Source organism: Notolepis coatsorum (assembly GCF_963971535.1).
Source record: "Notolepis coatsorum genome assembly, contig: SCAFFOLD_676, whole genome shotgun sequence".
NCBI lineage: Eukaryota > Metazoa > Chordata > Actinopteri > Aulopiformes > Paralepididae > Notolepis > Notolepis coatsorum.
In genome coordinates, this window is record NW_028170657.1 from 28164 (window position 1) to 100252 (window position 72089).

The 72089-nt window shown below is 42.3% G+C and overlaps 1 protein-coding gene across 2 annotated transcripts; it reads right to left on the bottom strand.

Annotated features, from left to right (window-relative positions):
* Positions 1-7831: 7831 nt before the first annotated feature.
* Positions 7832-55651, bottom strand: LOC311248474 (lateral signaling target protein 2 homolog; the record flags this gene model as incomplete). Of its 2 annotated transcripts, none has more annotated exons than XM_084339350.1 (13): positions 55517-55651; positions 44753-44890; positions 39864-40066; positions 39452-39541; positions 39162-39251; positions 38914-39015; positions 32369-33850; positions 31985-32080; positions 16321-16484; positions 11649-11759; positions 8446-8550; positions 8142-8245; positions 7832-7963 (listed from the first exon to the last, which is right to left on the bottom strand). In XM_084339350.1, exons 2-13 carry the CDS (start codon positions 44858-44860, stop codon positions 7832-7834), a joined length of 2787 nt encoding a protein of 928 aa, XP_084195476.1. In that variant the 5' UTR covers positions 44861-44890; positions 55517-55651. The 2 variants fall into 2 exon arrangements, with proteins under 2 accessions (XP_084195476.1, XP_084195475.1); XM_084339349.1 differs by having other exon boundaries at positions 31985-32107.
* Positions 55652-72089: the final 16438 nt, after the last annotated feature.

Below are 72089 nucleotides of genomic sequence, written 5' to 3' on the forward strand. Positions count from 1 at the left end.
ACTTCATCAACCAAGTGACTTGTACAGTAGAGGCTGCGCGCCGCAGAGTGAGTTGTCCATCCCAACTCTCAACTTCTGACCAATCACACACCACGATGAACGCATCTGTCACGATATTATTAACTCTTTACACACACCACCACAAACCAAGCTAGGAGCCTCGTGATTATTAAGTGTGTACGATTTAATTATGAGAAAGGAAATAAAACAAACACCAAATTCCTAGAAAGTTGTTGGCTATCGGGAATGGAAAGACAGTCGCAACAGAAAGCGCATCCTTCCACGGTGTTTTCCAGTTGTGCTAAACTTGAATTTTTATTATTTATTGGCGAACAATACACAACAAACAAACAATAACAATAACAGTGTATTGTTGACTGGATAATTTAATTGAATCCATCCAGATTGCCACATAGGAACTGAATGAACAAGTGCTGCCACCCAGTGGAGTAATGCTGTCCATTCATCTCATTTACATTTACATTTAGTCATTTAGCTGAATGAATGAATGAATGAATGAATGAATGAATGAATGAATGAATGAATGAATGAATGAATGAATGAATGAAAACTTTATTTAACAGATTGCAGAATGGGTACAATACAGTACGGCTCAATAGACACAATTGTTAAGGGGATGCAGACCAGAGAAAGACATTTGTCTTGTTTACATCAGGGTCCCCCATTTTCAATTCATAGTGACATTTATGACATACACAACATACATGACATTTATGGCATAGGGACATACATGACATACAGGTATTTAGTACTGTTACATTTGTGACATACGATATGCAAATATACAGTACTGTTACCCATAGATCCTGACAGAGTATATACATATGATGGGGAGGGGACGCGTCTATGCTTTTCAAGTTTCAAGTTTCTTTAATAGTTGTCATACAGAAGTACAGAATACTTTTATACAAAATGCTTCTTACTGTTACGCTCCAGAGTCTGTGCTAGACAACGCGTTCGTGTTTCCGGGTTCCCGGTGGGGAGAGAATATATACATACGGTGGGGAGGAGACAGTACATTAGGAGGGGGTGGGTGGGTGGGAGAGAAATATACATATGGTGGGGAGAGAATATATACATGCGGTGGGGAGGAGATTGTCTATTAGGAGGGGGTGGGGGTGGGGGGGTTTGGACATTTACGGTGGCCAGTTTCTAATTGCAGTCTCCCGTAAGTGCTCTTTAAGAGCGGTTTTGAATGTGGGTAGGGATTCACATTCCTTTACAGCTTTGGGTAGGGCGTTCCACATTGATGTGGCATAATTGCGAAACGTGTTTAGTCACTTGTTTGAGCCGAATCTGGGTTTAACATGATTTGTTGAGCTTCCTCTGGTGTTGTGGTCGTGGTATTCAGTGACCTTAGGATAGTATTTTGACATGTACATGGGTACCTTAGTCCAGGGGTTCCCAAACTTTTCAGGCCAGGACCCAGAAAATAAGGCGTCAGAGTGCCGCGGCCCAATGCACATCGTCAGTTTTTTTTTTTTTTGCCAGGCGACCGAGTTTTTTAAGCCAAATATCACTTCAATCCTATTAAGTTAGTTCAAGTTAGTTATTCATTTATATGTGCTATTTATGAGAGGGCTAACTTGTTGCAAAATAATAATGATAATAATAATAGCCTCATTAAAATACTATTGTTGCTTCGGTTGTTTTCAGCGTTTTATGTGCATAATCTGTTATTTAGTTTGAAATGTTCGTTGAAATAAGTAGATTTTTCGTTTTTGTTTATTTATTAAGTTAATATAAAACCATATAGTCACATTTTAGAATACAATAGAATAGAATTTTAGAATACAACTAGAAACACTGTCCTGGCCTGCTTCTAAGTTCAGTGGCCTGACAAAAAAAATTAAATAAAAAAATAAATAAAAAAATATACCCGTGGCTGCTCGCGGCCCACCTTTGGGTCGCGACCCCGACTTTGGGAACCACTGCCTTAGTCGTATAGTGTATCTTGTAGACCAGGCCCATTGCAAGTTGCTGTACTCTGTCGTCTACTCTAAGCCATCCTAGGTTGTCAAAGTGGGCAGGGGTGAGGTGGGTTCTAGAGGTAAGGTCAAGTAGAAGTCTGATCAGTTTGTTTTATGTTTGTAATCTTGTTTTTAGCACCTTTGAGGTGCTTTGGTACCATGAGGTGCAAGCATAGTCGTAGTACCCTTGAATGAGTGCTCCTGCCAGAGTCTTCAGGGTATTCTTGTTTACCAGAGAGGAGATCCGGTACAAGAATCTAGTTCGTTGGTTGACTTTTTTTATTACCTTGGATGCCATTTTGTCACAGGAAAGATTTGCCTCTAGGATGGAAACTAGGTATGTAATTTCATCTTTCCTTGTGACAATATTGTCACCCACTGTAACTGAGAAGCTGTCGGTCTTGCTGAGTTTGATCAGAAGAAAATGGACTCTGTTTTACCCAGGTGTAATGATAGTTTGTTATCAGCGAGCCAGGTGCAGATTCTGCCGAGTTCAGAGCTGAGGGTTTTTTCAACCTGTAACTTGTTCTTGTCAGAGACCAGCAGGGCTGAGTCGTCCGCGAACAAGAACAAGTTGCAGTCACAAGCTGACGACATGTCATTTGCATAAATTAGGAACAGTAGCGGTCCTAGTATGCTTCCTTGTGGAACACCACAGCTCACTGTGAGGGGGGGGGGGGATAGAGTACAGTTTACCTCCACCATCTGTTCTCTCCCCTCAAGGTAGGATTGCATCCAGCTCACTGATAAACTATCAAAACCAATTGCTTTTAGCTTGTCAATCAGAATGGAGTGATTGACAGTGTCAAAGGCCTTTTGTAGGTCCAGCATGACCATGCCGCAGTATTTGCCCGCGTCCACCTGATGTGGTCGTTCAAATAGAGAAGGCATGCGTCAGTGGAGTGGGATGTTCTGAAGCCAGATTGGAATTCGTAGATTAGATTTATTTCCGCCAGGTACTTTTCGACCTGTTCGTAGACTATTTTCTCCATGACTTTCGAGATGGAGGTAAGAATAGAAACAGGGCGGTAGTTTCCTGGGTCTAATTTGCTGCCCTTTTTGTGCAGAGGGGTCACTCTCGCAATTTTGATGTCCTTGGGGACGTGTCCCTGTTTTATGGAGAGGTTTATTATGTGTGTGATGACTGGGGTGATGGCGGCTGCTGAGTCTCTGAGGAATTTGGAGGGGATGTTGTCATGGCCAGTGGCCTTGTTAGGTTGGAGGGCTCTCAGTTTTTTCAGTACCTCATCGGTTGTTACCATTTCTAGTTTGAAGTCGTCTTTGCGGTTTTTGTAGTATGCTACTATGTGTTCTACCCCATAATGCCCTGAGTGGGAGGGTAGTTTGTTTACCAGTGTTGTGGCTATGTTTGTGAAGAAGATGTTTAAGTAATTGGCTACATCCAGCTTGTCTGTGATGAGCGTGTTGTCCATCTTTATGTTTATGTTTGAGAATCTGGTTTTAAGTTTTTTACTGCAGCCTAGTTGATAATTGAGTAATTTCCAAAGTTCACGTGGTTTGTTTTTGTTTTCCTCAGTTGTCATTGATGCATTTTCTTTTTGCGGTTTTGATCATGGTGTTTGTCATTTCTTAGTGTGTATCTAAGCTGACGCTTTTATCCAAAGCGACTTACAAGTTCTGTACGACAAGTCATCAGGAAGGGTACAACTCTATCAGCTGAGTAACAATGTTCATCAAAGTGTTGCATGCTACAGTGTAGGTTAGTTAGTTTATTAGGACAAGTGCATGACAGTGAGCATAGCTGGTGTAGTTTAGTGGAGTAATGCTGTCCATTCATCTCACCCTGAGCATAGCTGGTGTAGTTTAGTGGAGTAATGCTGTCCATTCATCTCACCCTGAGCATAGCTGGTGTAGTTTAGTGGAGTAATGCTGTCCATTCATCTCACCCTGAGCATAGCTGGTGTAGTTTAGTGGAGTAATGCTGTCCATTCATCTCACCCTGAGCATAGCTGGTGTAGTTTAGTGGAGTAATGCTGTCCATTAATCTCACCCTGAGCATCATGTGGCAATGGGATTCTCTATTGAAACCAACACAGGGGAAATTCCTAGGATGCGTGGTAGACACTCCAAACACTGTTTGAAAATACCCGTCTATCAGCATCCCTCTTGTCGAGACCTGAAGATACTGCGGATGGTTAACTAGACACACAATCTAGAGTAGGCCTACTGAAATATATTGGGTTACTTAAGTGGAAGGAGCCTGCCGTTACACCACTTAAAAGTATGGTATTTACATAATTTTCTGGTCACTACGATTATGGTAGAGACCAAAACACTGGAAATACCATATTATTACCATTGGTATGGTGGTTTACATTGGATTATACAAGGGAATTATTAAGTGTAAAAGTGGTTCCACATTGGTGATGATATGTTAATTTTACCTTGGCAGTGTCATGGTAAATTATTTATACAACGGCCGGTACCATGGTAAAACTGAAATTACCACGAAGGTGCCATGATACTTTTTGTGTAGGGGGAAGAGTACCGTACTTGTCATACTCAACTAAAGCAAAATAGTACTCCAAAAATATTTGACATGAATGGTTATTTTTGACAGTACAATTGATCAAAGCTGGGAACCAGAGAACCGAAATGCTAGTCTGCAGCTGCTCCATTAATAATGAATGAGAAACTGACTTTATGAATGGTTTGTTTTTGTGCTGTATTTCACAGTAGTCTGCAGGCTGGGAAACAACATTTGGACTGTTCTTGCCTAAGTGGCAGGTGAAACAACAATTTCACCAGTCACTCAGATTTTGTCTTCCATACAGTTCAAGAACACCTGCCAAGTGGAAATGGAAACATTTACCAACCGCCAGCCAAACTCTACCAGTATTTGGCGGGTGTAAAATATCTGCGTGGGTGATCTCGCCCAGGAAATGTACCCTTATCCCCAAAAAATCACCCTGGATACTGTCAAGTTACCTTTTCAATGCAATTCTTTATGGTATATACTGTATCAGTATGACATCATAGATTGGCTGGTGGTGGGGAGACTGTTCTTTCTTCTGTCTGCCTATAGGGGGCAGTTCTGAGGCCAATTTATAAACTCCTGACAGGAATAACATTAGAATACAGAAATTCTGAGCCACTGCCCCATAAAGGTGGATATCAGATAAAGTGTGGCATCAAAACACCAAGCATTATTTTTTAAACAGGAAAGGGTAATTTATTTGAATATACATAGCATTTAAAACTAGATAACGTTGTTTCCCCCCCAAATATTTTACACAGCTAGTCATTGAAATGTACTAGCTTTTTTTTTTTTACAAAATAAGATGAAGCTCTTAATTAATAGGTTTTCCCGCCCCTTAAGTTACTGCATGTTTCCTCTTTACAGAAAAGTAGTTATAGCTTTAATAACATTTACATTATTTCATTTAGTTCTTTATAAAAGAAAAAAAATCTGACCTTTTCAAAGTGTGTTTATATGTCCTTTGATAAAAAAGAAACCAGTTAGTTTGTAATAGTAGTGACTAGTGAGTGATCTAGACAGCTTAATGCCTGAGAAGTAGCTTGAAGTCAGAGCAAATTAATAGTCCTTGAAGGTTGGAGGTCCATGTTCTGCCGGTTGGCCGTTGTCAGACGGACCAACCCTATGATAGTACAAGTGGTTGGCAGGACGGAAGGAAGATACTTTAGATAGATTTTTTGTTCAAGTGGAAGCAGAGTACAAATAAAATAAAATAAAAGGTGCAAAGAAGTCCAGTATGAGAACAGACGATCTGTTCTAGACGGGTCAGTACCACAATCAAACTGAGATTAAACTGTGTGTAAACAACAAATAAGTACAAGTTTTCTCATTAGAAATAGTTGGTCTATAACAGCGGTTTAAATAGCACAGGTTTGTCTCTACCAACATTTGTGTGACCTTCGACTTTAAGGTCACATATTATGAAGAACTCACTTTTTCAGTGCTTGTGCATTCATTTGGGGTCTCCGATGGTCCTACTAACAGACAACCCAGATTTAGTACAGAGCCTGTATTCAGAAACTGTGCTTTTAGAGGAGCCTCTCCCTCCTATGTAAAGTGAAGAAGACGGCCCTCGACTTGTGCATCTGTTTTTCAAGATGGCAGCTTGCTCTTAACGTTCTTTTTCCACCTAAACGGTTGACAACATTTTACACCGGAAATATGACATGAAATTGCTGGATCTTAATTCATATTTGATCTACAACTCCCTAGTTTGACAATTTGATCTGAATTTCGGGAGCCGGATGCCCCGTAGTGCGGTGAGGCATAAACATGGCTCTTTTGCATTTAAAGCTACACAGAAACAGCCCATCCAGAACAGGACTGAAACAGAGACATGCCAGAATGCATAATCCCAGTGGACCTCAGAGACTTATATTAACTTGTTCAAAAGTATGTGACCTTTATTTCATAGTCACAATATTGCACAATCAGGACTGGGAGGAGGATAAATTATGTCACTCTCAATGTGTAGAAAAGGCCTCTGCACCGAGTCTGAAAAGCCAGAATGGGCCTTCCTCGAGTATCTCCTTTGATACACTATAATATGGCTGTAATAGAAATTCAACACCGATTTCCATGACAAGAGGAAATAAAACAATTAATAAAAAAAAAAAAGTCTAGTTTCAATTTGATGGCAGCATGAACATTCTACGGCAGCCATTTTACAGTGTACCAGCCAAATGTCCATTCATCAACGTTGATTTAAATAGGGAATGGGAATCACTCCATCAATTCGACTTCTGTGAGGCTCTCAGTTTCAAAACATATAGGCACCATTCAAACGATGGGCACTGAGCTGTATGGGCAGAGTTAAAACCCTCCACTAGGGGGCCTCCGAGGTGTGACAGTGATGAGTAATGGATTCCCTTTTATCCATGTCGGAGGCTGAAGAAAGGGAGGTGTGCACAGCAGGGCTCACTAGAGAAAAACCTTGTGATAAAAACATGCCAGGGTGCGACTGTAAAAGCAATGGGCACAGCCCATATATCACTGATAAAAGGCAAATACGTCAATCTTATTCCAATAAAGACCCCATTTCATAAAATAAAAACAATACAATATTACACATTCATTGCCATTAAAAGCATAAAAGAATCATTATAAAAGCCATGTGTTTTTTTGTGTAATTTTTTGCTTAGCTGTAACTGGTAGCCGAGTGAGGATTGCTTTCCACTCCTGATATGATACATACGGCCTCCGCAACTATATGACGATGACGTGATGTATTTTATTATCAATGGAATTATCCCTATATACATGGTTATGATGACGTACATTCTTTTGAGGAATCCGAGTCCCGTGGGAACTCTGGCACAAATGTGGGAAGCCCGCAAAAAGCAGAAGAAAAATATGTCACAAGGCCTTTTCACACAAACCACAAGCAACAACACTAACTATCCAGAGGCAGCTTTGCTCTCCCTATTTTGTGCTGCAAACCGCTACAGAAGACTGTAGCAAGATACAAGTTCCAAAGATTTGATAAGTTCCCTCTTCCTCCTCTGCCTCTGCAGACAGATTAGGTGTTTATGAAGAATTTGTGAGAGACGTAAAAAACTAAACAAATTAGACCCTTTGGTTCCCTTTCAGGCAGCAGCATCTCCAAAACAGAAAAAATTGTCTAATCGTGGTCCGTGTGCCTCTGCATTCAGTCTCTCTGCTCTCCCTCGTCCATGACGGCCTTGTGCCCGAGCCTTGCTTCAGCAGGGCGATGAGGACGATCACTGTGCTTTCGCAGAGCAGCTGGGGGGGGGTGGCATCGGATCAATCCCTTGCATATGGTCATCGCTCGTGTCAAGGCGTGTCGTGAGCGTGTGCGTGCGTTTATCTGGCTCCGTTGGAGTCAGATGCCGGTCTTGTCGCTGTAGAAGGGTGTGACGTGGAACATGTAGCAGTGGGTGCAGACTCGGACCGGCTTCACCTGGCCGTAGCGGGGAAGCGGAGCGGAGTGGGCGGAGCAGCGAGAGCAGAAGATCTGAAATGGAAGACAAGGACAGACACTTGTTTGATTCATACGTGTCTATATATTTATCTATCCATCTACACACTCATATGGTGATCGTAATCCATCATGTATCAGAAATCTATTTGATGTTCTATTGATAGTTATTCAAATGAGTCACGGCATGAGTGGGTTTTGGTCTCAGTGTTACCTTTCCACAGCTCCTACAGTGATGCTTCCTGCGGATGACTGTGAAGGGAGCCTTGCAGGCGATGCAGGAGTTACAGGCCTCGTCAGGGACCCAGTCTGGGGGGTCTGCGTCACGGAGAGAGAGAGCAGGAGGCGAGAGTCAATAGTCTTTCCTTGATCACAACTGTTGCTTCTAGTGTTGGCATTTTAAACAGAGTATGTATGCGTGTGTCTGTATGCATGTGCATGTTAAGTGTATGTGTGTGTGTGTGTCTGTATGCATGTTAGGTGTGTGTGCGTGTCTAGAGGGTGGCGGAGTTGCTGACCTTCGAATTGGCCCTCCCGGGCTTTGGCTGCCAATTCCGAGGAAGAGATGGTCTCCTGACAGAGGGCGCAGTCCTCCAGCACGGCACTGCGCAGACCCGGAACCGCTGCACACCACCGAAGAAGAAAGGCAGAAAGCAATATTACATGGGAGCATCAGTATACCTACCATGTACCCAGAATCAACTACGACAAAGACACTTTAAAAAGGCCCTGTTGAACTCTGTCAACCTACAACCGGATTTGTTTGCATAAATGATTTGTTGTTTTTAGCTGCAACCAGCAGCTCTATAGGTCACTCTGTCGGTCTGTCAAATGTCCCCACCCTCTAGTGGTCACAGGTTTAGTCCTAGGAGACTGAAATTGGGCAAGGTGGTCAAGTGTGTGTGTGTGGTTCATGCCTACTACTACCATACTGTCTTTATACCTGTATCACTGTACATATTATACTACAACTCTGTACATACATCAGATTAGCACTACACTCCGTAGTAGTACTAATTATTTCGTGGCTGTGCCTTTTATTTATATATAAATTATGTATTTATTATCATTAAACCTTTATTTAACTAGATGAGTCACATTAAGATCACAAGATCTATTTTTCGAGGGAAAACAACATGAAAGCAAACATTGAAAACACATAATATATTATAGCAAAACACAGAAATAGCACAGAATCATATGCCTACAAAGACAGACAAGATGAAATAGAATCTAGCTAAAGGAAGCAATTACAAATTACAATTGAATCTGCCTCCAAACCCTTCAATACATTTTTTATGTCCTAATAGGAATCGGCTCATCTAGCTGTAAATCGGTCTGCAAGTGGTTCCAGGCTGCAAGGGCAGCGAGCATAAAGGCCCGTTTGCCAGAGGCGGTCATGTTCAACAGATCACCATAGTCAAGCAAGGCAGGGGTGTACAGTGCGACATATATCTCGCACGTGCTACAGCAACAGCTGTCTGTGCGATGGATGGATTTACTTCAGTAGCACTGGTGCGATAGGGATTCGGTTCATATAGATACTCTTATTTTGAAAATCCTGTAGCGGGTCTCATTTCTGCCCACGCGCAGCTCCAGCTAGGCTCCGAAAGCTAGCAACGTTCAGGTGCATATGATACTCTTATTTTGAAAAAACTCTTGTGACAACTCGACGAGTCGTATCCGCCCTATCCGTGCCACTGCTTCTGCAAGCAGAGCAGCGCGTTGGTCGGTTGGTGCACGTTAACACAGCAGTGCGCCTACACGTCCCGAAATAAGTCCGTGGTGTTTTTTCTTTCTCGCAACGGGTCAAATGCATCTACATGCTTTGCACCGTCGCCATTCCTTTATGCGCACATCGCCCGAAATTAACGTTTATGTACCATTACAATCACTACAACGTTAGCAAGCTAACAAGCTAATCCTGATCACAGGCAGAGCCAGCAGACACAGTGTGGAAAGGGAAATGGGGGGGCACTCTCTCCCCTTCCCTGTGTGTGTGTGCGTGCGTGCGTTTGGAAAGACGATGAAGTCACTAGTCAAGACTCAGGACAGGAGTATATTATAGTAAACTGAGGATGGATAGATAATGATGATATTCAAATACAAGTTTCGAGAGGAGTGGAAGTTTGAAGACAGACTAGACTACAATATGATGCGGGGGTGGTGAGTTGAAACAGTGTGTGTGAATGAATGAAAACTTTATTTAACAGATTGCAGAATGGGTACAGTACGGCTCAATACACACAATTGTTAAGGGGATGCAGACCAGAGAAAGACGTTTGTCTTGTTTACATCAGGGTCCCCCATTGTGTGTGTGTGTGTGTGTCCCAACCGACCCCACTTCTATGTTTCAATAAATTATTTGCATTTAAAACTATTAACACTGACTCATTCCTTCAGTCCACTCAAAATTATGCTAATATTCCTTATGTTGTTTATGATATTAATTTAAAATAGCATATGAGAGTATCATAGTAATAATAACACATGGCGATATACTAAATGACAGCCAAACATGGCACTGCAACTAAATAACACAAATACAATAGGCACATTTGTGACTGTTACAAATATAACACGTTTTATACTTGTGCTACAAGATTTTGGCCTGTGCTACAAAACTATCAACCTCTGTAGCACCAGTGCTATGTGCAAAAAAAGTTAACGTACAGCCCTGAAGCAAGGGAAGGAATGGAGCCTCAACCAATTATTTCCTGGCAACAAAGAAAAAACAGGATTTGTTTCTAAAACTGTTTCTTTACCAAGTTTTCAATGTGAAGTTTATAGTGTCAGGAAGAGAGGTTAATGTCTTCCTGGCATTAGAAAACAACATCAGTTTAGTTTTTGTAGCATTCAATACAAGTTTCAGATCATACAGCAACTCTACAACAAAGGCAAACTGCAAATACTCAAGAGATTAAGCAAGAGGCACCACAGCAGTATTATAGTATCATTGGCATAAAAGCTTTATTGTGCGTTAGAAACATTTTGGCCCAGGTTGTTTACATAGATGATGGTAAACAAAAGTGAACCCAGAACAGAGCCTTGGGGGACCCCTGCCATAACATATAGTACATTGGAAGAAGTGCCATTGACCTGTATAAAGGCGGAATACAATGGTTATGCAGAACCTTTACATTGTTTGCAAAATTTGTTTTGTTAGTGCATCATGTTAAGTCAAATAATTACGGTACGTTCCAAAATTTACCACCATTGCGTGTTCACACTATTGGGAAAAGTTAGATTAGTTTGATCCGTTTTCAGGCATGCCTATTTCCCCATTCAGCTACAGAATATTTCCTTCCTCATTCCCCTACATGGACATTTAATATTACGCTTATGAATCTCCAAGTGACCTAAAACGAAGAGATAATGACTATTTCTGGGCAACGATGGTCTTCAATGTGATTTATATCCATGTGGTTTGTTCTACATTCAGAGTTTATGAACAAACACCATCTACCGGTAATCAATGTTTATTCGCCGAATATCATTGAATCAAGTTTTCGCCAAAAGGGACATGGCGTGACCAAAACAGAGGTGTGGTGATCAACATTCAGTGCGATTGACATATTGCCGGTCTTATGTATTGGCTAAAATAGACTGTGGTTTTACATAGTAGCTTTTGAGGATATAAAAAGGAACATACCTGTATCGTGAGTTGTGATTGGCTCATTTTTCATCAACAAGTCAAACACCTTAAACTCCCGTTCCCTACCTTTCTTTTGCTTGTCGTTGTCTCCCTCCTTGGTCGCCATGACTTCAAACAGCGTCTTGAGGATGCTGCGGAGGTCACTGGCGTAGTTGGTCTGGAGCTGGTCAGCAACACCTGCATGTCACAACAACACATCATCATCATCCTCCTCCTGCTCCTTTATTTATGCCTCAGAAAAGCAACTGAGGGCGGGCCCTCGTTTTCAATGCAGCAGAGATGACATGAGGCAGAAAAATACAGTGAAACATACGAGGATGAGTAAACAGATAACAGGGGAAATCACTTAAAATAGAAGATAAAAGACTGTAGTTAAAAACAAAACAGTTAACAACAGAACAAACAAGGGCGGCTACGTGGCGTAGTGGGCAAGGCGCTCGCCACGAATGCGGAGACGCTGGGCTCGACTGTTCGAGCCCAGCGCTCCACATTGCTTTCAGTTTAGCTGGTCGTTCATACTAATACACATTGGCCGTATTAGGGGGTGGGAAACTGATGGGTGGGGATCGGGCGTTGTGGACAGCGACTCCTACAGGTCGGTTGGTGTGCGCCTGCGCAGTAGAATCAGGAAGTGTCGGGGGCAGCATGAGCCTCCCACGCGTTACTCCTCGCCACTGAGAGATCGAGCTGCGCAGGTGAAAAGATGCGACTGCTGTTACCTCAAGTACCGGAGGGGACTTGTGCTATGTATGACTTAGTCCACATTGCAGCCGGCTTGTGGGAGGCAAGAAACAGCGTTCGTGACAGGGGAGGGTTGAATTGGATGATACGAAATTGGGATGGGAGAAAATATAGAAAATGGGAGAAAAAGTGGATAAAAAAAACAACAACAGAACAAACAAGACACAAAAACAATACATTAAATAACATGTCAGAGAAACACTATACGTGGACCTATACGCTGCACTGCAGACTAACTACAATGAACAAATGAACACACAACGGATGATAGTTAAAAAAGAAATAAATTCCATACTTAGACAAGACAAAATGATTACTTTCATGGTTCCAGATCCAGCCATTTATTGGCAATGAAAATTTGCGCAAATGATAAATTTTCGGATATCCCTTCAACCAGGACACAACAAGGACTACTGACTCAAAAAAGATCAATGACACTTTTAGAGAATTTTATTCACAACTGTATAGCTCAGAGGTCAACTTTGATCATTCCAAATTTGAAAAGTTTATTGACAGGCTTAAAATAACTAAATTATCTGAGGAGGAGGCCGGGGAATTGGGGAGACCAATCACTCTTATAGAACTCAGAGAGACAATTGTTGAGATGCAGAGGGTCAAAGCACCAGGCTGGGATGGGATTACACCTGAATTATACATAGCATTCTGGGACCAGTTGGACCCATTGTTACTCGAGATGATTGAACAGAGGGATTCTCGAGAGATGTAAATATGGCTGTAATTTCTTTACTACTTAAAAAGGACAAGGACCCCAATGACTATGGCAGTTATAGGCCCCTGAGAATTGTTGCCAAAGTACTAGCCCGATGTCTACAGAGGTATATGACGGTGCTGGTACACTGATCAAACCGGATTTATTCTGGGACGCTTAGCCGCAGATAATCTCAGAGTATTATTACATGTAATTGACAACAGTAAGGACAATATAACTCCGTCCACGGTTCTGTCTTTAGATGCCATGAAGGCATTCGATAGACAAGAGTGGCCATATCTTTGGACGGTACTGGAGGCTATGGGACTTGGAAAGGAATTTATACATATGATTAAAGTGCTCTATGCCTCACCGTCAGCAATATATTCTCCACACTCTTCCCAGTCTCTAGATCTTCTAGGCAGGGTTGTCCTCTGAGCCTCGGACTATTCGCGCTTTCCCTCGAACAATTAGCCCAATTTATTAGGCAAACAGAAGAAATCGGCCCTATAATAATCAATGATACACCACACAAAATTGCTCTTTATGTGGATGACTTACTAATTTTTATGAAAGACCCGTCCCAATCAGGCACAAAGTTACTTAATATAATTATATAATAATAATATAATGATTTCGGTAAATTATCAGGCTTCAAAATTAACTGGCCCAAATCAGCTTGTTTACCTCATAATGAGTTGGCCAAAGCAGTGCAACTACTGGCTGACATCCCCATAGTTGAACACTTTAAGTACTTAGGCATAGAGATCCCCACACTTAATCAGACAACTAAATATAACTTCACAGGTACATATAATAAAATACACCAAGATCTAAATAGATGGTCGAGCCTTCCTAACTCATTACAGGCCCGAGCATCCATAATCAAAATGAACATACTACCTAGAATAAATGTTGTTAGCTCAATGCTCCCCCTGCCTCCTCCAATAGACCACTGGCGCAAGACACAAACTATGACATCTAAATTATTTGGAATAACAAACGCCCAAGAATCAAAAGAACTACCACTCAACGTAGGAAACAGGATGAGGGCTTGGCAATCCCCGATTTTAAGTTGTACTTCTGGTCCTTTTCGCTGAGACCCCTGTATTTTCGCTAAGATTGCTGTATCATGACGCTCCTTAGAAGCAGCAGCGGTCTCACCACAAAGATTACAGTATGTAGTATACTCCACTATTCCTATATCAAAATGCCAATTACGATATGGACCGATCATATCCCACGTAATTCAAACATGGCGTAACGTACAGCGGTCTTGTGCTGTCAAATGTCCACGGCACCTCGACTCTGTTAATATTCCTCAATGGGAGAGGAGAGGAGTGGAGTTCATACTCTGGGGATGATAAAAATGGCCTTCGAGCGTTTCAGGACCTAAGAGAGTTTTATGATCTCCCCGTCAAGTCATTCTTCCTCTACTTGCAACTAAGGTCCGCGCTGAAGGCTCATGGGGTGCCGTGGGCTCAAACATTACACCCACACCCTTTTGTCAAGCTTATCAGAGACGGAACAACCTCAAGAGGGTTTGTCTCAGATTTGTATACTCCTAATCAAATCCACATATAAAAACTAAGGCTGTCAAATATATCGCGTTAATATCGCGTTAACTCCCGATTCTATTAATGCCACTAATTTTTTTTAACTCAAGATTAACTAAAAAAAAATAAATAATTTTTTTTTTTTTTTTTACTAGACTTCACTCAGGTGTATTATTGATGCTCTCATTGATACTATGTTTGTTTCTGAAGTGTGTGTGTGTGTGTGTGTGTGTGTGTGTGTGTGATATAGAGAGAGAGGGGGGTGAGAGAGATGAGGAAGGGGCAAAAGAGAAAAAGACCTGGGAGAGTGTGTGTGTGAGGGAGAGAGGGGGGTGTGTGATTAATCAGCCCTTGTGTGTGTGAATGTAACAAGTTCCTAACGTTTTCTTTCCCCTATTATTTCATGCACACTTTATTCATTGTTTTAAATTATTATTTTCTTTTAAGTTATTTTGTGCATCACTCTGTTTTGAATTTGATGCAAATTAGCAATGCATGAGGGTCATCCTTTTGTGTTAAATGGCTGCACAAAGCAAGCATTTGTTGACTCGCATGTTGATAAGAGTATTAAAAATTGGAACTTGAAAAATATCTGTTTAAGGTAAAAAAAAGAATTTAAAAAAAAAATGCGATTAATTTGCGATTAATCGCGAGTTAACTATGGACAATCATGCGATTAATCGAGTTAAATATTTTAATCGTTTGACAGCACTAATAAAAACGTGTCATTGGATACAGTCTGGGGAGGGGACATCCCAGAATTAGACTGAGCAACCATAATCATCAGCAAATACATTTTAATTATATTCATAGGACGTATCTCCTACCTAGAAAGCTGTTTGCTATGGGACTGGTGACCGACTCTCGGTGCACTTTGTGCTCTCTGAGGGCCACTGGGACTTATATGCACATGTTTTGGGATTGCCCACCAGTAGCTAGTTTTTAGAAATCCATAACAACTAAACTTTCAAACATATGTAACCTAACAATTCCACTTACGGCACCAACACTACTTCTAAACGATATGGAAGGAAATGTCTAATGTATTTTGTGGTGTTTGTGATAATATAATTTGTTTTTATTTTTAGGTTCTGCATAATTATTTGTTGTTCCAAATGGTAAATGGCTGCTTTTTTATATAGCGCTTTTATCGCTTTACAATTTGTTACTCACATTTTACCCATTCACTCACACACAGACGGCAGAGGCAACCATGCAAGGTGCCAGCCTGCTCATCGGGAGCAATTAGGGGTTAAGTGTCTTGCTCGTGGAGCGGGAATCGAACCGGGAACCTCCGGATTGCCAGACGACTGCTCTACCTCTACCACTCGTTCTACAGTCATTATTGTTATTATTATTATTATTATTATTATTATTATTATTAAATTATTATTATTATTATTATTAAATTATTATTATTATTATTATTATTATTATCTGGTGTTGTTCTGTTTATTATTATTATTCTTGTATTATGTGGTGTCATGTTTTGTTTCATCCATGTAAAATTTTTTATAAAAAAGTGATAAAAAAAAAGTCAGACAAAGAACAGGGAGAGAGAGCGAGGGAAAGAGAACAAGAGAAAGAGGATGCAAGGTCTGCTAAACAATATTATAATGACCCTCAGTCTAATTAGTTTTCCTAAATATCCACGGTGCCATTGTTCACAATATGCTATGTAATAAAGTAGAATTATTTTTACTACAATAAAATAAAAAGTGGAAAGCTTTACCCGATATGCAAACAAAGAGGCGATGGATGAGGTCACTGCTGCTGGGGAAGCGGGATCGGATCTTGTTCCTGGCAGCCATCTTGGCAGCCTGCAGGGCCAGCTGGATCTCATGATGGTCCAGGTCTTCTGACGTCCCAGAGCTGGTGGTCAGACTGCTGACAGGGCTGGATAGAGAGGGGGAGATAGAGAAAGAGAAAGAAAGAGGGGAAGGACCGTCATGTCATGACCACACTCCATGTTCCAATCATGGTAGATTTCAATAATGAAGAGGAATATGGTGACTGCAGGATTACAAAGTGGAGATTAAAGATGAAAGGAAAAGGCCTGCAGCCGCAGTGAGGTCATCATCACCCAAACAAAATACTATGCTTCTCTGCTCAACAGTTCATCTCGGGCAACATGAGTAGCTCTACCAGACCAGATCCGAATCCAAGATGAAGTTCACTTGTGCGGCAGGGGAACTGAGAAGGGGGGGGGGGGGGGGGGGGGTGCGCCTGTGTCTGTTCAATAGACCCCATGTATTGGCCAGGTTTATTTTTGGCCTTGGTATTTTGCTCCCATCACCCCAATTTAGTAGTTATGCCAATTATCTGTCCTACTGTCAGTCTAGGGAGGGTGTAGACTACCACATGTCTCCTCTGATACACGTGGAGTCGCCAGTCACTTCTTTTCACCAGACAGCGAGGAGTTTCACAGGGAGAGCGTAACGTACAGAGGTTCACGCCATCTCCTCATCTCATCTGCTGAACAGAAGTCACTATTGAAATGACCAGGACTCAAACCCCACCAGCCTCCCATGAACACTGGCAATTGTGTTCTTAGGGATGACTGACCAAGCCAGAGGTACCGCTGCCAGGAATTTAATTGAACCCGGGTCTCTGCGGTGGTAGGAGAGACCTCTACACTACACAGCCGCTCCATATTGACAGTTCCACAGCGCAACACACATAGTAAGATAATCTGTTGAATTAGGTAGTTGGCTAGTAGTATCAATATGCATTCATAAAATTGCCTTGTTAGAACAAAGTCAATGACCAGAGTGGAAATTGATCCAAAAACAATACAAAGATGGAGCATCCAAAATGTGCCTCACTATTAGTGATGTATAGCAATCGCTCTCTACTCGTCGCCTGAGACTACCCAGCTGCTTGCTGATGCATGTTCCTCATTGTTCCTACTTCTATGCAGCGTATTGCAGTGTGAACAGGTATGTTTCGATGCAGTGTAAACAGGTATGTTTCGATGCAGCGTATTGCAGTGTAAACAGGTATGTTTCGATGCAGTGTGAACAGGTATGTTTCGATGCAGCGTATTGCAGTGTGAACAGGTATGTTTCGATGCAGTGTGAACAGGTATGTTTCGATGCAGCCTATTCAACAGGTATGTTTCGATGCAGTACAGGTATGTTTCGATGCAGTGTGAACAGGTATGTTTCGATGCAGCGTATTGCAGTGTGAACAGGTATGTTTCGATGCAGTGTAAACAGGTATGTTTCGATGCAGCGCATTGCAGTGTGAACAGGTATGTTTCGATGCAGCGTATTGCAGTGTGAACAGGTATGTTTCGATGCAGTGTGAACAGGTATGTTTCGATGCAGCGTATTGTAGTGTGAACAGGTATGTTTCGATTAGGGCTGCACGATTTTGGGAAATAATCTAATTGCGATTTTTCGGACAGATATTGCGATTGCGATTAAATTTGTGATTATAATTTAAAAAAAATGTAGCAGCCCCACAGAGGTTTATTGTAAAATGCGGCTTGCATCTGGCCTACGCGGTGGATCTTTTTGGGACACCAAGCCTGAAAATGTTTCTTTTTACCTGGGAATCGATACCGGTACCCAACGGTACCTTTTTTCCTGTACTTTACTCTCCCTCTCTGAAGTCTAAACTTCACAACACACAATCTAAAACCCCTTACCTCCCTCTCCCAAACCGATCTTTTATCTCAATGGGACTTCCTGGTTAACACTTTCAGAGCCCAAGCTTAATTTTTTATTTTTTTTTTATCTACTTTTTTCTCCCATTTTCTATTTTTCTCCCATCCCAATTTCGTATCATCCAATTCTACCCTCCCCTGTCTCGAACGCTGTTAGGCCATGCCTCCCACAAGCCGGCTGCAATGTGGACGAAGCCTTACATCACGTGTCCCCTCCGGTACTCAAGGAAGCAGCCGTCGCATCTTTTCACCTGCACAGCGCGATCTCTCAGCGGCGAGGGTCTGCGTGGGAGGGACACGCCGCCCCTGTCGCTTCCTGATTCTGCTGCGCAGGCGAACCAACTGACCTGTAGGAGTCGCTGTCTACAACGTCCGATCCCCACCCATCAGCTTTCCCACCCCTAACACTGCCAATTTGTGTTAGTATGAACGACCAGCCAAACTGATAGCAATGCGGAGAGCTGGGCTCGAACCCAGCGTCTCAGCATTGGTGGAGAGCGCCTTGCCCACTACACCACCTAGCCGCCCCCCAAGCTTAAAGGGGAACTATCTTATAAATGGCCTTTTTGAGTGTTTAGCATTGTTTCCTAGCTATGTGAACTTATATTAATATGATCTACCGTAATTCCTCTAATAGTAACCGGGTCTCAAATACAAGCCGGGTCTCTATTAATGGCCGGGTGCGCTCTTGAGCTAAGCAATTATAAGCCGGCCTCCTAATACAAGCCGGGTTACTAATATACTGAGCTGCATACTGAGCTAGTTACTTGATTTCACTTTGAAAACGTTGAAATGACCAGTGACCACCTGTAATTGCACTGTTTACTATTTCATACAGTACTTGGTTTCAATAAATGAACCCAGTACATTTTACTGGGTTCAAACTGACACAAAATGTTGATTTATTCATTATGATCCGTTTGAAAATTTGAAATATAGGCCTCCCTCTTATACAGGCCTCCTCCTAATACAAGCCTGGTACCCGCTACAGTTGAAACAAATACAAGCCGGGGTTACTATTAGAGGAATTACGGTATGTCTCAAAATTCTCATATTGGCGCATTCTTCCAATTCTCCTCTCACAATATTCACCCTCACTGAACTGAGTCGTTTGAAAATGTGCCTATATGTGATGTCATATAGTCACTGCTGCATGTTAATGTTGAGATAGACGACGACGCTCCGCAGTGGTTTAGGTGGCACCTGCAGCCCAGGCTCAAAACAGCTCGAAATCTTGAGGTAGAAAAATGCTGTTTTTGAGGACTTGATTAGAAATACAAAACAATGAATAAAAAATATATATATATTACAGAGGTGTTCCATAGACTCACAGGAATTGTGTAAAAGTGCCCAAATAGTGAAAGAAATAGTAAAATAGTTCCCCTTTAATCTTGATTTACCGGTTGAATGCCCACCATCCACTTCAATGTTAGCGTTAATAACGCCTAATCTATGTTTTAAATTATGGCTATGTGTCTAATCTGCCCGTCGCTTATCAATGACTCGTTTTCCAGTCAACATTGTCGAAGCGGATTGTTTTTTTATCGGTTCATTTTCGTTTTATAGCATTTTGAAAAGCCCTCGTTTTCAAGGAAAATAAAGAAATTCCATGATAAACACCCTGTACTGGAATATTCTAGAATACACAAAAACGTTGTAATTATTCGGCCTATTTATGAATCGTTTTCAAATAAACGCTAGATTATCGAAAGTATATGTGTATGTATGCACGCTGGGGCCGCAAGCTAAAAATTGATTCTCTGATTTCCTCAAAGCGATCGTGCACACACACACACACACACAGCAAACGCTGAGATCTCAGCGAATACAACTCTGATTATCCCAAGACTGGTAAAATAGATTCATTACCTCAGATCAGATGTTCTCTAAAAAGATCATTCCAATTCCTGATCGCCATTCCAAAAATCGATCACTACTGTCTACTACTATCGATTGGCAGTGATGTACCTGAATGCGTTCGTATTTTGGGCGAACTTGAACTGAACGTACTGTATATCCGCTAAATGAACGTAATTGAGAACGCGTTCATTCTCAGCCCTGTGTAACAGAGTTCAAAAGTGCGTTCATTCTCAGCACTCATAACGGCGTTCAAAGATGTGCCATATTTCATAATGCATTTCAGCCGAAAACTCAGTTAAAACACTGTAAACAGGCTTAAAAATTATGCGTAAAACCACCCGATCTGGCAACGCGCCTGTCACCCCCTGCTACGTCATCAGACTCCTCCTCACAACAAGCAGTGGAACAGAGAAATCTGCGCGCAGAAGCCGAGAGCTGCAGCAGCACTCGCTCAGTCAGAGTCAGACTCTACCTCTAGACGTCGGCGTATGTATTTAAAAGAGTTTACAATTCAAACTATTTGATAAACTTCTACTTTCAGCCCGGAAATGCATTCTGATAAACTGGATTAAGGATAAGCCTCCATTTTTACAAATGTGGTATAGAGAGATCTTCGGTGTGCTGCTACCCCATGAAAGACACTGTGCAATGCATAGAGGCAACAACGCTTCCTTTCAGGAGGTGTGGGCCCCACTATTAGACTATTTTCCTGCTGAAATGTATCGGATCCTTCTAAAGGCCCAGTGCCCCATTGTATGGACAGACCTAGGATAGGAAAAAATAAATATATGTATGTCTACATGTGAATGGGCTCGAGGCAAGTGCAATACTGTACAGTGCCCGTCTTGGTCTGCTTTCCTTTTTGCTTGTTTTTCTTTTTGTCTCGTTTTTGCTTGCTTATGGTGTGGATGATGGCATAGAGATGAACTGGAGGATCCCCCCCCCCACCTTGTCCCAATTTGTGTTTTTGTAATGTAAGTAACTGTACGTGAAAAATCTATAATAAAAAAAATAATAAAAAAATAACTAAAAATAACTAAATTAGTTCATTTTTGAAACCATGAACTTCAGTTCAACATTTTGAATTATGAACTATGAACTGAACTAGTTCATTTTAAAAATTTTGAACTGTGAACTGAACTAGTTCATGTAGAAAGTGAACTTTCCCAACACGATTGGCTACTGTGAATATATATTCCAGGCTGATTCCCGTCGCGCGATCACTTCCATGTTGAGCAGACGGCTTGCCACAGCTCAGGGAGCCAGCTGGCCCCACCTCTACATATCACAGATCCCAGGTCAGTCTAAGCGACTGACGTGCAGTTTTCAGGGATAGACGATAGGGGGCGCTTTTTTCCATTCCGAGCTGCTGGAGGAGCTGGTGTACCAACGGGAGACTCTGTTGATGAAATATGAATTTAGATCGCTAATAAAAAAATAAAACGATAATTGTCGTTGTGGGCATTCAGGGGGGGGGGGGGGCTGATAAAACGTCATATGACGTTTTGGGCATTGAAAGTGTTTTTTTTTTTTTTTTTTTTAAAGGTTTTAAAAAAAATTATATAATTGCATCATTCCAAATCGCGATTTCGATTTAAAATAGATTAATCGTGCAGCCCTAGTTTCGATGCAGCGTATTGCAGTGTGAACAGGTACAATGCCTATATTCCAATAACTATGTGATCATGAGAATAAAGCAATTAAAACATGGGTCATGTAAATGTCTTAAAGGGGAACTATCTTATAAATGGCCTTTTTGAGTGTTTAGCATTGTTTCCTAGCTATGTGAACTTATATTAATATGATCTATGTCTCAAAATTCTCATATTGGCGCATTCTTCCAATTCTCCTCTCACAATATTCACCCTCACTGAACTGAGTCGTTTGAAAATGTGCCCTATATGTGATGTCATATAGTCACTGCTGCATGTTAATGTTCAGGCGAACACGACGCTCCGCAGTGGTTTAGGAGCCGCCCTGCAGCCCAGGCTCAAAACAGCTCGAGATCTTGAGGTAGAAAAATGCTGTTTTTGAGGACTTGATTAGAAATACAAAACAATGAATAAAAAAAATATATATATTACAGAGGTGTTCCATAGACTCACAGGAATTGTGTAAAAGTGCCCAAATAGTGAAATAAATAGTAAAATAGTTCCCCTTTAATATAATTATGTAACTTCAAGGGCAATGTAATAAAGATATGTGGCATACTGTAGTATTGGTTAGAATATTGTATTTTTTTTTTATCCACTTTTTCTCCCATTTTCTATATTTTTCTCCCATCCCAATTTCGTATCATCCAATTCAACCCTCCCCTGTCACGGACGCTGTTTCTTGCCTCCCACAAGCCGGCTGCAATGTGGACTAAGTCATACATAGCACAAGTCCCCTCCGGTACTTGAGGTAACAGCAGTCGCATCTTTTCACCTGCGCAGCTCGATCTCTCAGTGGCGAGGAGTAACGCGTGGGAGGCTCACGCTGCCCCCGACACTTCCTGATTCTACTGCGCAGGCGCACCAACCGACCTGTAGGAGTCGCTGTCCACAACGCCCGATCCCACCCATCAGTTTCCCACCCCCTAATACGGCCAATGTGTATTAGTACGGACGACCAGCTAAACTGAAAGCAAATGTGGAGCGCTGGGCTCGAACTGACGAGCCCAGCGTCTCCAGCATTTCGTGCCGAGCGCCTTGCCCACTACACCACGTAGCCTAGAATATTGTATTTGTATACCATAATATGAGTCAAGATAAGAGAAATGTTGTCAAGCCACGTTTTTTCACTCTTTGATAAACCTATGATCAACGACATATTAAAGGATAGAAATATATCCATCAACTATATATATACATTTTTTTATCCACTTTGTCTCCTTATTTTTATTTTATTTTTCTCCCATCCCAATTCCGTTGTGACGTACCTGGGTACGTGGGTTGGTCATTACCATTATTACTGTATTTATGACACCTTCTGAACATCAGGTTAGTATATTTAATGTGTTGTGTTTTGTATGTGATGTGTGTGTGTGTGAACATGAGAGCTAATGCTGTCTCTTTTCTCTCCCTGTCAGGTGCTGCCCGTCCCTACACTGAAGAGTGCTGATTGCCTAATGAATGACAGCTGATGGCAATCACCTCGAGAGGGGCGGGTAGACAAATACCTGACAGCACACACACGTCTGGGCGCCTCATTCTGTCAATTGCCAGTGACCAGAGTAGAGTGAGGTTGCCATTGTTTGCCACTGTGGTGGAATTGATACTGTGCTTATCTACTGCTTTGGGTGGACTAAAGTACTGGTATATGTATATAGATATTGTTGGCCTCTGCGCCACTCCTCCATTGGAGTAAGTATTCTCTTGTTGGCTTTAGGCCTAATCCCACTGAGTGTGGAATTGTACCTTTGGTACCTTTGCTGGGGGTTTTCCCAGTACCAACCTCTGGCTGGTTGGTGAGTGTCTGTGGGCGCTTATCTAGTTTACTTTGTATTATACTTACCTTGTGTGTTCTCCCTTTATCCCTCTCCCTGTTTGTTAATTGTTTGTGGGTTGTTTTTTCCCTTTGTTGCCTATTTAAATATCAGTGGAGGTTTAAATCCCTACCCGGCATAATAAATATAATTTACTATTTTTGGAACAACGTCTTGTGTTTATTATTACCCACCTGCCCGGGACTGTTTTGAAAGCATTTACTGAGAGAGGCTGCTTTTGCTCATGTGTAGCCAGCTCCAGTTATTATTCTGTGTGGTCCTTAGACCTTTGTACATGACATCCGTGTTTCCAAGTCTCCCCTCCCCTGTCTTGAACGTTGCTCGCATATGCCCCCCACTGGTCGGTTGTAGGGAGGATAGAAGCCTTGCATCACGTGTCCCCTCCGGTACACGAGGAGGCAGCCTGTCACATCTTTTCACCTGCCAGCGCGGACTCTCATTGGCGAGGTGTAACGTGTGGGAGGCTCACACTAGCCCCGCTATTTCCTGTCTCTGCTGTGCAGGCGTCCCCCAACCGACCTGTAGGAGTCGCTGTCCACAACGTCCAGATTACCACCCATCGACTTCCACCCGCTGACTCTGCCAATTGAGCCAGTATGACGGCCGGCCCAAGCCTGAGGCAATGCTGACACCCGGAATCGAGACTAGAGTCTCTTGCATTGGTGACGAGCGCAATCTCCGCTGCGCCACCCAGCCGCCTATCCATCAACTATATTTGATTACATCCAGTCTTCACACTTCTCTTATCTCTGTAGTGACAGGAATAACTTGCAGGAAAAGTACTATGTACAGCAATGAGAAACACTATGGTAGCAATGTGACTGCAGATTATGACACAGAGGAATGACTGATGGGGGAGGGGGAGCGATAGACACATCAATCAAGAATTGCAGCATGCAAGAATTGCTGTTGTAATTACCGTTGGGTAACAATTAGATTAATGTGGGCATGTAAACATGGTCGTTATGATAAAAAGCAGTAAGTTGTTAACTTGTTTAGCTTCAAGCTGGATTTGATCAACTGAAAGTGGTGAGACGACTGCATCGGCTGACTTGAAAAGGTCATAACGACAGAACTGGAATGGATCGAGAGGGCCTTTCCAAGTGGATCTCACGGTAGTTTCCAAACTATATTATGGATACTGTTGTCATGTAAATAAGCTTTGTGGTAGTCACCGACACTAGAGTTAAGAGCACTCCAGACTAGGGCCAACTAACGTTCTGCAATGGCGATCGCCTAGGGCAGGGGTGGCCAACCAGTCAGAGACTAAGAGCCACAAAAAATGACTGTGGTACCACAAAGAGCCACACCATACCAGCGTTTCTCAACTTTTTTTTCAGTCATGGCACCCTTCATGTGTTTATAGGTCTCACCCTCTGGCCTCTGAAGTTGCTAATGTCTTTTTTATTTGGGCCTCACAGGGTTAAAAGTACCCTGTGAGACCCACGGTTGCAAAATTACAAAATCACTTTTAGCCATTTAAAAAAATAATGTTTATTTAAAAAATGTTAAAGGGGAACTATTTTACTATTTCTTTCACTATTTGGGCACTTTTACACAATTCCTGTGAGTCTATGGAACACCTAGGTTTTTTTTTTTTTTAAATGCATTGTTTTGTATTTCTAATCAAGTACTAAAAACCGCATTTTTCTACCTCAAGATCTTAAGCCGTTTTGAGGCTGGGCTCCAACCACTGTGTGGCCTGGTGCCAACTGCCACATCAACTGCCACATTATTATGCAGCTGAGAAATCTCTGACATCACAGATATGCACATTTTCAGATGACTCAGTTCAGTGAGGGTGAATATTGTGAGAGGAGAATTGGAAGAATTCGCCAATATGAGAATTAGAGACATATATCCTATTAATATAAGTCCACATAGCTAAGAAACAATGGTAAACACTGAAAAAAGCCATTTATAAGATAGTTCCCCTTTAAGCACATGTATAGTCAATTGGTCCTGTTGTTCAGCCTCACAATGCTATTTGATAGTAAATGTGTTTATATGTCCCACCCTCTGGCCTCTGAAGTTGCTAATTTCTTTTTAATTTGGGCCTCACAGTGTTAACCTCTTAAGCCCGAGATATACAGTAAAAGTGTATATTTTCAGCATTATGTTTGTTTACCAATTATTTTAACTGTTATTAGTGAAATATAAGATTATAGAAATCTCAGGGCATTGAGTCGGAAACCGGCGCATATTGACAGGAGGAAGTGGCACAGCCAAAAGTGAGTGTAGTCTTTTGAAGGAAGATACTCAGGGCTTTCAAATTTCGAAAAACTACCCTACCCAGCTCACACCAGCCCCTGTCAATCATCTGACTTCTGGATTTACTTTTTAATTTCTCTTATTTTTTGGGATTATCTCCCACAAACCTGAACGTTATTGCCATAAAACAGAACGCAGTTAGTTTCTCTACCTTTCTGTGAACGTCTTGCAAAAAACGGTGTTGCAATATGATGAAAAATGGTGGAGAAATTTACATTATAAAAAAGATGGCAGAATTCAGTACTGTATCTACAAAACCTTCTGTTTAATCATCTTCCCTTTATTCATTTGCTTAGATTTTTCAGGTCTGGTCAATTTTAGCATGGTGTTATTTACAGTCAAAGATAATTTTTTTTTTAAATAGAATTGATATTCTCCTTTGGTTCATTACAATTTACTCAAGCCTAGTAACAGACACACTATTTCTGACACTGATCCATATATGTCCCTAGATTCAGATACCAAGAACATGCAAATGGACCATTTAAAAAAAATTGTAAATGTTTATTCTACGTCCTTATGGAATGAGTGACTCGAACCCAGCGTCTCCAGCATTGGTGGTGAGTGCCTTGCCCACTGCACCACCTAGCCGCCCTGCCACTAACCTTTATAATAGGTAGAGTCCCTGACATGTGTTGTTATAGGCTTAACCCTTTCACTACCACACTACCAAAGGGTTAACCCTTACACTGCGACAATACAGAGGGTTAACCCTTTCACTGCCACACGGTTAACCGTCTGTAGTGTGGTAGTGAAAGGTTAACCTTCTGTAGTGTGGTAGTGAAATGGTTAAGAGCCTTTGATTTAGTAGCTTTGATGATTCATTTGGCCACAGGATTAGGCTATCGTAGAGGCGTAGACAGATGAGTGAAAAAAAAAAAAAGTAAAAAAAAAAAAAAAAAAAAAGTAAAAAAAAAAAAAAAAATTATAATTTTTTTTTATGGATGGAAGAGCCGCACATTGACGGGCAAAGAGCCGCATGCGGCTCGCAAGCCGCGGGTTGGCCACCCCTGGCCTAGGGGTTCCCAAACTTTTCAGGCCGCGACCCCCGAAATAACAGTGTCAGAGAGCCGCGACACCCACTATTATAGGAGGTAAAAAAATATAAATACTTTTATAAATGGAAATGTATGGTTGAAACATGCAAACGTTCAAACGCACACACACTAATAAGCATTGGAGGCTTTTAACCAGGGCCGGACAGGGGAAATCATTCAGGCCAGGATATATAGTGCGAAATATAGCCCCAGTCAGGCCACTTTTTAAACGGGGGTCTGGGGGTCCCCACCAGGACATTTAGTTACAAAGACTTCATTTCCTGCATTCTGGTGTAGGCATTTTTTTTTATTTGTACCCTTTAAATGCCAGTGTTTGTGATGGCATCACAAATTATGCAAATTAAAACAGGCTAGCGTATGATTAGCAACAACAGTGTTTTTGATGTATTTAGTTTTTTGTAAGGGTCGCGCCTCCACCAATCACATGCGGCTCCCTTTGTGTGTGTGTGTGTGTGTGTGTGTGACTGTGTGTGTGTGCGTGTGTGTGTGTGAGCAAGAGAGATAGAGACAGTTCTCCAACTTGTGTGGGTTACAGTGATCTCCTGGTTGTACCCCACCTAGGTTATCTAACTATTGGCCTGGCCTGATTCTAAGTTCAGTGGCCTGACTGCATTAAAAAAAAAAATAATAATAATATTTTTTAAATTCTTTTGTGGAAATCTTTCATTTTCTTTTAAACTTTTTTTAAATCATCTGGTGACCCCCCCCCATGGCGGCTCCCCACTGGCCTAGACGAGCGAACTATTGGAGATTATTATGAAGAGGACAAACAGTGACGATCCATCCATAGCATAAGGTGCGTTTTCACCAGACTATGTTGGATTCTAGTATTTTCAAACAGGCTGTTTTGATGTAACGATAACGTTATCTGTTGGGCGCTGCCAGGGCCAACTAACGTTATTTATTGTTCTGACCCAAGACACTTCGGAGCAAGAGTGGACAGGGTTTTGGTGGACCTGCTGACAAAAGTAACGTCTATTTTACCGAACCCCATCATAAAACATGCCTTTGTAATGATCCCAGAAAACGATTCTACTTCATTCTACTATGGTCATGTTACCTTTGACCTGGAAATAATATAGGTGGCAGGCGAGCAACCCGCATGAAATGCACATATGCGCACAAAACACGTCATATCTCGCATTCCAGAAAATGGAACTGGATTTTGAAACGGGACGATTTTTAGCATGGGATAGCGTAGGCATGGCCGCCTAGTTATAGTTGAAAGTGGGGGTGCAAGAATATTTTTTTTTATTATTATTATTTTTTTTTATTATTATTATTTTTTTTTTGACAGGCAAGGGGTGGTTTGGAGGGGGTCCATGGCAGACCTTTTTTTTTTTTTTTAAATGTAATGAACCTGTACGTGCAATTTCCTGCAATATAGAGCCTTCAATCTTGACCAATAAAGCTGCTCTTTTCACTATAAAACTCAGTTTATATTGCAGTATGATAGCCAATTACTATAATAATAATATATTATACTGTATATACACTGTATATTGATTTTTCGCTCATTCATTTTTATTAAATCAATCTCCTTTCAAATAGGCCAAGTTTTTAATAAGAAAGAGAAAAAAGATATATTTCTATTACCTGTAAATCTTGTGTCTCTTTCTCTCCTTCTCTGCCTCCTCCCTGAGTCTGCAGTGCACAATCATGACATTGATCTCAAAAAAAAAAAAAAAAAAAGTAAAAAGTAAAAAAAAAAAAATGGAGGCCCCTCGTCACTATAGGCCCACGGGCCGCGGCCGTCGTTAATCCGGCCCTGCTCGTCTGCCATATAGATAGCGATAACGTTTGGAAATGAAGTCAACGTCATCCAGCTGAGCTCACACCACATATCTAGATAACGTTAGCTAGCGGCTAGCACTAAAGCTAACGCCAACCAGAGAGGGAAACGTTATTATTATTTATTCGAGGAAACCGTATGATTGACCAGATCGCAATTCGGGACCGTGAAACACTTTTATGTATTGCGTGGTAGAACCGTAGAAGTTCTACTACCACTCAATAGTAACTTATGTCTAACATAATCCTTTTATTTGAACAACTTACTGGAAAAGCCTGCCTGCCTCACTGCCTGCCACCAATATTATGACACACTCTGTGGGCTTTGATATTTACACTGACTCCTGCCTGCAGCCAGACTGCAGCGCTGTGAGGCAGTGAGCCAAGGTCTACGCGCTGGAGATGGGAGGAACTGGATCAAACCATAATGGGGGGGGGGGGGGGGGGGGTTCGCAATCTTTGGAAACTTAAAAACGTGTTATTAAGTGTCATTGCGTATTATTAATTTGATTGAAATTACGTAGTTATGCTTAGATTTATATATTGGGGGGGGGGTATATCATATTTTTCATATGATCAAAAAGTGGTGGAGCAAGATCATATCCTTGCTCCCCCAAGTTCAATAGTCCTGGAGCACGTGCATCGTCTGCTCTATTGCGCAGGCGTCTACGTAGGAACGAAGGTATGTAGAACTAAACGTTTTTTCCCCTGTTGGAGTATATATATTTCCTTTCAAATGAGCCATACTATTGTCTCCATAGCTATAATATAGAATATACGATGGGTCTGCAAACACCGTGAAAATGGTAAAAAAAAAAAACTCGCGCCAGGGCAGTCAAAGAGTTAATGCTTGCTTGTTAGCTTTTTATCAGGCATATCTTCAACCAAATGATCAATAACAGAGTGTGTGTTGCCAGACCTATTCCACACTTCTATTAGTGTAACAGTGGAAGAAAACTGTCCTATGGAATTCCAAGCCAACAACACGCTGCCACTAACCTTTATTTCTTTTTGATCCACTTTTTCTCCCAATTTCGTATCGTCCAATTCAACCCTCCCCTGTCTCGAACGCTGTTTCTTGCCTCCCACAAGCCGGTTGCAATGTGGACGAAGCCATACATAGCACGAGTCCCCTCCGATACTCGAGGTAGCAGCCGTCGCATCTTTTCACCTGCGCGGCGTGATCTTTCAGTGTCAGGGGTCTGCGCTTTGGAGGGGCGCCGCCCCCATCGCTTCTTGATTCTACTGCGCAGGCGCACCAACCGACCTGTAGGAGTCGCTGTCCACAACGTCCGATCCCCACCCCTCCCCCTAATACTGCCAATTGTATTAGTACGGACGACCAGCCAAACTGAAAACAATGTGGAGAGCTGGGCTCGAACCCAGCGTCTCCAGCATTGGTGGTGAATGCCTTGCCCACTGCACCACCTAGCCGCCCTGCCACTAACCTTTATAATAGGTAGAGTCCCTGACATGTGTTGTTATAGGCTTAACCCTTTCACTACCACACTACCAAAGGGTTAACCCTTACACTGCGACAATACAGAAGGTTAACCCTTTCACTGCCACACGGTTAACCGTCTGTAGTGTGGTAGTGAAAGGTTAACCTTCTGTAGTGTGGTAGTGAAATGGTTAAGAGCCTTTGATTTAGTAGCTTTGATGATTCATTTGGCCACAGGATTAGGCTATCGTAGAGGCGTAGACAGATGAGTGAATGCGATATATTACCAAACGTGCGATAATTTTGCAGCCAATTCATGTTGAAGTTGGACAAGTTTAGACTTTGAGAAATGACACAGGCGTGGATACTGGATATACGGTAGGCTATAAGTCAGGGCAGGGTTAGGCTTTTTTTGCCCCCCTTAATTGATTTTCGGGGGCTTTTTTTTTTTTTTTATTTCGGGGGCACAGAATTTTTATGATGAAAATTAACATAAAGATTATAAAACATTGTTGACACTTTTTTTTACAGTCTTCGTCCCTATGTTTGATAACGTAATGTTAATGTCTCCATATATAGGGCTCTACGCTAACTTTTTTCCCCAAGGAGCACATGTGCTCCTAAATAAAATGTTAATAAATAAAATCTAAATAAAAATTTAGGAGCACAGTGAAACATTTTCACAATTGCACACACATATTATTAGGGGCAAATACGAGGGAAATGCTCGCACTGTACAGCATATATATAATTAGTAAACTGTCGGGGGCTTTTCTTGCCCCCCTTAACTGATTTTCGAGGGCATTTGGTAAATTTTCGAGGGCATTTTGCCCCAAGCCCCCGTTAATTTCGAACCCTGAGTCAGGGGATTATCCCGCATGTTGCAGGCTGCCCACTGTTGTCTTGCACTTCTTCTGTGTGGGACACGCTGTGCTTATTCAGACTGGACTCAGCTTACATATAACTGAACTGTCAATGTTGTAGCTGTTGTTAATAACATTGAAGGGTTAATATTAACCCTTGATTAGGTCACAGACTGCACAGTGTGTGAAGTGTGCTTTTTGATTACACTGCATCTTTCGGTAGTTGAGAGAAGACAGGACAAAATGAAGTGAACCAGGATCAGTCTGCACTGATGCCCCTTCCAAGTGTCTGTGTGTCCTGTCTGCTAGACCGGTTCTGGCACTTGACATATTATGCTATGTTGTATAAACTCAAGTCATTACAAAGTAACAAGTCAGCCACCAAGATTCTGGAATTCAGGTGACCAGCGTACGGTGCTCAGAAAGACTATCCGGATGGATGTGGACTGGTGTGAAAGGCGTATGTAACTCGGTGCGTGAGATTCCCAAAGTTAGAATGTTCATCACAACAGTCGCTGTAATGTTCATCCAAATGATGTCTTTGCCATGGCAATGCATTGCTCTTCTGAGTCTCTCGCACATACAGATAGAATATTGACACTCAATATTCAATTTCTACGGGTTTCGAACACTAAACTCATTTACATGACAACATAAAACATGAACTTCTATGTCAGCCATCAATGACTATTTAAGAATGAATTTTAGTTGAGAATGATTACACATAATTGAGAAAATTCACATTGCGGCCATTTTGCTCTTATGTCATGCTCACCTTGGGTGGGAACAGGGTGGAAATGAATCCCAACCTGAGCATGACATAAGAGCATGGCATAAGAAAATAGCCACTGTGTGAATATGGTAAATTCCAAACTCATGTATCCCACAACCTATAACATTATGACCAATAATCCCCCCACACAAATTACACAAATCACACACACACACAGGTTACCTGGGGGTGTATGCACTGCTGGACAGACTACATGTGGTGACAGACACACTCTCACAGTCACTACTTGACACTGAGCTGATAGGAGAGATCTGAAAACTAAAAACAACCAAAAAGAAACAAAAGAATTAAGGATAAAAACATAGGAATGGCAAAAATAAAAACACAGAAATCACATTATAAAAAGGACAGCATGAGGAAAGTGCAAGCAACAAAGAAAAACAACACAGCCTCAAAGCAACACACGAAATAACTGAAAAAGTGATGAAATGTGGTGGAAATCAAACAAGAAGACGGTTGAGACTAGAATCAGAGAGAAGCTGACGAGCCACCATTCAAACACCAACAAACCCAGAAGGGAAGTGACCCTCAAAAATGACAGCCCACCTCTTCCTGCTGTCCTCCTTGGCTTCCCTCTCAGAGTCCTTGTTCCCCGGCTTGTCCCTCTCGCGCCCCCCACTGGCCTGTCGTCTCCTGCCAGTCCTCCACTGGTGGCTGCAGGGGGCAGGCGCGGCCCCACCGCTGGGGCCTCTGTCCTGAGCCTGGGGCCCGGGGGCCGGGGCCACCACCAGGCACTTCTCACAGAGCTGGGGTCCCTCCTCCTCTAGCAGGAGCTCTGAGGAGCAGCGGGAGGAGGGAGGCGTCAGCTGGGGGGGTTCCCCTTTACCGTGATGAAGCTCCTGACCAAGGGGGCCCAGGCGACAAGCAGAGGATTGGATGACAGACCCGGGGGCCAGGGCCTTACCGTGTTTGTCCAAACCCAGAGTGAGGGCCAGCCCCAGCCCCATCCTGGTGCTCTCCACTGGGTCGTCGTGGCCGTCCTCGCAGCTGCCGCAGCAGACACAGGAGTTGAGCAGGCAGTGTGTGGCCACCAGGGGGCCACAGGGCTCAGTCTCAGATGATGCAGGCCGAGGCAGCAGCAGCTTGTCCACAGCCAGGTCTGTCAGACTGGGGGAGCGAGGGTTGAAGATGACGGTGGCAGACAGCTTCATGCCACCCATACGGTGGGCAATGACCTCAGCGGTCTCCGAGGCGGTGCCCTCTACCACCACCTCCCAGCCGTTGGTGTAAGGCAAAGGTTCTGAACTGGGAGCGGAAATGCAGGGGGGGCGCTTGCCACCGGGACAGGGTGGGTTCTGGCCACGAGGCTGTGGGCACGGTTCCTCTGACCGGGTCTCAGAGGGCCAGCCATTCCTGGCCGAGACCACCAGGGCGCCCGGCCTGCGCTGCACAGGACAGGCAGGTTGCAAGGCTTTGGAAGGCGAGGCCAGACGGCTACAGGCCTCTCTGTCTCCTGCCGCATCCAGGTCCTCCATGAAGAACACCCTGTCCTCCTCCTCTACATACAGGCCTGTCCTGCCCCGGACCCCGAGGAGCCTGCGGAGGGAGGCCTCCGTACTGGAGGCCCCACTAGAGCCCCCCGCCTCCCCTCTGTGGGCCGGCGAGTGTCCCTGGCTGGGAGGGGACAGCAGAGTGGACATCTCGTCTCCCACGCGGTGCACCATCATGTTGAGCTGCTCCAGCTCCTCCTCGTCGTACTGCAAGGAGCAGGCCAGCTCTGCCTCCTCCGCCTCCTCACACAGCAGGCCCTGCTCCTGCTCCTCCTCCCCCTTCTCCGTCTCCACCTCTTCCCAGCCCTTTTCCACAACCTCCAACCCCTCCTCCTGGCCGGGAGAGACAAACGGAGGCAGGTGGTTGTGCTCCTTTCCCTCCTCTTGCTCCACCTCCTCACACTTCTCCTTGGGGGGTTCAGCGACGGGGCTACAGGACGAGGGTGGGTCCGGTGCCGGGTCCTCCCTGTCCTGAGAGATACAGAGGCTCCTCTCCAGTGTCGTCAGCTCCACATCTGTCAGGGTCTGCAGCAGGTCTCTGGACAAACATCACAACAGTGATTCAACATTAAATATGCTCGTCATGGAATCTGGTGATACGTCTCAATGCTGATTGATTGATTGATTGAAAAGTTGATTAACAGATTGCAGAATGGGTACAGTACAGTACAGCTCAATACATACAATTGTTAAGGGGATGCAGACCAGAGAAAGACTTTCGTCTTGTTTACATGATCAGGGTCCCCCATTTTCAATTCATCATAACATATATGACACACACGACATACAGATAGACAGTACTGCTACATCTATACATTTATGACATACCAGATTTGCAAATACAGTACTGTTTGTGATACAAAAAGTGTCCAGAAAAAGAGTGTATATACATTTGACGTAGAAACTGTACATTGGAGGAGGTTGGGTAGGTGGGGGGCTGTACATTGGAGGTAGGTGGGGGACACACACACACACACACACTGTACATTGGAATACTGACAAAGCCATACTTGGTCATTTACTGTACAACTGGGTTAAGACATTTGTAGGGGCCAGTTTCGAATTGCAGTCTCCCATAGGTGTTCTTTGAGAGTGTTTTTGAAAGTGGGTAGTGATTCACATTCCTTTACAGCTTTGGGTAGGGCGTTCCACATTGATGTGGCTTAATTGCGAAACGTGTTTAGTCCCTTGTTTGAGCCGAATCTGGGTTTAACATGATTTGTGGAGCTCCCTCTGGTGTTGTGATCGTGGTATTCACTGACCTTTGGGAAGTATTTTGACATGTACATGGGTACCTTGGTCGTGTAGTGTATCTTGTAGACCAGGCCCATTGCAAATTGCTGTACTCTGTCGTCTACTCTAAGCCATCCTAGGTTTGTCAAAGTGGGCAGGGGTGAGGTGGGTTCTAGGAGTCAGGTCAAGCAGTAAGTCTGACTACGTAGTTTGTTTTGAGATGTTTGTAATTTGTTTTTTAGTGCCTTTGAGGTGCTTTGGTACCATGAGGTGCAAGCATAGTTGTAGTACCCTTGAATGAGTGCTCCTGCCAGAGTCTTCAGGGTATTCTTGTTTACCAGAGAGGAGATCAGGTACAAGAATCGAGTTCGTTGGTTGACTTTTTTTTATTACATTGGATGCCATTTTGTCACAGGAAAGATTAGCCTCTAGGATGGAACCCAGGTAGGTAATTTCATCTTTCCTTGTGACAATATTGTCACCCACTGTAACTGAGAAGCCGTCGGTCTTGCTGAGTTTGTTATTTGAACCGAAGAGAATGGACTCTGTTTTGCCCATGTGTAATTATAGTTTGTTGTTGGCGAGCCATATGCAGATTTAATTTTGCCTAGTTCCGAGCTGAGGGCTTTTTCAACCTGTAACTTGTTCTTGTCAGAGACCAGCAGGGCTGAGTCGTCCGCAAACAGGAACAAGTTGCAGTCACAAGCTGACGACATGTCATTTGCATAAATTAGGAATAGTAGCGGTTAGGGCTGCACGATTAATCGTTTTTTAATCGAAATCGCGATTTGGAATGATGCAATTATCAAATCGCCAAGCCTGCAATTAATTTTAATTTGTTTTATTTAACCAGGAAGTCCCATTGAGATACAAGATCTCCTTTGCAAGGTAGACCTGGCCAAGATGACAGCAATAACATTTGCAATACATCACACAGCAATAAAATGTGCGATACATCACACAAGAACATAATAAATGTGCATGTATACAATACATCACATGTAAACACAAAGCAGAATAGTCTACATCAGTGATTCCCAACCTGGGGTCCGCGGACCCCCTGGGGGTCCGCCAGGGGGCGCAGGGGGTCCGCCAGACCACAGATGATTTGATTTTTTTTTTTTTGATAAATATTTAATTAGCATATTTTTATCATCAGAAGCATGAATAGTCTCTCCACTACAATAAAAAATAAAGATAAATAAATAAACATCTAGACATGATTTTTGAACGTTAACAGTAGGCTACCGGGTAGCCGCTAAAACGCGAATCAGTTGACTGTATCACTTTCTGTAGCTAGCCTAGCACGCTAGTTAACTTTCTCGGCTCGTCTGCAGTCAGCCGCCAGAGGCGAAAATGTGTGACAAACGAAAAGGAGATGACGGCAGCTCATCTGCAAAAAAAGTTAGGACCTACAGCAATCGCGAAAATTACATCACCATGGGCTTCACTGAGGGACCAGACAAACGACCTGAGTGTGTGATTTGTGGAGAAAAGTTGGCAAACTCGAGCCTGAAGCCCAGCAAGCTGAAGAGACATCAGGCGTCTAAGCACCCAGAAACCGTTGGGAAGGATCCGGACTTTTTTCGGAGGAAAGAACAGTCTCTCAAGGCGAACAAGCCTGTTGATGTTAGAGTAGCGTGGAGCAGGGGTGGCAGTGATTTACAGAAGGCTACCGAAGCCTCCTTTGAGTGTTCGCTTTTAATTGCAAAAGCAAAGAAACCGCACAATATTGGCGAGCAGCTCATCAAACCAGCCTGCATCAAAATGGTTTAGAAACTGTGCGGCCCACAGGTGGCGGATAAACTAAAATCAGTACCACTCTCGAACAATGTAGTGAAAGACCGAATTGATAAGATGTCAAGTGATTGCGAGCAGCAGCTGTCAGAAAAGCTTAGAAAGGGTCCATTTGCCATACAACTTGATGAAACTACAACTGTCGCAGACGAGGCTGTGCTCATCGTTTATGTGCAATATATCGAAAATGAGGATCTGAAGCAGGACATTCTCATGTCAGTCAACCTTACTACCACCACTCGAGGTGAGGATATTTTTACTGCAGTGGATTCTTACTTCATTCAACATAAATGCAAACCGTTCACCATTAGGGCCTGATTTGAGAGGATGAATACAGGATTTGAATATTGGCCAAAATTTTGAAATACATATGGTGCAAGATTAGATTTGTTGATTGAAGGCACAAGTCAAAGAAGCATAGTGGGTCTAATTATGATGCATATGCCTGTGTATAAGCAGTTTGTTATTAAAATGACAAAAAAAAGGTATTAAACCCAGCTAGGACAGATTCTCTCTGCTACTGATTGGAATTTCCTGTCTCATATTTAGTTTAATTTGTTGCATTGATTTGTTCCATAAATGCAAACCGTTCACCATTAGGGCCTGATTTGAGAGGATGAATACAGCATTTGAATATTGGCCAAACATTTTGAAATGCATATGGTGCAAGATGAGATTTGTTGATTGAAGGCACAAGTCAAAGAAGCATAGTGGGTCTAATTGTGATGCATATGCCTGTGTATAAGCAGTTTGTTATTAAAATGAAAAAAAAAATATTTTATGGTATCTTATTAGGAGGGGGTCCGCGAATTTCATCAGAGATGTTTGGGGGTCCCTGGGGGGAAAAAGGTTGGGAACCACTGGTCTACATGATAGTAAAAGTGTATAATACAGGGTAATACAGTAATTTTGCAGCTGGGACCCGACTACAGAAAGCAGCAACATTCTTCTTGTAAAAAAAATAAAAGATATGTTATAATCGCGCAAATCGCAATATCGGTCAGAATAATCGCAATTAGATTATTTCCCAAAATCGTGCAGCCCTAGTAGCGGTCCTAGTATGCTTCCTTGTGGAACACCACAGCTCACTGTGAGGGGGGGGGATAGGGTACCGTTTACCTCCACCATCTGTTCTCTCCCCTCCAGGTAGGATTGTATCCAGCTCACTGATAGACTATCAAAACCAATTGCTTTTAGCTTGTCAATCAGAATGGTGTGATTGACAGTGTTGAAGGCCTTTTGTAGGTCCAGCATGACCATGCCGCAGTATTTGCCCACGTCCACCTCTTGTTTGATGTGGTCGTTCAAATAGAGAAGGCATGTGTCAGTGGTGTGGGATGTTCTGAAACCAAATTGGAATTCGTAGATTAGATTTTTTTCCGCAAGGTACTTTTCGACCTGTTCGTATACTATTTTTTCCATGACTTTCAAGATGGATGTAAGGATAGAAACAGGGCGGTAGTTGCCTGGGTCTAATTTGCTGCCCTTTTTGTGCAGGGGTGTTACTCTCGCAATTTTGAAGTCCTTGGGGACGTGTCCCTGTTTTATGGAGAGGTTTATTATGCGTGTGATGACTGGGGTGATGGCGGCTGCTGAGTCTCAGTTTTTTGAGTACCTCATCTGTAGTTACCATTTCCAGTTTGAAGTAGTCTTTGTGGACGCCTAGGTTCTTGTAGTATGCTACTATGTGTTCTACCCCATACTGCCCTGAGTGGGAGGGTAGTTTGTTTACCAGTGTTGTGGCTATGTTTGTGAAGAAAGTGTTTAAGTAATTGGCTACATCCAGCTTGTCTGTGATGAGCGTGTTGTCCGTCTTTATGTTTGAGAACCTGGTTTTAAGTTTTTTACTGAAGCCTAGTTGATTATTGAGTAATTTCCAAAGTTCACATGGTTTATTTTTGTTTTCCTCAGTTTTGTCATTGATGAAATTTTTTTGAGCAGTTTTGATCATGGAGTTTACGTCATTTCTTGCAAAGTTGGTATGTTGTTATTAACAACAAGGGATGCAGGAATACAGACACCAAGCTAAAACAGGGTACTGGCACTGCATATATTTTATTTACTGCCTTTTTTTCTACACATGCACCTAGTTAGATCTGATGACGAAAAGTAGATTACATTTTCTTTAAAAATTTTTTTTTTGGCGTTTTATCGCTTTATTGCTACTGGGCAGTCCAGTAGAGAGAGACAGAGGAGGAATGGGAGACAGAGTGGGGGGAAGACATTCGGCAAATAACGACGGGTTCGGGAGTCGAACCCGGGTCGGCCGTGTCGCGGCTGAGCGCGCTATGTGGTTCGCCACTGGGGCGCCGGGTAGATTACATTTTCAACCATGTTTTGACCCTAACCTGTTGGTATAGACTTCATGGCAGATTGGATCTTCTGTACTGGATCTGTCCTGGCCACTGGCCTGAATGTTGTTTCCAATTCAAAATTAAATTGACCTCATTCATACGGCGGCCATTTTGCTCTTATGTCAGGCTCAGGTTGGGATTCCTTTCCACCATGTGAACGTTGGTCAATATCAGCAGTGAAAAAGCAGCAGTGATGCCTCCCGACCGCCGACTCTACCTGATCTTCTTCAATAAAGTGCGGAAGGGCCGGAAGAGCTCAGACATGTCCTCTGACTTTCCATCTAGGTTGAGAGGACCCTCAGAGTATACCACCAGACCACTGAAGAAGAAGAGAGAGGGAGAGATGTTGTTTAAAATTCTGTTGGCATATGAGGGTGGGAAGGAGAGAGAGAGAGCGAGAGAGAGAGAGAGAGAGAGAGAGAGAGAGAGAGCGAGAGGAAGAATGGGAGAAGAGACACCACTTACCACACAATGGCTAGTCTGGGAATTGTAAACATCAGAGCAGGTTCATAGTCATCGATCATGTCTTGTGTGAGATAGCCCTGCTTCAAAGCCCTGAGACCAGAAAGCACAGCAGAAAAAGAAGCTATAAAAGGACACGTCTTCACTACAGTTCCAAGTGCAAATCAAGATTTTTTTTGTTCCAGAACAAAAACATTCCCCTCCTTCGGCCCGATCAGATCGGCGGCACTCCATTGGTTATTATTCTACCATCTGATGTTCGTCAGTGTTGGTGTTTTCCTCTGCAGACTCACCTCTTCACCGTCTCACAGAAGAGCACGATGACCTCCTGCTGGACGTAGTATTCTTTGGGAGACTTCACAGGCACCATGGCTGACACATAACTGGCAATGAGGAGGAAGTCAGAAACATTTTAATAATGTTGAGAGCTGTGACAAATGCTAATAGAAGGAAATGCTTAAAGGGGACATATTATGCATCTATATATGACTTCTTTGAATTTGTGGAACATGCTTTTTTTTTTATGCAAATGTATAAATGTAATTTACACACTGCCAAATCCAGATCAACACTAGGACAAACCCATTTCCCATAATATGTCCCCTTTAAAGCCCTAGAAAGCAGAACATATATGTGGAAAGAGGCAAAAAAAACTATTTAGGCATTTTAAAAACATGCCTGGTCTCAAGATCTCAGGTCTCTCACCTGAGATCGAACTCTGCAAAAAGGCTGTCGAAGTGTCGCAGTGCGTCCTTCATGCGGTCAGTGTAGAAGTTGAGGTCCCTCAGGGCCTGGTCGCGTGTGATGTTGCGTACCTCCTCCAGGCTACGGGTCAGGTCCTTGGCTAGAGGCCTCATGGCCATGCTCTCTATCTCCCTGTTCATGATGATGGAACCAGCAGCCAAACACTGCAGACACACACACAGACATCTTGTAAATTATGTTGCTCCATAGGAGATTAGATTGGGAAGATGATTAGATTAGAGTAAATTAAATGTATTTGTCATTGCACAAGCAGAGAGTACAATGAATTAAAGTTTGCATCTGACCAGAGTGCAAAGGCATTAAAGTGCATCGTAGTGTGTACAGTATAATGTGTATGGATTATATATGAAAAAGCTTATTATATACAGTGGGACGACAATGAATACACTATGGCAGTGGTTCTCAACCTGTGGTACGCGTACCACTAGTGGTACTTGGTGGTACTTGAAAAGATTTATATAAAAAAAAAATATATATATATATATATATATATATATATATATATATATATATATATATATATATATTTATTTATTTTTTGCAGTCAGGCCACTGAACTTAGAAGGCCAGGCCAGTGTTTCTAGTTGCGGCTGCGCGATAGTTAGATAACCTAGGTGGGGAACAACCAGGAGATCACTGTGACAGAGTATTGCAGTCTAAACAGTCATAAATCTTTTATTCAACTTCAGCCCTGATCATAACCATTTTTATTTTTAGATTTTTTGTAATGTCAGATAAAAAATGAAATACTCTGAAATATTCTGAAAAGAGTTGTTGTTAAATCTAATCATCTAACACATGCCTAGCCTGTAATAATCCCCCCCAGAAAAATGTACTTTGCAATTGATATATTGAAAATACTTTACTTTTTGTGTGTTTTTTTAACAATAATTTGTGATGCCATCACACAAACTGGCATTTATTTTTTTTAAACTTTATTTTTTAGCGTTTATCGCTTTTTCTGGTCAAGCATGACCGACAGATACAGGGTGAAACGGGATATAGATCAGGGGAAGACATTCTGATAAATGACGGCGGGTACGGGAATCGAACTCGGAGTCCACCAGATCCGTGACCCAGCACGGTTTTCCCCGACGCTGAAATAGCGCCGAGATATGCGGTGAGCTACTGGAGCCCCCCTCAACAAACTGGCATTTAAAGGGTTACAATTAAAAAATGTATTGAATATGTGTTTTTTTTTTTTAACAATAATTTGTGATGCCCATCACAAACAGTGGTACATTTAAAAAAAAAATCCTGCACCAGAATGCAGGAAATTAAGTCTCCCTGGTGGGGGACCCCTGACTGGGGCTATATTTCACACTATATTTCCCAGCCTGAATTATTTCCCCAGTCCGGCCCTGCTTATGTGAGTTGTCAATGGACAACAACATGCTGTGTGTGTGTGTGTGTGTGTGTGTGTGTGTGTGTGTGTGTGTGTGTGTGTGTGTGTGTGTGTGTGAGAGAGAGAGATAATGAAGGACAATTGCTTGCTGTGTGAGAGCGAGAGAGAAAATTAAGTACATTTGCTGAAATACAGTTGTTCTTCATTTTCTCACTTGCTATGTGAGAATGTTAGTTATTATGTTCTCAATGCCCCTTGCATTGTATGAGTTGTGTGGAAGAGTTTGCTAGTTCTAGTGCTACCCCTTTGTACATTGTGGCTGTGTCTGACAAAAGTTAACAATAAATAATGCTATTAGGAATACATTTGCCTCCTACGTGAACTGTGCATAGCTGAATAGACTGTATTTTAACGTCGGTCATATGGTGGTACTTGGAGAGCCAGCTACATTCTCAGGTGGTACTTGGTGTAAAAAGGTTGAGAACCACTGCACGATGGTTAACCAATCTAGCCAGTGGTATGAATAATATGAGTAGATACAGATACATATATGTATATACAGAGTGTACAGCGTTATTAAGATAAGATATTCCTGGGGCGGCTGGGGGGCGCAGCAGACATTGCGCTCGTCACCAACGCAAAAGACACCGGGTTCGACTCCGGCTGTCGGCGTTGCCTCCGGCTTGGGCCAGCCGTCATACTAACTCAATTGACAGTTAGCGGGTGGAAGTCGATGGGTGGTAATCTGGACGTTGTGCACAGCGACTCCTACAGGTCGGTTGGGGACGCCTGCACAGCAGAGACAGGAAATGGCGGGGGTAGTGTGAGCCTCCCACACGTTACACCTCGCCAATGAGAGTCCGCGCTGGCAGGTGAAAAGATGTGACAGGCTGCCTCCTCGTGTATCGGAGGGGACACGTGATGCAAGGCTTCTATCCTCCCTACAACCGGCCAGTGGGGGGCATATGCAAGCAACGTTCAAGACAGGGGAGGGAAGAATTGGCACAGTGGAATTGGGATGGGAGAAAAAATAGAAAAAGAGGAGAAAAAGTTGATAAAAATATATATAAGATGTTCCTTTATTTTTTTTTGTCTACTTTTTCTCCCATTTTTCTATTTTTCTCCCATCCCAATTTCATATTGTCCAATTCTACCCTCCCCTGTCTCGAACGCTGTTAGGCCATGCCTCCCACAGGTCGGCTGCAATGTGGACCAAGCCTTGCATCACGTGTCCCCTCCGGTACACGAGGAGGCAGCCGTTGCATCTTTCACCTGTACAGCGCGATCTCTCAGCGGCGAGGGTCTGCGTGGGAGGGACACGCTGCCCTCGTTGCTTCCTGATTCTGCTGCGCAGGCGCACCAACCGACCTGTAGGAGTCGTTGTCCACAGCGTCTGATCCCCACCCGCCAGCTTCCCACCCCCTAATACTGCCAATTGTATTAGTATGAATGACCAGCCAAGCTGGTAGCAATGCCGAGAGCTGGGCTCGAAACCAGCATCTCCTGCATTAGTGGCGAGCGCCTTGCCCACTGCGCCACTTAGCCGCCCTAAGATGTTCCTTTATTGATCTCCTTGAGGAAATTCAGGCATCATAGCAGCATGGGGGAGGGGGGGGGGGTACAGGTAGTAAAAAGCAGTGTCAAAAAAAATTGGTAAATAGGAGTAAATAGGGGGTAAAAAGTAGAGGGAGGTGGGAGCTGCTAAGAAAGGCTGCCACTCACCTCGGCACCACTTCACTTTACTTTATACAGGTTTATATGGATAAAACTAGGGCTGGGCGATTAATCGATTAATTCGAATGAATGATTTAGGACGATTTTGAAAAATCGATTTTCCAAAAATATATACGGTATATATATATATATATATTTTTTTTTTAATAGTCACCTTTTATTTTACAAACAGTGATGTTTGGTGAAAGTTAGATTTGCACTTTATTAATCCCAATAGGGAAATTGATTCTTGTTTGATGATCAAGAGGCACCTTTTATTTGTTTTAAGTGAAGTTTGGTGAAAAAGGAAGTTATTGCACTATTAATCCCAATAGGGACATTCATATTTGTTTGATCAAGAGTAACCTTTTATATATATATATATATATATATATATATATATATATATATATATATGATTATTATTATTATTTTTGTAAGTGCACTTCAATCCCAAAAATTCATCTTGGTTTGATTTATTTTTTTGTGTCAAATAAAAACAAAGGTTATTTGAATGATTTCCTTGGCTTTTTTAGTTTAACACTTTGACTGCCATGAGACGTCTTCTCACGTCTTTGCTGGCCATGCTAAAGTTGCCGGGGGACGCTGTACAGCGTCCTTATATCAATATTTCAAAAATCTGCGATCGGATTCATAATCCCCCTCCGCTGGCCTGAGATCCTCCAGCAGGACCCACTGAGCTCTCTGGCGGTTCAGGAGCGCCATCTGGTGGCCGATCGGCGCAACTGCTTAACAGGAAGCGCTGTAGAGGTTTTGCTGGTCGGCCCTATTACTTCCAGGCACTCGGTATAGCTTCCGGCACTCTAGCTCGTCACACTACATAGCGATCGATTGCCAATAACTCGATAAACAACATGATTTGGACGTATATACCATTATACAAGCTGGAGATGGACCGGGTAATAATATATCCCATAATGATAAAATTTCTACTCGACGATGATCGCCCAACGGCGCGCGGAGACTGGGGTGAGTTTCAGCGTGTAACGTTACCGTCTTCGATAATAACTGATATTATCAACATTTGACCCACATTAGATGATTGGTATAACGCTGCCCACGGAATTATAAACGCCCCCTCGCCCATCCGGTCAACATCAGATGACGTGTAGTAACTTCTAGAAGTACGTCTAGTTGGAATTTTTTATATCGCGCTGATTGCCATCAAACTGTATTTCATCATCAATATAATGCATTTGGGGCTATATATCACGTTCTGGAGAAAGCTGCAGAAAGAGATGAAAACATACTTATACATTAGACCATACTTTACTATGAATATGTGAATGAAAAAGTTTAACGTTGCTACACAATGAACAATACATATAGGACTTTGAATGGGCCCTAATAATGGCAATGTAGCAATAGAATTTAAAAAGTTACAGCCCTGCAAAGAAGGGGACTTTCTCCATAGACAAATAGCGCTGGCAATCTATGGTATATCATTAATTTAACCTTAGGCAACCAAAGTGTTAAGAGAAAAAAAATCTATTAAAATCGTAAACCGTTTTTTTAATAATATGAGATTTTATTTTTAGGCCATATCGCCCAGCCCTAGATAAAACTATAGGTTGGATATCATATCAGTAGTATAATGATGATCATGGCATTGTGAAAACTGAAAACACGTGAGACATGCAGCATTCTGTGTCTGTGTGTATATACATATTGGCTAATGGCTAGCGTGCAAGGTACTATAGGACGTGTGCAAACTTGTTTTCTCCAGTGGATGCTGGAGGGAATACACTACCTCAGCCCCAAACCACAGCTGGCCTGCCAGGTTGTCATGGCGAATCTCCTCTGGGAACTTGACACAGAAGTCTCGGTTGGCCCGGTCGCCGGGGATACATTCATCCATGATCTGATTGATAATGTTCAACACATTGTCCTGCAGATATAGAGGGGAGGGAGAGAGTGACAGAGAACAAAATTTAACCAACTAGATGGCGGGAGAGAAAAGCCTTGAGACACGTTCAGTGGGGAACTGGTAGCGGGCTGACAGTCAGACACATGAGCTGCTTTCTGAAAAAGGAACTTTCTCAGTGTGTGTTTACTCTGAACCCACTGCTGCTTTCCTCAACATTACGACGCTGAGAAGAACTCTCCGTCACCTCTCGCAAACAGACCGGCTCCGCAGCAATGCCTCCAACACAACAGATTGGGAATAGACAAGAGAACAGTTAAGACGAGTACATGCTCAAAATGGGGCCATTTATGCCTCCCCCTGATGGCTCAACACTCCCTTAATAAAACCACTAAACTAAAAGCCTATAATTCCAGCGGTGCAAAACACAGTGTCACGCACAGTGGGAACTAATCAAGAGGCTGCGTGCCGCTGGCATGTCCATGTACCGTAACAATGACTTACAGCAAGCCTTTCAGTTGGCGCCGGCTTCAGTGCTGTAATCTCGCAGGCACAGCGTCTTCACCTGCTCACCTCCAGGACCCAGATTAGAAAAGCAACGGGAGAGAAAGCTTCAAAGATTCACTACAATGAAAATCTTTGCGCTTCAATGTCACTGCATTTATATTCTTCAACAGAAGGTATGTTGTTGATGTATAATTACGCTGCTGTAATTGTGGAAAAGGATGACTTAAAGCTCTTTGATCACTATCCCCCTGGTAATCAAACCATTTCAGATATCCAATGTGCTTCCTTGAAGAGATTGCATAATCTTAATCATAATCTAACTCGGGTTACCCCGACTGGGCCATCAGTCAGTTGTCAGTAGTTGTTAGGGTTGGGTACCGGTACTTTAGAGAGTACCGACTGAATTACATTGGTACTACCGAGTACCAATTCACACTAGATCAATCTGTACCAGTATAAGAGTGTAATATACTAGATAAGAGGGAGCCTTTTCCACACATTTATATATTACTGTCCCATCTTTGGAAAGACCAGACGAGGTCAGAGGAGTTTGAATATATTTACTGAGGATGGCCAGATACCGTTGATATTTAAACATTAAAAAACATAATACATGATCAGGCTATTTATTTTGTGTGGTGTGTTACAACAATAAATAACAATGTTGAAATTGAGGAGTTTGGACTAATTTCTTCAAATGTGAACGGTACCCAACCCTAGTAGTTGTAAAGGATTTCAACTAGCTAGTCCACAAACAAGTACTGAAACTAATTTGCTACAATGTAGTTAGTTTTAGTGGCTCAAAAAAAACCACAGCAACTGGGACAATTTATGAATCACCTGCAAGCACAGGTTAGCAAATCTCCCATAGCAACTGATCACACTGGGCCCATGAATTTGTTTACATTTGAAAGCTTTGTGTATTTATGATACCGAGGAGGGCCACGCCTCCTCAACATACCTGAGTTGTGCTCAGAGAGAGTGCACTAAAACAATTATAACAAATCATATGATACATCTGAAGCTGAACAAATAACACTCCTGACATTAACATTATTGTGGAATACGATCTTTCTGACTGAATTAACATTGTATTACTGGTTCTTTAATAGAGTACCTCAGATGAAGAATTCCAATTTAGGTTTTCAGAGGAACAATGTTTTCCAACTTTATTATCTAAAGATGATGTGTCGAGTGTCGGTGTTGCATTCACTCATAGTTAGACGGTAGAGGTCGAGTCGTTTCTAGCGCTATATCATAGTCACACTCCCAGATAATTTAGATTAAAGATCAAATAAGATAAACGATTCCTTTATTGATCCCCTTGGGATTAACTTCACAAGTGCAAATACATGGGCTGTTCATACAAAACTGATTTATATGGTTCTTCAGTGCAAGGGTTCAATTACCAACTCCTTTATGGCAGTGGGACAGTCTATAGGTATGTACGAACGTCTGTCTCGAGCCTCGGATGTGTTCTGTCTAGGGCTGTCTTAAATACTTCGAAGCTTCGTTCGATGGGCATGGGATTCGAATATGAAAATAAAATTTGAATACCGGTATATAAAAAAAGTTATATATTTTTTGCACAATCAACTCTGCCTCATTTTGTTAACTACAACAAGCAATGGTGTTTGTTATTTAAGATGAGGTCGGACTCGGCACTGACAGATTTGTGTTCATTGTGCTGCTTTTATAAAGCCTCAAATGACGGCTTACAATATTTCATGAAAGCAAAGTGTTTAATTTGTCTAAGATTTTAAAAGGTTTAAACTTTACAGCACTGACAAAGTTGAACAAAGTGCTGTACAAGTCCCACAACATTAAAAAAAAATCTAGAAAATTTCAAAAAAGATTTAAAAGAAAAAGATTTTTAAATTTGTTAAGAAATTTTTATCTCGAAGCTTCGAATTGAAATCGAATCTCGGCCCCGAAGGTTCGAATTCCCCAAAAAAAAAATCGAAGGTCAGCCCTAGTTCTGTCCTCCGCCTTCCTCCTCTAAGCAAGGTGGATAGGACACACTGGCAATACCTTCACTCGCTATCAGTTTCACGTTAGCCTGGAAGAATGACTTTGGCGCAACACAAAAATACTGGCTCACCTTCTAGTCTTCACCTTTATCTTATACCCTCATTTCACGGTCAATCTCTCACCCTCCCCGTCTCCATCTCTCTATATATGCAATCTACCACAATCTTTCCATCTGAAACACGCACGCATATACATGCACATGCAAACACACATTTATTTTTGTTCCAGAAGGCCTATGCTGTGGGAGAAGCAATGCCCAGATGATAAGAGCAGCGTGGCAGTGCACCCTCATAAGACATGAATAGGAGCTGATGGCAGCAGTGGCAGGTTCAAGTGAACGGCTTTACACCATTATTCTGTGGGGCATTGTTGAAGCATGCAGGTAACAAACAAGCTGCTTACACTGTGCAGTATGAAGTTGAGAGAGTGAGAGGGAAATTAGAATTTCAGAAAAGTGCAAATGTTTATATTGGTGTAACAGAATAAATAAACTAGAAAATTGGAGTCCTAGAAATACAGTTTGGAGCTATAAAGATACATGAAAAGTGACTGTTTCCCATAACTAATTATTGCAAGTTTGCATTATGTTTTCGAAGGGATCAACAGAAAGCCCAGAGTCTCGACAAAGGCTGATGGGGTGAAAACACGAGCCGCTGCTGAAATATAATACAATACCCTTTTCTCTCTGAAGTCTCCTTTTAAATCCTCTAGTCACGAATTCTCGGTGCTGCCACCACCACTGGTCGCCAATAAGATCAGCACCTTGACCTGACAGGTTAACAGTGATACGAATGTGTTTTATTGGCGACCAGTGGTGGCAGCACCGAGCGTTTGTCGAGCTTTCCCAGAAAATAAGGCTCAGCTGGAGGATTTGAAAGGAGATAATACAGCTGCACACTTAAAGGCCAAGTTATTAAACCCAATCCAATGTAGGTAGGGCCTCGTGAGGTTTGATCTTTTCTCAAATTTTATTTTGGGGAGTTTTATTCTCAAATTCAGTTATTTTTTCTGGATTCATTTAGTTAAACCCATTGTACCTGTTTTTACCAACCAAAAGTGATTTTAGCTTAATGTGAAAACTACAGGTAGGCATAGCCTGAATCTCTCAAGTCCAGTTTTGGCTTCATCAGCTCATAAGAAACCACAAAGATTACTGGCGGACAATCCCCTCGTATAACAGGCAAGAATGAACGCACGCACGTAATGCATGTAGTATGTACCCAAACACAGCTGATTCCGTGCTTCTCTGCTTTCCATCTCTCCCTTTTGACTCTGTATCTGTGTATGTGTGTGTGTGTGTGTGTGTGTGTGTGTGTGTGTGTGCGTGCGTGCGTGCGTGCGTGCGTGCGTGCGTGTGTGTGGCATAACCTCCCCTTCCACTGCCTAAATGGAGGACGGAGACAGATGCCTCGCCTGCATCACACCTTTCCCTTAATGGTTTTCATTTATTTCTGAACCAAAAAGGCTCAGAATTCGGATTAGGCTTAATATACCTGATAGTCTGATACCAATCAGTAAAAAAAAGAATCTGTGATTTTTCTTCCCAAAAATCACACTACACTCTTTCCACACTATTTAAATGCAACTTGGGGGGGAAACTGCTAAATAGAAGTTCAGCGTTCACCTAAATCCAGCCAGGTGAGTGAAATAACGACGGGGAGAAGCTGCAGCAGCCTCTCCACGGCACACTTACTGTCCTAAAGGGAGAGATGTGTGGATGGTGCCCCCCCCACAACAAAAGTGGTTAATTTGCAATCGTTGAAAAAGCTCTGTCGTCAGCTGAAAGACTGGGCGGGGGGGTTGTGAAGCACGACTTTATAAACGCAAAACCAACACAGCACTTCACAGCTTGGTCAATTTGAGGCGATAATGACGCAAATACGAAAACTCAGCAGGGAGAAAGGGGAGGGAGGAGGTGGAGGGAGTGAGTGAACAAAAAAGAAAAGCAAAACAAAGAAGAAACATTTGGAAGAGTTTGGAAGGATGAAGGGGAAAGACAGCTTGGGAAGAGAGAGCGAGAGCGTGGAAGAAGAGAGGAGGTAGAATGAAGCAGTTGGGGATCAAGTGATGACCTTATTAAATCGACCCTCCCCTGTGGGCCCAGGCAGTGGGGGGGGGTCGAGGCCCACCGGGTCCACTTGTGACCTCCACCCCAACCGGCGCTCCCAGCGTGACGCAGCGCGGCAGCCATCACTCATCCACACAGCCCCTCATCCCAGTCAGCTCCTCGCCCCGACCAGAGAACGACCTGGAATTGCACGCTACGCCTCCGCAAACAAAAACAACAACAGCAGCCGCATGTTCAATTCCAGAAGCCTCTAACTCAGCATCTTTTACTGCACTCCACTCTGCAGTTTGTTGACTGATGGCTCAGAACAATTGCAGTGAGGGAAACTTGGGATTTCCCACAATTCTCCCATCCTGAGGATTTTATTTTTGGGGTGCCACTTAATACCCTTTGATTTCTCATTACCTAACAACAGTGGCTCTGAAGTGAGTCTTCCAAATAAGTTGCTAATGTATCCATTTACTAATTTACTACATAGCATAGCACACAGCCAAGTGTTATTTACCTACATAGCACACACAGCCAAGTGATATCAAAACAAGCATCTGCTGGTCGATTGACTCGCTTCCTATTAAAGTCTCCTTATCTCACCACCTTATCAGAGCCAATCTGCTTGATGTGGCCAATCAACATTTAGCAACGTGCTAGTGACACTACCTTGACCCCACCTACTTCCAGGTCAAACTGCGGTCCAAATTAGGTAATAAGATACGCGACGACGTGCAATGAATGTCAAAACAAACAGGAATTCCTGAACCAGATTCTAGTCAAACCTGACCTTTAATGTAATTCTGAACCGGTTTTAGTCACAGTCACTTAAGTTGACATGAGGGACTACTTCTGAGCATGCTATAATAACAGAGTAAGATAATCTTTGATCAAATAGATTTTTAGATTAGAAGTAAAATAGGGCCCTTCTCAATCAATGAATCACCTGATCAGTGGTTAAGGAATAGGTTTTCATGTTTTTTTGAAAAACCACACACACTTCTTCTCTCTGTGTTAGTATCACCCACATGTGTCGACCTCTGCCTTCATCACGGTGTAAACTCAGACTGTCAAAATAAACATCTTAACTCGATGGACGCCATACCCGAATAAAGTCGGGTTAACTCGCCGACGCTTGAGCACCAAACCCGAGAAAACTTGGGTTTTCATTGTTATTTCTTTTATTCGATATTTCCATTCATTATCCATCAGGGAGCCTGGTGTTATCATAGGGAATGAGTCTGAGATCCCAAAATTGCAATACCGGCCGCATCCTACCAGGCGGCGGTATCGAGCACCCTTTAAAACTCTGTATCTTGGGCTGTGCGTCGATTATATGGGTCCGGGCGGACTTTTCCATGTCGGGCAAGGGGAGCGGTTGTCCCGATCGGCTTGAGGAGCGTCAAATGCTCCAGATGGATGATGTATGGCGGATTATGTTGGCGACACGATCAACACCAATACTGGGACTCGCGATCAGATAATTGGAATATTCTTTTTGGGGCACATCCTAGTCAAGGTAAGGGCTATATGATACCAATCTTGCGTTGATCAAAGCATGCCTTCATTGCGATCCGAGCGTATGTGTGTAACGCTAGTCCATAACGTATTCCGTTGGTGACGATCAAAGCATCAAAAAACTACCCGCCCCCCCCACCCTTTCATGCATTCATGATGGAACATAATACCCATCATATGCATTTGATTTTATAATTGTAGCATGTGTAGGGACGGAACACCAATGCATTTAATATAATGCACGTTGGGGGCTATTACCAGCCTCCCATGAATTACCCTAGACCGCTCTAAAACCATACTTACCGGTATATATTAACGGGAATGTATGGACGAATTTATTTTTTTCCACATATTGAACGATAGATACTCGATGTCAAATGGGCAATAGTATTGTATCCATAGCTATAATATAGTTATAGCCCTGCAAACACTGCCACATATTCCTATACTTTAGAATGCTGGACTTTTAACCACACATTAACCACCCTCTGCCGCTGATTGAGTTAATGAATCACGAAAAACAGCCAAAGATGGATATTAACACTTCGAGTGCCAGCAGGGGGTGCACGATTTAGCGCTTGAGTGCCAATGCTCTATTCAATGAGAGGGCGAGCACATTTGCGAACACATAAACTATATCTTAAATTATGGCTATGTGTCTAATACGCCCGTCGCTTATCAATGACTTGCTTGCAGTCAACATTGTCGAAACAGATTGTTTTTTTCATCGGTACATTTCCGTTTGATCCATTTTGAAAAACGCTCGTTTTTGGAAATTTCCATAATTTTTTTTGATTCTGCAGGAATCGCCCTTTACTGGAATACACAAAAAACGTTGTCATTTTTCGGCCTATTTATGAATCGTTTTCAAATAAACGCTAGATTATCGATAGTATATGTGTACTTATGCACACTAGAGAAGCGGGCTGAAAAATCGATTATCTTATTTCCTGATCAGCGCACACACACACACACACAGAGGGGACACGTTGATATCTGTGAAAAAAGCTTGATTACCCCAGACTGGTAAAATAGATTCCTTACCTCAGATCAGATGTTCTCCAAAAAGATTATTCCAATTCCTGATCGCCATTCCAAATATCGATCGCGTTTATTGATCCAATGCTGGGTGCTTGAAACACATATTCCACGCTGTTCTGAGGGACCACAAAGACTGCAATCGGCTCGGATTACATGCCTGACAAGTCAAATGTAGATTCCGGATTTTCTTTTCCCCATGCGTTTTCATTCAGTCCAATCCAAAGGGTGCATTACCATCCGGGAGACGATAGGGGCGGTATTTTCCCTGTTCGAGCTCAAGAGAGAGTCCCAGTGGTAACGTGAGGCTAGATTGATGAAAAATGAATGGAAATCGCGAATAAAAAAATAACGATTAATAACGAGATTTCTCGTCGTTGGCACTGAACGGTTGGCATGAAATAACGAGAATTCTCGTCGTTGGCACTCAAAGTGTTAAATAAATTTTTTAGATCCATTATTTTCATAGTCCAGTACATCATCATGACCTCTTCATATCACATCTATTAACATGTGTATATACACAGGAGTTTCTAAAGGAATGAGAAATAAACTGGAGGATTCATTGTTTACTTTAGATCATAAGAACGGTCTAAGATCAAATGAAATATACAAGCCAGATGGTGCAAGTGTGTTTAAATAAGAGATCCAACATGCCGGTTTGCTACAGCGTGGTGTTGCTACAGGGGTTTTGCATCGTATTGTGCTCAGCCACTCTTGAGCGAACCAATTGTTGCCCTAAATGACATCCCCGTTTTGAAATCTACTTTTGGGAGGATTTAGTGTGGATGTTTTCGTTTTTTTCAAACAGCAGATGAAAAAAATAAAACACATCTACGCTAATCCTCCAAAAGTAGGGGATGTCATTTATGGGAACAATTGGTTCGCTTAGAGTATATGTCTCCAGCATTCTCCGCTCAAAAGTACTTGCTCCACTACATGATGGAAACTAGTAATGTGGATCTTGTGCTCAGTGCAACGGCACAGTTAAATGCCAATGGTTCAATCACCCTCGGTACAACGGCACAGTTAAATGTCAATGGTTCAATCATCCTCATGCCGGAAATTAATTAAAAAGAATCGAGGCATGTGCATGCCTTGCATAATACCATGCACCAGCAGGGGTGTCATTTACCTCCTAAGATGTCCATGTTTCCTTGTATACATAGGAAGTATATGAAGAATGTGAAGTGGGCGGGGAGTTACGGATGCCAGTCGTCATCTTAGAAAGAACACTTAAAGCGCAAACAAATCTTCAAAAACAGAGGAAAGCATGAAGAAAAAAGGGTAGGAGTTTTTCGTGAAATTTTCTCTTCACACAACAAGACAGATAGGGGTGGACGGTATAAACGGTATATGGTATAAACAGTATGAATTTGCGCTACGGTATGGATTTTGATTATACCTTCATACCTTGTGACCGGTAGACTAGAGCAGCTAGTCACAGCAGAAGCAATGACGTTAACGTTACTTGACGATTCACTCAACGTTTGCAGTGGTCGTTGCATAGTGTTTAATTGTACTGAGTTTTTCTCCACTTGCTCACGGACCTTGTCATATAGTTTGGGCATTTCAATTTGGCTAAGGAGGCTGAGAGGAGACTTGCTTTAGCGCAGGAACGGGCTAACGTTAGCCATTTTAAGATAAATTAATATACCGCGATATATACCGTTACCGTCTATGCTTCAAATTATACCGTGATATACATTTTAGACCATACCGTCCGATCCAGCCCTACTTCCAGACCATCTTTTAACCCAAAAACACACAGTCAACCAGAGTGATCCTCTCGGAATGCCGTAGCAACTGTCTAACTGCAACTGCTGTCAACTGCAACATACCTATTGTAATGGTTTACTGTTGACATGTAGTTGATATGGCACATTGTTAGGTAGGCAGGTAGCTGGACTGGAATGTCTTTTGCGGCTCCTGATTGGACATGTGCTGAATGTTAATTGCACACAGGTGTCTGTGAATATTATCTACGCTGCCTTGACAGGCTACGTTTAGACAGAGTCTGAACAGAAACCGCAAAAGTCGTCTTGTGGTCTCACTTTTAATTTTGCGTTTAGACTAGCGTTTTGGGATGGAATTCTGCGTGCATACGAGGCTGTAACGACTCGAGACGACGGAGCCCCGCTGTCACACGATTGGCGCATATGTCACATGACGTGCTGTGAAAACCGGCCCTACTCTGCCTCTGATTCGCAGACTGTGGGTGGGGGAATGTGATTGGACCAAAGCAGAGTCACTCACAGACAGTGGGTCCAGTCACTAATAGTTGCGATAGCCGCGGGACAGATTCTTGTGTATTTAAAAGTACTGCCAATATAGCCTTCAGGTGATCGCCATGGATAGAATCAGACATGCTTTGTTTACGCTACTGGCGCATGCCTGTGATGTAAGCAGTACGCGCGACGAGAGCCTTGACAACCCTTTCGTCATCGTTTTATGCGGTTTGACAGTTTAGATGAGAGCGTGAAGGTTTATCGTTTCTAGGAATTCCACCCTGGAAGGTGGTCTCACTTTTTTGCGGTTTCACCCCGTAAAAACGCTGTTGCCGTATAAACAAAAGGCAAATTTTTGCGGATTCACCTGCTAGCGTTTCCGTCTAAACAGGGCCTGAGTTTACACCCTGATGAAGACGGAAGCCGAAACCGGTTGGTGATACTAACATAGTACAATACAAATGTAACTGCAAGAAAGAAGTGTGCCGTCTTCACATTCTTTTTTTCTAGTCTTACAAACCTGCACCTTTTTGGGTGTGCGTTTTCTTTTTTATAATTTTTTTCTTTTTGACAGGACATCAAGACAACAAAAAGTATTGACATGTGACATTTAAATCAACACGGGTCGGTCTTGAAAGACAACACACACCCATAGACCACAAACATCAAGACTACAGTGACAACACCCCAAAAGAGAAAAATAAATTAAATAAATTATACAGAAAATAAAGAAAATAAAGCTAAATAATAAACCATGTCGACATACTCATACACTTGCCAGGTACCCATTTGGGTGTGCGTTTCTTTTATTTAAATTTCTTACTGGAAAGATATTCACACCTCTCTGGCATCCACATATTCACAAATATGTATTGTGGAGGTAATTTGCACGACAACATTCATTGGCAAAAGCTATTTGACAGATTTGGCAACTACATAGAATTATTTGCTGCTGGTAGGTCAAGAAAATCATACAAACTAATCCTAGGAATCCTGGGAACTTACGAGGAACGATGTGTTAACGATTTCACTGGATTTGGAATTAGAGATGAGCAGGTGGACAATGGAGATTTGAGAGTGAAATGTGTCATTGTAGAAGTAGAAGCCACTTCCCTACAGGTCTGAGATGTGTGTAATTGGCGGTTAGTCAACAGTTCCTCGATATGATTACTGTGCCTGCCCTGCATACAGTAAAGTGTTAAGAGAACATCCTTAGTCCAGAGAGCCCTACAGTCTCAATGACCCAGTGAGTAGTTTATGGTGGCCTCTGACCTGACAGGAGCGGAACTGGTTGACCAGCAGGGTGCACCTCTGAGGGTCCTTCCTGCCGTCCAGACTGTCCAGCTCCGTGGCCACCTGGTTCAACTCCTCGTCGGCATAGTAGAACTGGGCCAGGAGCTGAGGGTCTGTCCTCTGTAGAGAGAGAGAGAGAGAGAGAGAGAGAGAGAGAGAGAGGTCAGGTTAAGCCAGTGGAACATGTACACACAGCAGCAGCTGCAGCTACATATTGAGGCATTTTAGTGGAAAGAATAAAGTGAGAACAGGACATGTCAGTCTGTAGAGGAGCTCAACAACAGGGTTGATAAACAAACAAAACAAAGAAGGAGGATCTACGTCCCAGGTCGGTCCTCAGGTGCTTTATTAAATATACAACATACAACAAAACATGACACTGTGTACTATCTATATAAATTCATAAACGCAGAAGGGTGTTTATGATCAGTCCCGTGACGTCGTTATCCTAACAGAGGGAGAGTAGTTAACAGATGGTTAATATTGTGCGAGCAGGTGTAATTAGAAAGCCCTGGCCCCGGTAGAGGATTTGTGACATCATCTCACAGTGCGCACCCGCCGTACCGCGGGGGAAGAGCACGACAGCACAGCAGATCACTGCACTGCTGCTGTGAGGCGCACATGCACGGCCACGCCACCAACACTGGGGCTGAGAGAGGGGGGGGTTGCAGGTTGGGACTAGTGGTCGATATGGGTTTTTCCAACGGCCGATATATTGCTGATCATAAAATGCAACAAATGTATATTTGCACTTTCTAATAGTATCCTGAATAATCATGGCGTTAGCTTACATTTTGCCAGACAACACATTAGCTAACCTTTTCAAATATTGTAATATTTTTTCTAATATTGGTGAAATCTGGAGCCATGTTTAGCCCCTTTACTGGTAAGCAAGCATCAAGTTATTGGTATCAATTAGGGATGTCCGATAGATAGTATCGGCCTACCGATGTTATCGGACGATATCGGCATTAAAATGTGATATCGGAAAATATCTGTATCGGTTTTCAAAAAAAGATAAAAAAAAATAAATTACATTTCTATAGAAATGATGTCCGATATTATCGGCCTACCGCTATTATTATATATTGGACAATATCGGTATATCGTTATCGGTAAAAAAGCCAATATCGAGCATCCCTAGTATCAATGGATCTCTAGTTTCAAAATGATAATTTTTGGTCTAGCATTAAAATTGAGAACTGTGAAAGATTGTAATGATCGATACAGATTATTTTTATTAAAAGGGCGGCTACGTGGCGTAGTGGGCAAGGCGCTCAACAAGAAATCTGGAGACGCTGGGCTCGCCTGTTCGAGCCCAGCGCTCCACATTTGCTTTCAGTTTAGCTGGTCGTCCGTACTAATACACATTGGCCGTATTAGGGGGTGGGAAACTGATGGGTGGGGATCGGGCGTTGTGGACAGCGACTCCTACAGGTCGGTTGGTGCGCCTGCGCAGTAGAATCAGGAAGTGTCGGGGGCAGCGTGAGCCTCCCACGCGTTACTCCTCGCCACTGAGAGATCGAGCTGCGCAGGTGAAAAGATGCGACTGCCGTTACCTCAAGTACCGGAGGGGACTTGTGCTATGTATGACTTAGTCCACATTGCAGCCGGCTTGTGGGAGGCAAGAAACAGCGTTAGTGACAGGGGAGGGTTGAATTGGATGATACGAAATTGGGATGGGAGAAAAATATAGAAAAATGGGAGAAAAAGTGGATAAAAAAACCATTTTTTTTTTTTTTAAACCGGCCAATATCGTTCCAACCACTAATTGGCGCACACACCCACATGCATCCTGAACATATGTTTATTGGAATATAAATGTCTCGGAGAAAGGGCGACAACAGGCTGGTGTGTCTCATCTAGGGATCCATACAGATACTGGAAGCCGAGTTATTGGGGCTGACGGGTACATGTCAGAAATCAAAGCAAAGCCATTTCAGTCACACAGAAACTTCTCTAATCTAATGTTAAAGGGGAACTCCAACATTTTGGGAAATTAGCTTATTTAACATCTTCCCTGGAGTTAGACAAGAAGATACATACCTTTTTTGTCTCTGTGCGTGCATTTAGCTTTGGGAACAGACGCTCCGTTAGCATAGCTTAGCTTCATCACTGGAAGTGAGGCAGATCCGGAGCCTTACAGTGCCTTACAGTGTATAGTTTGATTGATTGATTGAAAAGTTTATTAACACTTTGGGTGCCGGGAAACGCTTTACAGCGTCTTTCCCGGCCATGCTCAAGGTGCCGAGGACGCTGTACAGCGTCTTTGATCTGTTTACATCTTTTTTCGATTTTCCCCGTCTGAACTTCACCGCCGAGCTTTTGGAAGAAAATTTTAACCGGAAACTGCATTTCCTCTCAAATTTCACTAGGTGGCAGTGTCCCCCTATTTTCTAACACTATCACAATAGGGGGAATATTGTACCCCACAATGAATCTGGCATTTGATTGGCCAGCATACCTGGCCAATGTAACCACAGGTATAAAACGTTAGCGCGATCCCAGAATATACGAGGTTTTGGAGGAGAGAGAGAGAGAGAGATAGATAGAGCGATAGAGAGAGAGAGAGAGAGATTGAGAGAGAGATTTGAATTGAGATCAGCCTATAGTCTATATTTATAGTGTTATACAGTATAGTGGTAGTATCAGACTAATTGTAAGGTTTCAGCTGTGCTTTAGAAAGTACTTAGTCGTGCTAAGTAGTAGTACTATTCGAGGGATTAGTGTGTAGTCTAGGTAGTATATTTCAGTAGTAGTAATAGTAGTTTGATCAGTTAGTAGTTTCATTTAGATCAGTATGAAGAGACGTAGTGTAGGAAAGCGAGGGGACAATCCGGCGGCGGGTCGCTTTGTTCAGACGAAGCTGGCGTTTGGACCCGCGGTTGTTCAAGCAGCAGCAGCACCAACAGCACCAACGTCTTTGGTAGCTCCGATCGGAGAGAGCCGTGAGACCGTTGCTGGGCCCAGTAACGCGTCTCTCCCCGGGACCGGGAGCGGCTCTACCCGACGCAGTTCGAGGAAGAGGAAGGCTGCCGCTGTGGTCATAGCTTCTTCATGCGAGTCAGGGGACAGCGATTCGACCGCCCACGAATCTGATGGGAGCGCCGATTGGGAACCACCAGGTAATTACACGGTCTTATATATATATATATATATATGTGTGTGTGTGAAACGTGTATTTGATGATTTACATACTGTGACTATGTAACGTTAGTTCGACAAACCAACGGCGATATGCATGTGATTGTGTGTGTGTGTGAAACGTGTATTTGATGATTTACATACTGTGACTGTCTATGTAACGTTAGTTCGACAAACCAACGCCGGCGATATGCATGTGATTGTGTGTGTGTGAAACGTGTATTTGATGATTTACCTACCGCTTATTCTGTGACTATGTAACGTTAGTTTGCCAAACCTAACGCTGATATGCATTTATTATATTCTAGCTCCGGAATCATCTGACGATGATCTCGGCTTGGGTCGGAGGTATGAGTCTGATTCATCGCACGATTCAGACGTGGGAGTCGGACACGGTGGTGGTCGACGGGGCAACGGTACGTCATGTTTACTAATGCAATGTGAATATTGTTTTGTGCATGTTCAAATCGATAGTTGAATGATATAGGATATAGTAGGGATGTAGAGTACAGGCCACGCGACCATGTGCTACAGTTAGGTTGTCTTGTGTGCGTGTGTGTGTGTGTGTGTGCATGTGCACGCCCTTTGAAGTGGCTCTTTGAAGTGTGTAGCTATCATGTAAGTGATAATAGTTGCATGCTGGGCATGATACGACGTGGTGGTGGTGGTCGACGTGGTAATTGGTATGTTGCAATGTGAATATTGTTTTGTGCATGTTCAAATCAATAGTTGAATGATATAGGATATAGTAGGCATGCAGTACAGGCCACGCTACCATGTGCTACAGTTAGGTTGTCTTGTGTGCGTGTGTGTGTGTGTGTGTGTGCATGTGCACGCCCTTTGAAGTGGCTCTTTGAAGTGTGTAGCTATCATGTAAGTGATAATAGTTGCATGCTGGGCATGATACGACGTGGTGGTGGTGGTCGACGTGGTAATTGGTATGTTGCAATGTGAATATTGTTTTGTGCATGTTCAAATCGATAGTTGAATGATATAGGATATAGTAGGCATGCAGTACAGGCCACGCTACCATGTGCTACAGTTAGGTTGTCTTGTGTGCGTGTGTGTGTGTGTGTGTGCATGTGCACGCCCTTTGAAGTGGCTCTTTGAAGTGTGTAGCTATCATGTAAGTGATAATAGTTGCATGCTGGGCATGATACGACGTGGTGGTGGTGGTCGACGTGGTAATTGGTATGTTGCAATGTGAATATTGTTTTGTGCATGTTCAAATCGATAGTTGAATGATATAGGATATAGTAGGCATGTACAGGCCACTACATTTAGTTACATGGATGTGTGTGTGTGTGTGTGTGTAGATGCCTCACCCCATGCCATTTGATGTGTGTGTGTATGTGTGTGTGTGTGTGTGCAGTGTGTGTACACACACACACACACAAGATCAAAAGACATGCATCCTCTCCAACACCTTTGAACTTCGCAGTACATGGTGAGGCCTCTATATGCAAATTCCATTGATTACAGCACACACATACACAATGGCATGGACACATGGCGAGGCCTATATTTAAATGCATGGTTGTGTAGCATATGTAAAATTCCATTGATTACAACACACACACATGTACATGCTTTGATGGCCGCTGATTTATTTTGTGTTCACACAGCAGAACACTCCGAAACCGAATCCGGGGCCAATACACCAACATGCTTGGGTATGTACTAACTACATTTATGTATGTGTAAATGTATTACTATTGTGTTTTGTGAGACTTACTTACTGAATGAATTTAATCCAATTCAGATTCTGGCGCAGACCCTGCAGATAGTGACGCTGAGACTGGCAACGACATAGGATCACATTCTACTCCTGCAGGTAATTGTACATGGTGGTGACTGGCTGCTGCTAGAGCCTGGGCCTGGTGGTAGCTGGCTGCTGCTAGAGCCTGGGCCTGGTGGTGACTGGCTGCTGCTAGAGCCTGGGCCTGGTGGTGACTGGCTGCTGCAGGGCCTGGGCCTGGTGGTGACTGGCTGCTGCAGGGCCTGGGCCTGGTGGTGACTGGCTGCTGCAGGGCCTGGTCTGGTGGTGATGGTGGTAAATACAATGACAATGCGTTGCCCTAGTGTAATGTATTACATCATGTGATTCTAGAACTGGATGCTAGTCTGGACATGCCGGAACCTGTTGCAGGGCGGAAACGCACATCTAAGAGCGGTAAGTTGGCCTCACTCTGCACACCACTTCCAGCTCTGACCTCTGACCCCCACACCACGTCCAGCTCTGACATCTGAACCCCACACACACTCACTCATTCACTCACACAGTTTGTAACTACGTGGCATATGAATGTCTACAGTAGGGGTGTTATAGTATATTTGTATAATTGACAGGTCGTGGAGGAGCGAAGAGCAGGGCTGCGATCCGTCAGGAAGAGGAGAATGCCTGGTCTCGTGAGGGCTGGGTGCCTCAAAGGATCCCCTTCACAGCCCAACCGGGGTTGCTCCAGGACGCCAAGGCACTCAGATCTTACCGGCCTGCGAAATGGATGGATCTGTTCCTGACAGATGCTTTTCTGAACTCTATTGTTGCCCAGTCCAACCTCTACGCTGAGCAGTCCATTGCCCGGCTGGACCCCACGCTAACCAGTAGCAGGGCACTGCTTTGGAAGCCCCTCACATTGAAGGAGCTGAAGAAGTTCCTCGGACTCCATTTCCTTAGCAGTGTCCTGCGGAAGCCTCGCGTGGACCAGATGTGGACCACTGACGACATGATGTACACACCGTACTACTCTGATACCATGCCACGCAACAGGTTCCAATTGATCTGGCGATTCCTCCACTTTGCGGACAATACTTCCCTGGAGGTTAGAGACAAATTGTGCAAAGTACGCCCTGTAGTCGACCATGTAAACACGAGGTGCAAGGAGCTGTACCAGCCTGAACGCGAGCTCGCCATTGACGAGGGGGTGATGGCATGGCGAGGCCGCCTGACCTTCCGGGTCTACAACCCCAACAAGCCCACCCGCTATGGCATCAAGTCCTACTTCCTGTGCGAATCACGCACAGGATATTGCTTTTCATTTAAGCCATATTGTCGGGAAGGCTCGCTCCTGGGGGACACGGTCGTCGGTCTGCTTGGACGTCTGTCTGGGGCCGGCTATACGCTCTACATGGACAACTTCTACAACTCGGTACGTATGTCAGCCAGGCTCCGACAGTTGAGGACCGACGTCTGTGGTACCCTCAGGAAGCACCGGGGCGAGCCAGCCATCATCAAGAACATTACCAAACGTGACATCGGTGTGGGGGAGCGCATTGCGGTCAACAACAAGGAGGTCCTGATCGTGGCATGGCGCGATAAGAGAATCGTGAAGACCATCAGCAGCTTCCACGAGGACACTATGGAAAAGGCGATGGTGTGGAAGAAGCAGAAGAAGGGCAAAGCGCTGAGGGTGGAGATGCTCAAGCCAACATCAATCCTGGAGTACAATAAATTCATGAACGGCGTCGATCAGCTGGATCAAAATATATCGTACTATCCGGTTACACGTAAGACTGGAAAGTGGACCAAAAAGTTTGTGATGTATCTGATCCAAATATGTATCTTCAACGCGTTTGTCTTGTACAAAAAAAAGCACCCACAAGGGCATTACTCCAACCTCTTCCGGTTCACCAGGGCTGTGGCGCGGACCTACACAGACGGTAAGGAGAAGAAGATTCCTGGGGTGACAGCGGAGATGGAGGCGGAGGCGGAGGCAGGGGAGGAGGCAGGGGAGGAGGCAGGGGGTGGGGATGAGGAGGAGGCAGGGGCTGAGCAGGTGGGGCGTGTCGACCCTAGGGCCCCACTGGGGGACCCGCAGAGCAGATTAGTGGGTGGCTTTGTGAAGCATGTAATGGTTGCATACAAAGCCACCCCGAAGAGAAAGCTACCGTGTAGGAAATGTCGTGTCTGCAGTAGGCGTGGCATCAGGAGTGAGACCAGATATTTTTGCACATCGTGCAAAGTCCCCCTGCATCGTGACAAATGCTTCGCTCTGTACCACACAAAGAGGGATTTCTCTAAATAGTTTCTTTATTAGTTGTCATACAGAAGTACAGACTACTTCTAAATAATCCGGCACACAGAAGTACAGATTACTTCTAAATAATCCATCATTGTGTGATACAGACAGAACCATGTGTACCGGTACATAGTATAGCTAGCTGAGTGTAGTATAGTATAGTGTAGTATAGTATAGTATAGTATATTGTAGTATAGTATAGTATAGTATAGTGTATGGGTAGTTGCACTGTTTTCTGTACAAGACAAATGCGTTGAACACATGTATTTGGGCCACGGTTGTCGATATTGCATAGGCATGTTTGGACCACTTGCAGATGAGACGTTATGTTAGCGATCTAGCTGTATCGACTCCATTCATAATTTGCATTGTGTGTGTATATAGTTTTTTTTTATTTATCTTTTTCCCCCCTCATTTTTACCGTTTGCACAGAACCAATGGTTGCTGACAGTCACCCAGTTTAAAAAAGTATATACTGTAGGTAACATACCACACTTTTCTAATGCAGTCCATTGGCCTATTATTTATATACTTTGGAAGCATGTATTGGATATTTTTTGGTCCACAGATCATCTGGCGCTTCATCCATTTATCAATGGACAATGCAGTCATCGATGCGAGAGACCAAGTAAGATATGCCCTGTAGTTCATGTGACGTGAATGTTACCAGCAAACTTCTAAATGCACTGAAACAATGGTTGGTTATCCTCCAGTGTTCACTTTTTATAAGGTATTGTCTTTGTAAATTACCATAATCCTATACTGTGAATGTTACCAACAAACTCCTAAATGCACTGACACAATGGTTGGTTATCATCAGCCAGTGTTCACTTTTTATAAGGTATTGTCTTGGTAAATTACCATAATCCTATACTGTGAATGTTACCAACAAACTCCTAAATGCACTGAAACAATGGTTGGTTATCATCACAGTGTTCACTTTTTATAAGGTATTGTCTTGGTAAATTACCATAATCCTATACTGTGAATGTTACCAACAAACTCCTAAATGCACTGAAACAATGGTTGGTTATCATCACAGTGTTCACTTTTTATAAGGTATTGTCTTGGTAAATTACCATAATCCTATACTGTGAATGTTACCAACAAACTCCTAAATGCACTGAAACAATGGTTGGTTATCATCACAGTGTTCACTTTTTATAAGGTATTGTCTTGGTAAATTACCATAATCCTATACTGTGAATGTTACCAACAAACTCCTAAATGCACTGAAACAATGGTTGATTATCCTCCAGTGTTCACTTTTTATAAGGTATTGTCTTGGTAAATTACCATAATCCTATACTGTGAATGTTACCAACAAACTCCTAAATGCACTGAAACAATGGTTGATTATCCTCCAGTGTTCACTTTTTATAAGGTATTGTCTTGGTAAATTACCATAATCCTATACTGTGAATGTTACCAACAAACTCCTAAATGCACTGAAACAATGGTTGGTTATCCTCCAGTGTTCACTTTTTATAAGGTATTGTCTTTGTAAATTACCATAATCCTATACTGTGAATGTTACCAACAAACTCCTAAATGCACTGACACAATGGTTGGTTATCATCAGCCAGTGTTCACTTTTTATAAGGTATTGTCTTGGTAAATTACCATAATCCTATACTGTGAATGTTACCAACAAACTCCTAAATGCACTGAAACAATGGTTGATTATCCTCCAGTGTTCACTTTTTATAAGGTATTGTATTGGTAAATTACCATAATCCTATACTGTGAATGTTACCAACAAACTCCTAAATGCACTGAAACAATGGTTGATTATCCTCCAGTGTTCACTTTTTATAAGGTATTGTCTTGGTAAATTACCATAATCCTATACTGTGAATGTTACCAACAAACTCCTAAATGCACTGAAACAATGGTTGATTATCCTCCAGTGTTCACTTTTTATAAGGTATTGTCTTGGTAAATTACCATAATCCTATACTGTGAATGTTACCAACAAACTCCTAAATGCACTGAAACAATGGTTGGTTATCATCACAGTGTTCACTTTTTATAAGGTATTGTCTTGGTAAATTACCATAATCCTATACTGTGAATGTTACCAACAAACTCCTAAATGCACTGAAACAATGGTTGATTATCCTCCAGTGTTCACTTTTTATAAGGTATTGTATTGGTAAATTACCATAATCCTATACTGTGAATGTTACCAACAAACTCCTAAATGCACTGAAACAATGGTTGATTATCCTCCAGTGTTCACTTTTTATAAGGTATTGTCTTGGTAAATTACCATAATCCTATACTGTGAATGTTACCAGCATATAATGCACAGCAACAATGGTTGGTACTGATGACTTGTCACCCAGTTTATTGAACATATTTTACAATAAAAATGTTCATGGCATCAAAGTTTCAAGTTTTTTGCATTGTAAAGTATTCTGTATTTTATAATAATGTTGTCTGGACCTACACCAGTAGTTATAAAACTTACTTGTTCATTAGCGCCAGGCATATCAATCAAATGACCAACAAAGTAATCAATCAATCAAACAAATCAATCTATGAATCAAACTATCAACAAAACAATCAAACATTCTATCAAGCAAATGACCAACAAAGTAATCAATCAAACAAATCAATCTATGAATCAAACTATCAACAAAACAATCAAACATTCTATCAATCAAATGACCAACAAAGTAATCAATCAATCAAACCAATCAATCTATGAATCAAACTATCAACAAAACAATCAAACATTCTATCAAGCAAATGACCAACAAAGTAATCAATCAATCAAACCAATCAATCTATGAATCAAACTATCAACAAAACAATCAAACATTCTATCAAGCAAACTATCAACAAAACAATCAAACATTCTATCAATCAAATGACCAACAAAGTAATCAATCAATCAAACAAATCAATCTATGAATCAAACTATCAACAAAACAATCAAACATTCTATCAATCAAATGACCAACAAAGTAATCAATCAATCAAACCAATCAATCTATGAATCAAACTATCAACAAAACAATCAAACATTCTATCAAGCAAATTACCAACAAAGTAATCAATCAATCAAACAAATCAATCTATGAATCAAACTATCAACAAAACAATCAAACATTCTATCAAGCAAACTATCAACAAAACAATCAAACATTCTATCAATCAAATGACCAACAAAGTAATCAATCAATCAAACAAATCAATCTATGAATCAAACTATCAACAAAACAATCAAACATTCTATCAATCAAATGACCAACAAAGTAATCAATCAATCAAACAAATCAATCTATGAATCAAACTATCAACAAAACAATCAAACATTCTATCAATCAAATGACCAACAAAGTAATCAATCAATCAAACAAATCAATCTATGAATCAAACTATCAACAAAACAATAAAACATTCTATCAATCAAACCAATAAAACAATCTGTCAAACAATCAATCAATCAAACCATCCATCCATCCATCCCAGTCTAAATTGCTTTATAACACGTTCAGTACCTATTATCACCCCGCCGGCACACCTTTCATAAAAGTGCCTGTAACTTCTGTTCTAAATAATTTACCTCCACTTTTATCTTTTGTTGACGTTTTTTAACTTGTAATTGTGAACGAACGAAGACATGCAGAAACAAACGGTTTTTTGCATTGTGTACATCAACTTGTCGTCTTCAAATGAGCCCAACCATTTCCCCATAGTTATAATATAAAATATAGAAATAGCTCCGCTAAGATCATGAGATATGCTAGAATCGTCCAGGAATCCTGGCAACCCACAGTCATTTTCCGGATTTTTGGCCGGCACCCAAAGTGTTAACAGATTGCAGAATACACTGCAAATACAACTCCAAAACGTTCATGTAAACATGTTGTGACCTGTGTATTCACCACGTGGAGAAATAAAAAATAATTGAATTAGACAATTACGTTTTATAAGCAAATATACTCGGACAAGTTAGTTTAGGTTTGTGTTAACGTTAGATAATGTACAAAATAAACGTTTTCCACTGCTATAAACGTTGCACTTTTATTTTGACAACCCCAGAAAGGAAGTCATTTTATATGCTTTGCGATCCTGGTCTGTGTTAGCTCCGGTTAGCTCAGAGCGTCCGGTATATAACAATACCAGCCATTGGATTACTGTTTTCTAAATTGGGGAGGCTTTTAATCGTCAAGGTAAGAGGATTTCAAGTCATGGTATCCATAAACTTCAATCGGTTTGGATCTTTTGAATGAACGAGAATGTAAACACACACGGCGTCACGTTGAAATCACTGGATGCGCTCATAGAGTAGTGGTTGGTCAAAAAAATAGTTCCGAGTATATTTGCTTATAAAACGTAATTGTCTAATTCAATTATTTTTTATTTCTCCACGTGGTGAATACACAGGTCACAACATGTTTACATGAACGTTTTGGAGTTGTATTTGCAGTGTATTCTGCAATCCGTTAATAAACTTTTCAATCAATCAATCAAACTATACACTGTAAGGCACTGTAAGGCTCCGGATCTGCCTCACTTCCAGTGATGAAGCTAAGCTATGCTAACGGAGCGTCTGTTCCCAAAGATAAATGCACGCACAGAGACAAAAAAGGTATGTATCTTCTTGTCTAACTCCAGGGAAGATGTTAAATAAGCTAATTTCCCAAAATGTTGGAGTTCCCCTTTAAGATGTCTCTAATAGAGAAAATGGATTATATCTCAAAGAAAATGTCCAAACCTAACGTTCTAAGTCTGCTCTGTAAAACGAATGGATACTAACATAAAGTCCAGAATCGGCCGGTATCGGAGTGAAAAAAGTATCTGTGCATTAATACCTAGTATCATTCTCACATCACAGGCAGGCGGAGGACGGCAGTACACAGCAGAGCGCCCTCGACAAGGACAGCGTGACTGTGCAAACAGCCAAGGAGACTCTCTCCCCACAGAGATGGACGCCTTATTTGCTGCGTCACCTGAAGTCCTTTTATTCCATTATGTGTGAGGTCAAAACACTGAATGAATGGTATTATTGGAATTCTGTTTTAAAAATCTCTCTCACAAGATCAACCTTCAGCTGGGATACATGTGGTATATTATTTCATATTAAAAACCATGAAAGACAACCTTGTTTGGACCTGGAATGGAGCTTTGTGCGGAAGGCTGATGGATTCATTAACAAATATCAATCTGGGGCGCCCGAGTGGTGCACCGCGTACAGCACTACGGTGCAACATTGGCCGCCCGGGTTCGACTCCCGGATCCGGTGACCTTTGCCGAAGGTCTTCCCCCCGTCTATCTCCCATTGTTCCTCTCCCTCTGCCGGACTGCCCGGTAGCAAAAATCAATAAAAACGAACATGACAAGTAACATTTAACAAATATCAATCTACCAAATGACAGCTTTTCAAACATGAAACTAAGTACATCACAGTATGTGCACGTTCAGTATGACACATCACAGTATGTGCACGTTCAGTATGACACATCACAGTATGTGCACGTTCAGTATGAAACATCACAGTATGTGCATGTTCAGTATGCAGTGCACTAGGGCTGACCTTCGAAGCTTTTTTTGGCAATCGAAGCTTCGGGGCCGAGCTTCGATTTTAATTCGAAGCTTCGAGAGAGAATTTTTTTTTTTTTTTTTTTTTTTTTTATCTTATGTTGTGGGACTTTGTGAAGTGCCACAGAACAAGTGACACTTTTTGACAATGACATCCTGAGTCGTTCCAATATAGCCGTATATACCTATTTTTCACATGTAATCATATGCTTCATTATTCAATTATTCAATTGATGATGGACAATGATCTCACAGGATGGCAGAGTGGGTGTGAAGTGCCACAGAACAAGTGACACTTTTGGACAATGACATCCTGAGTCGTTCCTATATGACCAGTATAAATCTTTAAACTGAACTCTGGAAAAATAGCTCTATGATGGCTCTACTTATAAAAAAATGGAACTGAACCTTTAATATCTCCATAAGAGGGGTCTGTTCTCCACAGTTCTTCACAGGCAAAAGGGAGGCAACCTGCGGAATGTGGGCCCCAGCAAAGGAGAGAGAGAGCTGTAAGATGTTAACCCTTTCAGACGGGAAGGGGATTAAGGGTTGAGGGTTGAAAGACGGAGTCCGGAAACTTTTGAGGAGATCTTAAAAAAGAAACTATATAACAATTAAATGTTTAATGTGTACAGTAAAAGTTTTCAAAATGGCATGCTTATAATTGACTGTCAGTAGAGAATAATACTAAAAGAATAATGTGTAAAAACTGTTTGTCTGGAGGGATTCTTTAAAGGGGAACTATTTTACTATTTCTTTCACTATTTGGGCACTTTTACACAATTCCTGTGAGTCTATGGAACACCTCTGTAATATATATATTTTTTTTATTCATTGTTTTGTATTTCTAATCAAGTCCTCAAAAACAGCATTTTTCTACCTCAAGATCTCGAGCTGTTTTGAGCCTGGGCTCCTAAACCACTGCGCAGCGTCGTGTTCGCCTGAACATTAACATGCAGCGGTGTCTTTATGACATCACATATAGGCACATTTTCAAATGACTCAGTTCAGTGAGGGTGAATATTGTGAGAGGAGAATTGGAAGAATGCGCCAATATGAGAATTTTGAGACATAGATCATATTAATATAAGTTCACATAGCTAGGAAACAATGCTAAACACTCAAAAAGGCCATTTATAAGATAGTTCCCCTTTAAGAGATACTATGGAGGGCCTCGTGCATGGTACGATGTCACGTGGTCACCACAGACAAAGCCGTTGTCTGTTTTGAAGGAAAAAGGGACTTTCTGTTACTTAAAAACCACTAGGTAACTAGCAGTAACGATAGTACAAAGAAGGAGGAGTCCATAACGAATTATGTATTGTATGTTGGTTTGCTAAACAGAAATGACGACCCTGTGACATCACTGTGTTTAGACCAATCAGAAATACGGTACAATGTCAAATAAAAGAGACGGTTGCCGATTCAAGAGGCAGACTTTTTGGAGAGAGCGGAAGATGCTGCTGCCAGACACGGGGCACAAGCCGTGCACTGATGAGATGTTCTGTTTTCTGCTTATTTTAAACTGAATTGGAAATTTTCCACCTCAGTCTCTTCTTGTAACTAGCTTTTTCTAATTAAAATTACCTCTTTATAATTATCCTTTGTATCCTTTCTTCTGACCAGACGACCGGGTAAGCATGAAATGTGTTTTGCCTTGTAACTTCACCCCATGCATTTTTGATTAATGATGTAAAAACTTTAGAAGTGGGGCTTTATCCATACGGAGGCCTAAAGAGAAATATGTCAACCACGCGGTCCAGTACTGTGCCTGATTTATGATGAAAAAAAACCTCCTGATTGTGGCTTTCCCCAGACGGAGCAGAAGGAGACATATGATTATGCATTAAGGCAAAATAGAATAAGTGGCTTTATCCCTAGCTATAATGGGATTATCAAGTAAAGCCATATAGTGATAATACGTGTACTGTATCATGGGATTATCAAGTAAAGCCATATAGTGATAATACGTGTACTGTATCATGGGATTATCAAGTAAAGCCATACAGTGATAATATGTGTAAGTGGCTTTATCCCTAGCTATAATGGGATTATCAAGTAAAGCCATATAGTGATAATACGTGTACTGTATCATGGGATTATCAAGTAAAGCCATACAGTGATAATATGTGTAAGTGGCTTTATCCCTAGCTATAATAGGATTATGCATTAAGGACTAAAGGTGGGTTCTGTAAGCCTGGTTTTACCATAAAAACTTTAGAAGTGTGGCTTTATCCCTACGGAGTAAAAGGAGATATATGATTATGCATTAAGGACCAAAGGTGGGTTCTGTAAGCCTGGTTTTACCATAAAAACTTTAGAAGTGTGGCTTTATCCCTACGGAGTAAAAGGAGATATATGATTATGCATTAAGGACTAAAGGTGGATTCTGTATAATGGGATTATCAAGTAAAGCCATACAGTGATAATACGTGTAACGGATAAGGGAAATGGACCTCATCTGAATAAAGAGAGTCCGTCCCAGTGCAAATAAAATAAAAGATTCCGCAACTTCAATCACTCGACCTAAGGTCGATGACTGACGGGGGTCGGAACGGTGCATTCGCTATCTCTTGTCGGTCAGTGGTAACAACAACATTTTGTAGACTCGTTTGGTTCTGCATGTCAACCACTTCGCAGGACGCTGTTTGATGTCAAGATAAGCAGACCAATGAGTTATGAAGTTATCGATCTGACCTAAGACCTAGCGTGGGCATTCAACAGACTTGTACAGCACTTTCATAAACGTTGTTGTTTTTAAATGTGCTCTATAAATAAAGTGGGTTGGATTAATTAATTAAGTAGCCCCTTTCGTTACTGAGCCAACAAGGTTTCACTCGGCTGTGTGATTTAATTCAAGGTGGATCGCTGTTGTCGTTTGAACAACTTCAGATTTCATGGGAACTACCAATCCCCCAAATCAAGAATGTTTAAGATGAATGAAGTAAGATTTTGATTATTTGAAATATGGCCTGTGTAGACTACACTATGAACAGAATTATGTCAGTCTACAAGGTCCGGATTCTACATGGTCCGGCAATGTAGACCTTGTAGACTCCACTACAGACCAATTATCAGTGAATGTTCATGCATTTTTAAGAAGGGCAACTTCCACAAAAAAACAAAGAACTCACCAAAACATCTCAGTAGCACCTTATCTAAATTTTATTTCCTATTTTGTTTATTCATCCCAGTATCTTTCTTTCTTATGTGTGGAATTCTACAAGGCATGTAGGTGTATATGTATTTGAGGATGATATCCTTCAAACAGGCAATAGTGATGATATAATTTGGGCAGTGCTGAGCTGGGTTACTTTCCTCCAGTGTATTTGTCCCCCGGCCCCACCCACCCACCCACCCACACACACACACACAGCTGACGCTTTTATCCAAAGCGACTTACAAGTTCTGTACGACAAGACAGCAAGGAGGGTACAACTCTATCAGCTGAGTAACAATGTTTATCAAAGTGTTGCGTGTTACAGTGTAGGTTAGTTTATTAGGAAAAGTGCATGACAGTAAGGTTAGTCACGGTTAGATATTTTTTTTTTTTAATCATTTCAGAGAATGGTTGAAGAAGTGAGTCTTTAGTCGACGGCGAAAGATTGGACGGGATTCGGCTGTCCTAACTGGGATGGTAGTTCTCACACACACATTTGATTTTGTTTTAATCTTTTTAATCCTTTTTATTTTTTTTTAAACTTCGATTTTTTTTTAATGTTCAAAGCTTGTGCAATCGAACGAAGCTTCGAAGCTTCGAAGTATTTAAGACAGCCCTACAGTGCACCGCCACCTATCAATAAAGACTAGGGATGCACCGAATGGGAAATTCTTGG